The sequence below is a fragment of the Physcomitrium patens genome, chromosome 2 (genome assembly GCF_059467195.1).
Source record: "Physcomitrium patens ecotype Gransden chromosome 2, ASM5946719v1, whole genome shotgun sequence".
Taxonomy (NCBI): Eukaryota; Viridiplantae; Streptophyta; class Bryopsida; order Funariales; family Funariaceae; genus Physcomitrium; species Physcomitrium patens.
In genome coordinates, this window is record NC_143411.1 from 16,206,603 (window position 1) to 16,278,691 (window position 72,089).

Below are 72,089 nucleotides of genomic sequence, written 5' to 3' on the forward strand. Positions count from 1 at the left end.
TCGTGTTACAACATGACATCCACCCCCTCTGAACTTGTGCATCCTCCGGTGTGCACCAATTTACCCAATTGCTGTTTGATTCAGAATATATCCTCTATGTATTTGTCCAGTTTGTCTTCGTCACCTTCATTAACCAAATCACTTTCATCTTCTTGCTGCGGAATCTCTATACCTTCATTAAGGTCTTCCATATTCATCTCTGCGTGTCTTCGTTTAAATATTTTTACTCGCTTCCCTACAATTGGTATTTTCAATTTTGTACCATCTAACTCCCGTAACGAGTAAGTTGCATTATCATGAACTGTTGTTACCACATATGGTCCAAACCAACGTTTTGAAAATTTTTGCAAAGTACTATGTTGATTATCCAGACTATTGTCATAAACAAGTATCCAGTCACCTTCCTCGATTGCTTTTGGTCTCAATCAATGTTGCTTATCGAGTCGCACCTTGTTTTATAACCTTACTCTTTTTAACCTTCCCAATGCTATCTGGACATCTTCCGTTCTTTGCTCCAATTCTCGAATCCTAATAGCCAGAAGTTCTTCTCTTGTCAATCCATCTTCCCATGGTAGCATACTCCAAGTAAGTACCTTTTCTTCAATCGGCATAATTGGTTTTTGACCTGTCATAAGTTCTATTGGCATATATCCTGTCATCGAGCTATGTGTTGTTCGATCAGCCCATAATGCAAATGACAAAAGCCGTGGCGACTTTTAAACTTTCCCATTACAAGCTTTAACTAATGCTTTCACAATTGGTGGGTGACCACGTTCGCTTTTTGCATTCCCTTCTGGATTATAAGCAATAGTCAGTGATAGTTTAACTCCACATCTTTCAAAGAACTTATGAGCTTCTTGTGCATTTAATTCTCCACGATCTGCAGTGATTTTTCCTACGCATCCGTAACGGCAAATGACATCTTCAAGTAAAAACCTACAAATCCCTTCTGTAGATTTTGTCCTCAATGCTCTTCCTTCTACTTCATTTGATAAATCTTCACGAGCTAAAACCAAATATCTCATCTGCCATAACCCAACCGGCATAATAACCAAATCAACAACCCATTTAAAATGAATAGCCAGAGGATATGTAGGATGAAGACCATCTCGGTGTCGGATATTAGAATACGATTGACAGATTTCACATGACTCTACAAATGAGAGCACATCTCGATACATATTTTTCCACCAGTATCGTTCCTTGAGTTTAGCAAAAGTAGCCCAGATTCCTCTATGCCCTGCCCATAAACTATCATGAAACTCCTTTAATAATTTTAGTTTTTCTTCCCTTTTGCCTATCACTCGTTGTGGCATCCCAATTCCTTTCTTCGGTCTCTTCCATAAGAATCCATCTCGAAGTAAAAATCCATATACTTTTTTTCTTATTTGTTTGAATTTTTCTGTAGGCCGATTCCCCTGCTTAGTCAAGGTATTCAAATAATGACCAATATCCAATAATTCTCCTTCATAAGATTCTTCAAGAAATAGCTTGTCTTCTCCGTTGAGATTTGATATTGAATAGAATTTCAATCCGACATCATCAATGTCTTCAACCATTTCGTCCTCCCTCTCGTATCTTGCTCGAGATAGCATGTCTGCTACTAAATTGTCCTTCCCAGTGATATGCTTAAATTCTGGATTTAGTGACTTAATATAAGCAATCCATCTCAACATTGCAATATCTGGCGTTGAACAGTTAATAATCATTCCAAGCAATGGCAAGCAATCTGTTTCAATTACTACTACTGCCCCAATTAAATAGTCCTTTTCAGCTTTCATAGCCGAAATGACTCCCCAAAGTTCTCTTTTGACTTGCGAATATGCACGCCGACGAATACTTAAAACTTTAGCTCCAAATCGAACTGCAAATCTACTCCCATTTGAATCATCTTGACCCACAGCCCATCCAACGACAATTGGACTAGCGTCTACAGTAAGAATCACTGGTCTATTGCACTTATAATCAACCTTCCTCAATATTGGAGGTGACATCAATAATTTCTTCAATCTTTGCATTGCCTGAATATGCCTTTCTTCCCATTCAAATCGATAACCCTTGCGTAACAGTTGTCACGGACATACATATAATTACCTATATGAATAGATAAAAGTATGTAAAAGTAGGTTAATTGTGTAATATATTCTAGAGAAGCTTCTTAGAAGCTTCATAGACGTTGCTTTGACTTTATAGGAGTCTATAGTTGACTTTTAGGTTAGAAACTTGGTCAACAAGTTAGCCATGTGCCACGCATGTTGGAAGCTTAAAGAACAAGCTAACTACGTGGTCCATCCATAGAAAACTTGCCTTGCAAGCAAAGGCATGTGGCCTAGAAAGTCAACATATATTGGAGGTCTTATAGAACATCGCCACGTGGCTTCTAGTTAGATAGTATATATAGAGGCAAGAGTGAAGCCCTCTTCACTCTTGTCAACTCCTTTCTTGCTTCTAGTCTAGTTTCAAGGGTCTCTAGTTTTCTTGTATTTTGGCAATAGCCATTCCAGTTTCTTTCTTAATATACATATTTCTATTTTGTCCTATTTCTTTTTGAGAAAAGTCTCACTTACTCTTTAGCTTTCATCGAGTTCTTGTCCTTGACAGATTGACAAGAGTACACTTACAATATCAGAGCTTTGTCTTTTCTTGATTAAGAGTGGATTACCCTTTTTTCTTGATAAGACATAAGCGCATTAGAAGTTGCGGATTACCCTCTTTAAAACTGATATTGTTCTTAGTATTTTCTTTGTTATCAATTCCTCTCTTCTATTTGTTTTGAGCGTTGTTAGACATCTTCTCTTTTCTAAGTGCTACTATGGCAGAGCTTGTTGAAATGAAGAGTGCAATGGCACAGATGCAAGAACAATTGAGGGAGTTAATGCTTGCGATGCATCAACTCAATTTACCACCACAAGGAGCAACAAGAATGGTAGGAAGTGAAGATATAGAGATGATTGGGGCTGCTTCAACATCTGCACCAAACCATGTCCCTTCTCCCAGAATGGAACACCCTTCGAGTGTTAGAGAACCGAGAGTTGCCTTGCCCGAGAAGTTTGATGGTACCAGATCCAAGTTTCGAGGATTCATCAATCAGGTCCAACTAGTGATTGAACTTCAACCCCAGAGCTATCCAACTCCAGGGTCACAAGTAAGATTCATTGGTACACTTCTTTCAGGTTCAGCATTGTCATGGTTTTCATCTTTTCTTGAACGACGAGATCCAATATTGGATAATCTGGAGGCTTTTTTGGCGGAGTTTCGATCCATGTTTGGAGAACATGATGCAATTCGTGTTGCAACCAACAAGATCCGTATTTTGCGACAAGGCAATCGATCAGTAACATTATATGCTTCGCAATTTCGATAACTTGCAACTGATATCAAGTGGAATGATGCCGCACTTGTGAGTCAATTTCTCTACGGATTACAATATGAGGTAAAGAAATTGATGCTTAATTTACCTGATCCTCAAACATTGAGTCAAGCAATTGACTTTGCTGTGAAGTGCGACAATCGACTTTTTGAATTTCGATCCGAGAGTCGCACAAGTGGGCCTCAACGTTACTACAATTCAATGGCAACACCGACGTCTCCTCAACACATACCTTCGGAAGTAGAGGATATGCAAATTGATGCGGTACGTTTCAAACCTCTTACTGAGCAAGAAAAGTCTCGTCGTCGACAAGAAGGATTGTGCTTATATTGTGGAGAACCTAAGCACACTGCTCAACATTGTCCAAAGAAGCGACGTAACTACAAAATGAGGAGTACGGCTGTCAAAGAAGACAATATGTCAGAAAACGAGTACGTCCAGCTACAATAGGGACCGTGCGGCTGGAATCTTGTACAACTTCTAATAAAGGTCCTATCCTCTCCTCAAAACCATCTCCTTGTTTTATAATAGATGTACGTTTAGGACCTAATAATTACAAAGCCTCTGCCTTGGTAGATTCAGGAGCCTCATCTTGTTTTTTAGATGAAGAATTTGCTAGATGTCATAGAATATCATTAATACAAAAAACTAAACCTGTACACGTAGAAGTCATAGATGGTCGTCCGTTGTCTTCTGGAGATGTAACTCACGAAACACTTCCTGTAGATGTAGTAATAAATGGTCATAGTAGTTGCGTAATTTTTAATATAATTAGATCTCCCTCTAATCCAGTAATTTTAGGCTTATCATAGTTAGAAAAGTATAATCCTCGAATAGATTGGATTTTTCATAAACTTGATTTTCCTCAGAGCATTAGTAACAGTTCTATTAACCAAGTAATAAACCATGAGTCTAGTATAGTAAAACTCGCACCTATAGGTGCAAAAGCATTTATACACGCAGCAAAAGAAGGATCAACTTTTGCTATTTATGTTGCACCTATTTCTGAAAGCGTAACGACTTCAAGTGGCATTCCAAGTCAATATCAGGATTATCAAGACGTTTTTGAGAAAAAGAATGCAGATATTCTTCCTAAGCATCGCCCATACGATTGTTCAATCGATCTCAAGGAAGGAACTCAGCCACCATTTGGACTAATTTACAGTTTATCGCAAGATGAGTTGGCTGAACTCAAGACATATATTGACGAGAATTTAGCGAAGAATTTCATACGCCATTCAAAATCTCCAGAAGGAGCTCTAATTTTATTCGTAAAGAAAAAAGATGGATCTTTACGAATGTGTGTTGACTATCGAGGACTCAACAAGATCACAATCAAGAACAGGTATCCATTACCTTTGATATCAGGACTCCTTGACCAGTTAAATCAAGCTAAGATCTATACAAAAATAGATCTAAGAGGAGCATATAATCTAGTACGGATCAAAGAAGGAGATGAATGGAAGACTGCGTTTCGAACCAGGTACGGGCATTTTGAATATAATGTCATGCCTTTTGGACTCACGAATGCACCAGCTGCTTTTCAACATCTCATGAATGATGTATTTCATGAATTCTTAGATAATTTTGTCGTCTGCTACCTAGACGATATCCTGATTTATTCTAAGAATGTTGAAGAACATGAAATACATGTTTGTCAAGTATTACAAAAACTCAGAGATGCAGGATTGTACGCCAAGATGGAAAAGTGTGTATTTCACACTACTCAAGTTGACTTTTTAGGATACATCATTTCAAATGATGGTCTTATGATGGATTCTAAGAAAGTCCAAACAATCATGGATTGGAAGATTCCAAAGACTGTGAGAGATGTCCAATGTTTCTTGGGATTTGCCAATTACTATCGGATCTTCATCAAAGACTTCTCACGAGTTACAGCTCTACTTACACGCTTGACTAGTAAAGATAAATTCCAATGGAGTCAAGAAGCGGAAGCAGCATTTGAAGCCTTGAAGACATCGTTTGTCTCTGCACCAGTCTTATATCGTGTTGACTTTTCCAAGGCATTTTTTATGGAAACAGACGCATCGGATTTTGCCTTGGGTGCAGTTTTATCACAAATGGGAACAGATGACAAACTTCATCCGATAGCTTTTCATTCAAGAAAATTCTCAGCAGCCGAGATCAATTATGAGATCCACGATAAAGAACTTCTTGCAATCGTGGATTCCTTTCAAGAATGGCGTCATTATCTAGAAGGTGCTTCTAGTCCAGTCACTGTGTATACAGATCACAAGAACCTCGAGTATTTCATGTCAACACGCGTGTTGAATCGTCGTCAAGCTCGTTGGAGTATGTCTTTGTCAAGATTCGACTTCATTATCACTTATCGGCCAGGAAAACAACAAGGTTTGTCCGATGCCCTGTCTAGACGTTCTTATTTTGCATCAAAAGAAGGAGATGCATCTTTTGAGCAACAAAGAACGGTCCTCTTGAAACCGGAGCAATTTCATCTCCGAGCACTGAAATCAACATTGACTGTTGATTCAACTTTTCTCAAGCAAATCCAGTCCAGTATGTCCTCAGACCTTCTTGTTCATGATATCGAGAATAATTCTTCCAAGTCTCATGATTCTTCTAAGTTCGAGTTCAAGAATAATCTATTATATTTTGAAGGACGCCTATATGTTCCAGAAGGAAAAGCACGTTTGCGTGTTCTTCAAGCACGTCATGACTTTCCAGCAGCAGGGCACTTTGGATATAATAAGACTTTGGAACTCATATCAAGAGATTTTTGGTGGCCACAAATGTGGAAGTCAGTCAAAGACTTTGTACAATCATGTGATATTTGTTCAAGATCAAAAATTCCTCGACATCGACCTTACGGACTTCTTCAGCCATTACCTATACCAGAACAACCATGGTCTTCTGTTTCTATGGATTTCATCACAGATCTTCCAAACTCAAGATCTTATGATTCTATATTTGTGATAGTAGATCGTTTCACCAAGATGGCACATTTTATGCCATGTACAAAATCTATCACAGGTGAAGAAACAGATAAGCTTTTCATTGATAATATCTATCGCTATCATGGATTACCTAAAGATATCATATCGGATAGGGGAACTCAATTTGTGTCGAGATTCTGGAGGACTCTTTTCAAGATTTTAAAAGTGGACATAAAGCTATCTTCAGCTTTCCATCCTCAAACTGATGGACAAACAGAGCGCGTAAACCAAGTCTTGGAACAGTATTTAAGGTGTACCATCAACTACCAACAAGATGATTGGACAAACCTTCTGCCATTGGTAGAGTTTGCTTATAATAATACGGTACATTCCTCCACGCAACAAACACCTTTCTTTGCCAATTATGGCTATCATCCACGACTTGATACTTTTGATTTTTCAAAAGTTGATAATCCTGCAGCAGAAGATATGGCAAATCGGTTGTCAGAGTTACATGCAATAATGAAGGCGCAGTTGAAGAAAGCTCAAGAACGACAAAAGATAAATGCAGATGTATATCGTAAAGAGCAACCACAACTCAACGTGGGTGATAAGGTATGGCTACTTCGTCGCAATATCAAGACCACTCGACCTTGTGACAAATTGGACTATCGTAGGCTTGGCCCCTTTTCTGTTTCTGAACAGATCAACCCAGTTGCATATCGGTTACATCTACCGGAGTCAATGAAGATCCATCCTGTATTCCACGTGTCTCTTCTTGAACCATATAAGATAGTGGATATACAAGGAAGAAGACAAATGCCACCGCCTCCTATAGAAGTAGATAATAATGAAGAATTTGAGGTGGAAGAGATATTAGACTCAAGGCGGCGCCGAAATAAGCTGGAATATCTTGTTCATTGGTGCGGATATGATATTAGTGAGCGCACATGGGAGCCATCCAAGAATCTAGCAAATGCATCAGCTAAAGTCAAAGTTTTTCATCAACGACATCCATCAAAACCAAGATGAAAACCTCTCTTATAAAAGAGACAAGATTGAGGCAAGATAACATTCAATTTCCTATCCTTGTTTGTAACTTCTTTGCATTTTGTGACGCTAATTAGATGGAGAGCCAACAACCAGCGGATTCAACTCAAGAACCTTCGTTTGCTGACTTATCGGATGAGACATTGCGATTGTCACAACCTTCAAGACGACGCAACCGAAATGAAGACCCTCAAGAACGACATGTTCTTCCTCGAATAGATGGTGAGATACAACGCGTTTGGTATCACGACCTTGGAAGAGATTCTCGATGTTTGGTGATATTATTGGAGATAGGAACGACTCCTGATGGTCTTTCAAATGTATTATTTGAAGGAAGTTATGAAGGCCTCAACAGTGATCAAATAATAGGGTGGTCTTCTCGCCCTGGAATGGGACACTATCGATGGCTAAGAGGATCCATCAACTATCTTCGAAGAGAACAAAGATCAAAGTATGTAGCAAATACAATTCACCGCATATTAGATTTTCTCAATATATAATCACCGCTCCTCATGGAACTCGTCCCTAGAAGGGGGGATAATGTCACGGACATACATATAATTACCTATATGAATAGATAAAAGTATGTAAAAGTAGGTTAATTGTGTAATATCTTCTAGAGAAGCTTCTTAGAAGCTTCATAGATGCTGCTTTGACTTTATAGGAGTCTATAGTTGACTTTTAGGTTAGAAACTTGGTCAACAAGTTAGCCATGTGCCACGCATGTTGGAAGCTTAAAGAACAAGCTAACTACGTGGTCCATCCATAGAAAACTTGCCTTGCAAGCAAAGGCATGTGGCCTAGAAAGTCAACATATATTGGAGGTCTTATAGAACATCGCCACGTGGCTTCTAGTTAGATAGTATATATAGAGGCAAGAGTGAAGCCCTCTTCACTCTTGTCAACTCCTTTCTTGCTTCTAGTCTAGTTTCAAGGGTCTCTAGTTTTCTTGTATTTTGGCAATAGCCATTCCAGTTTCTTTCTTAATATACATATTTCTATTTTGTCCTATTTCTTTTTGAGAAAAGTCTCACTTACTCTTTAGCTTTCATCGAGTTCTTCTCCTTGACAACAGTTCATATAATGGATCTACTATGTGAGCAAAATGAGGGATCCAGATTCGATAAAATACACATGCACCCAAAAACCTGCGAACCTCTGTTAAAGAATCACAATCCTCTTTCATCCTTCCAATTGCATCAACTTTAGTCGGATCTGGTTTTCTTCCGTAAGATCCACATAAATGTCCAACAATTACAACCTCTCGTATTCCAAATACGGACTTCATACCCGATAATGTAAGATGAACTTCTCCAAGCCGAGTTAAAATCTTTTCACAATCTTTTATATGATCAACAACATATCTGCGACACCCCCTCGTATCTAAAGTTTCATCCTTGTCTCCTTCTCTGCACCCTTTTATAGGAACATCATCCAGAAAAGACATAGTCTTTTCCGGAATAAAATCTCTCAATACCTTATTCATCCCATTCATCATATGCGCAACTGAGTTGGTCGCGCCTTGAGGAAGAGTGCACATTCTAACCAATCCAAGCGGTGTCCTCATCGTTGTCATATCTCTACTTCCTTCGGTAAGTTGAAATTGATCATAACCTGAATACAAATCATCCATTGAATAGATCGCCCTTCCAGCAAACGCCTCAGCAAATTCATCCACAATAGGTCCAATTCCTGCATTCTTGACAGTTACAGCATTCACCGGCTGCATATCTTGAATAAACCGTAGTGACCCATTCTTCTTAGGTACTGTAAACCATCGACCAGAATACGGCGCAAATGAAGGTTCCTATATTTTCATCTTTATCTTTTCTTTCAATAGTTCCACCAATTTAGGTAAATGTGCCCTCGGTACTGAAATCGGTCTTAGATTCTAAGGTACATGCGGTACAGTGAAGATAACCATAGGTGTTATGATATTTGGATCCACACACCCAATTTCATAAGATTCGAAGGCAAACGATCTACCTTGTTTAGCCAACATCTTTTTGAAGCAAGTAATTTCCTCTGGCAATAAAGAACCATCAGAACCAATCTTCAATTTTTCAAAAGTCTCTTCAGTAAATTGATGTCCAATACTCATTGGATCTCTTAAACTTGCTTCTTTTGATGCTTCTCCCATTTGTTCTTTAGAATCCTCTGGTAATGGTCCGGCAACAGGCTTTACCTTCTTATCTGCCGTTTTATATCTCGTCTCTACTATGACTTCTGGTGCTTGAAAAGATTCAAGCATGGTATAAACCTCTCTCGAATGAATCTCAACAATCTTATCATTATCCCCTAACCCAATAGATGTAATCAATTCCAATGAATCTTCCAGTCCATTTTCTTCATAAACACCCAAAATCCTCTCATCATCTTGCAATGCACCTATCTTGCGTAATTGTCCTTCAATATTATATAATCTTTTTCTTTCTTTTCTTTTAAAATCATCAACTTTCTTATACATAATATTTCCATTCTCCAATATACCAATAAAACTCGCATCAAAGGCACCTTCATCTCGCGAGAGTACCTCCTCTTTTGTACCTCCATAATCTCGCTTTACAGTGGTACCTCCTTAAAATCCTTAAATCCTTCAACAATCTTTGGCAATGGTTTCTCCCTCAACCTATCTCGATTCCGTTCATGGTTAGGAGGTACTGTTAGAAATTGTACAGCTTTCCTCCCATCTTCGCTCCGTACCCTTGCATAAGTAGAACCATCGTCAAGTACTTTTGTTTCCATCCGTGTTGCCGTGATATAAGGTTGTCCTAAAATCAACGGATAAGACGTTGTATCTTGAACGAAGAAATGTTGCTCCGTCACAACATCCCCAATCCGAATTTTGACATCTGGACAAGCTCCATATAATTCGCCTCGTGTGTTATTAGCTGCTCGTATTGCCCATCCATGTTCTATATCAATTGGCCATTTTTGCTTCTTATAAAGATCTTTAGACATGAGATTTATTTCAAAACCATGGTCGACCAAAGCAACTATTGGTTCATCTATATCTCCTACCTTCACCAATACCTCAGTAGTTGTCCTTGCCCAATGCTTTCGAGTATAATGGCTCAAAGTTTCCATTTCCTTGTCACTAGAATCTTCGAAACGTACTCGCTGATTATACCCATTCTTTTCATTTGTTGGTTGCTTGTAACCAATATCAACCTCTTTTTCATCTCTACATATTCTTGCATCAATAGCATGACTCATTCCAGTTTTGCCCATTAATTGCCTCTTTCGCTTAATGCTGTCAATGATAACATCATGAAACTCCTTCTTTGCAATTCCCAAGACTTCTTTCAATGTGAATTCCACCTTAGCATTTAATATACGTTCTTCCAACACCCCTTTCAAATTTGTTGCTGCTTCAATGTCAGAAAGTAGCTTATAGGCAATTGATTTGCCCTTATCTTTTGTCTCCGTTGTTTTTTCTCCCAATGATGATGAGGTATCCTTTACAGGCAATTCTTGTGAAGCTGCCTCCCGAGCCTTGTGTCCTCGAGTTTGCCTCTTAAAAGAATTTCCTTCTCTAGTATCATCAAAATTTCCTCGTCTCTTTTCTTCCATCAAAGCTTCATGTTGGTTCTTAGCAATATATGCATGAACTGAAAGAGACTCAACAGGATCCTCCCAACCTGTTCTACCTCGTATTGTAGCTATAGTTCTCAATAACGCTTCTCGAGGTAATTTTCCTTCTTGCATTGTAGAAACGGCAGAAGCCCAAAACTCACTAATTTCCGTACTTCCACCAATTTCATCATCTACTCTAGCACCATAACTTGCACTTTCTCGTGCTACTGTTTCATGCTCCTTTAAGTAATCTTGAACCAATGCTCTCATTCCTCCCTTGCCAAAATTGGTTTGAAGAAGATCCTCTCTATTTTTCAATGCTATCTTCCCATCTTTCCAGCAAATAATTCCCTGCCGTATCATATTATTAAATTCATTGCAATCTTTTCTAGTGTGTGAAGCATCATCACACCAAATGCATCTTTGTACATATCCTTGTTTTGAAACATTCTTCGAATTATTTATAGAAATATTCTCTTGAATTCTTGCCAATTTGATTTGAAGATCTCGCATTCCTCGTATAATTTCTTCCATACTCATATCTGCTTTCTTTGACAAGGATGTCGAAGGTTGAACTGTAGGCATTGTTGGTGGTGTTGTACGTATTGGAGCTTTGGGTGCTTGTATTGTTTTCAGAATATTGCTCCCATCCTTCCTCCTTTCTTTTTTTGTAAGCAACCCCACCGCATCTTCAATGTTCTTCCACTTCGTTGTCAATCCTTCATCTTCTTCTTTGTCTTCAAGAAGAGGTTCTAATTTCTCTTGCAATTCTCCATCAGCAGCTTGAAGAAATAGATCAACTTTGTTCAGCTCCAATGTCAATTTTTCTACCTTCGATAATTGAGAGTACTGCCTCTCAAATTCTCTTAGTAGCTCTGTTGCTTGCAAATTCTTATTGGGCTGTTCAATCCATCCCAGAAACAGCTTCTTAGTAACGCGATCAACAACTTCCAAGAAATATTCGTCTTTCAATGCATGTAAAAAATCCTCCCATGAATTCCCATAACGATCCGTAATCGATGTAATGTGGTCTCTTATCTCCGGTATCGTGGCAAGTCCAAATAGTGCAACCATTTTCTTCTCAGAAACCCGATTTAATTCCATTTCACGAATATAACATCTTAAATACCTTGAAATATTCCTTCCATCAAATTGATCAATTTTATTGACCACTACTTGCAATGCTTTGGTTGCCAAAGCTTCCTTTCGATCATTGCTTTGTTGTTGCTGCATTGACAATGAGAAGGCTTGAAACAAACTAGCAATAGACGGATCCATGTGCATACCTTGTCCTTTAGAAGACTCCCCACCAGAAACTCCCCACCAGAAACTCCTCCCAAAAATCCTTCAAAATTTTTATTTTCGTTTTCCATAAAAAGAAAGATAAAATCAACCGAAACCCAATACCTTCCACCTCAAGCTTTCACGTCAGGTTCACCACTTTTTGTCGTATTACGTGCTTTCCTGCTTGAGAACGCGCCGGGCGTCTGGCTGTAGAAGGTAGTATGGAGATTCGTTGATAGTCAAGCAGTCTATCAGTTTTGACTATTGGAATATAAACGACTGCAACAATGTACCGTAAATCTATATGGATGCTCTTCGACTGCTTGTCGAAGTCCTTTTTGTCCCAGCCGATAGGTCTCTAGACGTTACAGAGAACCCCGAACAACCCAAACTGTTAATCTTCAATACCGCTTTGTACTACGATCTTGTATCCACTGACTGTCTTGTTAGATTAACCCAATAAATTTCATTCACTATGCATACTCAATCCTATAGACGCCTTTTTAATCCTTCAATCACAGACGTAACTCGATTTCACAAAACAATCAAGAGTATTCAAATCCACTTCATTAAAAATTTCGATTCACCATTACAATATTGACTTCAACAGCGATTGCCTCAGCCTTCCCAAAACTCTACGAAGAAGAAAAATCCAAATTCTCTGTCTTTCCTTCCCCGACCCGAAGCATGAAGCTCCTCTCTCTAATCCCTCCTTTCAAAACTATCCAATGAAAACCGAACTAGTAACCTTGCAAAAGCTTGAAAACTAGCTTCCCCTGATTCCCAGAGAAAAAAGAAAAAAAATCCCCCTCTTCAAAACTATATCCCCCCTAACCTTATCCTCTGAATTTCTTCAATCTTCCATCTTAGATCCGGAATTGGCTCCCACCGTCAAGCTTGGATCCAAAATTGGCTCTCGCCGTCAGAGCTTTCTCCTCCGTTTTTACCTTTAAGAAATCTATTTACCGAAAACAACGTTCCCTGAAACGGCACAGAGAATAGGACAGCCTGAAACAGAATCGAACCCCGTAATCGGGACCACATTGAGTCGCCCGACCAATTCAAGTCTCATATTAGATAAGAGTCCAGTAGTAACCTGGATGTTCCCGTAATTGGGTCAAATTTGTCCTTGCGTCGGATTGGCTAAGACCCGTAGTAAGACCTGGATTTCCCGTAATTAGACTGCATTGGATTGATCGGCCAATTCAGGTCTCATATTGGATAAGAGGACCCGGATTGGATTCTCAAAATTGGATCCAATTGGCTCTTCGAACCCGTCGTGTGAATTGGTCCTTCTCTTCCTGCTGACTCCCGTTATTGGAATCGAATGGAGCATTTTAGTATGCCCCGATTGACTGTAACGGAGTGACTGAACCTGACCACTCAGTATTTGCACTGGAGTTGGTCGATGCTCCTAATATTCGAGGTAACTGAATATTAATAAAATTCCCCTTTCTTTTTATTTTCACTGTATACTCATGTTACAACACGACACCGTATATATAGATTACAAGAATTTGGAGTACTTCATGTTAGCTCAGATTCTGAATCGTTGTTAAGCTCGATGGAATAAGTTGCTATCCAAGTTTGACTTTGTTATTACTTATCGACCTGGGAAGCAACAAGGACTATCCGATGCATTATCAAGGAGATCGTATCTAGCACCAAAGGCTAGAAAAGCAGCGTTTGATTAACAGTGTACAATATTGTTGAAGTCGAAAAAATTTGGGCTTTGCTCTTCTATAGTACCAATTGATGCTGACTTCTTCAAACATGTATGTACTGCGATTATTGGAGATTCTATAGCCCTCGATATCATACAATGTATCAATAATGACAAGTTTAAGGTGGAAGGAGATCTTTTATACTTTGAGGAGCAATTGTATATTCCAAAGGGACCAACACTACTTCGAGTTCTTCCATCTCGACATGACTTTCCAGTTGCGGGACATTTTGGATTCAATAAGACCTTGGAACTTATTTCCCAAGATTTTTGGTGGCCCCAAATGTGGAAGGATGTGAAGGATTTTGTCCTCTCTTGTGACATTTGTTCAAGATCTAAGAACCCTAGGCATTATCCTTATGGTCTTTTTCAGCCCTTATCTATTCCACGTCGGCCATGGTCTTTAGTTTCCATGGACTTTGTTACGGACCTACTGGCATCGAATTCATTTGACAACATCTTTGTTGTAATAGTTCGACTTACAAAGATGGTACACTTTGTCCCTTGCAAGAAAACATCATCAAGCAAAGACACAATAAGGCTCTTCCTTGATAGTGTGTATCAATATCATGGTTTACCAGATGATATTATGTTGGATTGAAAAACCCAATTTGTATCAAAGTTTTGGAGATCTCTCTTTGAGATATTAAAGGTGGATATCAAGCTTTCTTTGGCTTTCCATCCTCAAAGTGACGGCCAAACGGAATGGGTGAATCAAACTTTGGAGTAGTATTTATGATGCAGTATTCACTATCAGTAAGATGATTAGACTAAATATCTATTATTAGCTGAGTTTGCCTATAACAACATCCTTCATGCATCGACTCAATAAACACCATTCTTTTCCAACTATGGATATCATCCGAAGCTTGATTTGTTGAATTCGTCAACCAATAATAATCCGGTAGCTGAAGGATTTGTAAAACAACTATTGGAGCTTCAAACTACGTTGAAGCTTCAATTACAAACTTCCCAAGAAGCTTTCTAGGCATCTATAGACAAATTTTAGAATCAGGCATCTACTTTCAAAATTAGAGATAAAGTATGGCAACTTTGACGGAATATCAAAACTAAGGAACCATGTGATAAGTTGAACTACCAAAGATTGGAACTATTTGTCATCCAGAAGCAAATCAATTCAATGGCATACGATGTGGGATTATCGACTGCTATGAAGGTACATGTAGTCTTTGATGTTTCTTTGTTGGAATCTTATCGAGAGTCATCTTTTCTTGGAAGAGTGCAATGTCTACCACCTAGGATTGAAATTGAGAACCACGAGGAGTACGAGGTGAAAAAGGTACTAGATTCGTAGTATAAGTGGGAGAAATTGGAATACCTATTGCATTGGAGCGGCTATGATATCAATGAACATACATTGGAAGCAGCGGAAAATCTTATCAATGCGTTGCAAAAGATACAGGAGTTTCATTGACGCTATCCTCAGAAACTTAAGCCCTTTTGATGAAAGATTTTTTAGTGAAGTCCCTTCTTCTTGAAGCTTCTTAATCCTAGGCCTTACAAAGAAGGGAGAAAAGTAACCTCTATAAGACATAATTAGAGACTATAAATTTATAACTTGAGTCCATTCTTCCATGTTTAATGCTTGTTTTTTTGGTCTGATATGGATAGGCAAGAAATAGATACCATACCAGTCATGTCCTCTCAATCGAGTATTTCACGAAGACAATCTGGAGATGAAGAACGGCCTATACTATGAAGATGATGGAGGATACCTAGTAATAGGTCATTAGTGATTGTGTTTGAGGTAGAACCTACTTATGGTGATCTTGCTGAAGGAGTGTTTGCTGGGCATTTTCACAATAAAAATATGAAAATTCATGCTTGGTCAGAAATCGAAGGTGTAGGATACTATCATTGGTTACAAGGACTAATAAATTACTTACCACATGAACAACAATTGGAGTATATTGTAGACACTATGTGATAAATTTTCAACTTCTTATATTGGTATTGACTTGTAATAGGAGTACTTCTCGAAGACCTCGAAGCTAAAGGGAGGAGTGATGTCAAGGATATACACTAGGAAGTTATAGAAGATTCTAGAAGGTTCTAGAGAAGCTTTGTAGTTTGTAGAAGGTACTTGAGAAGTTTTTAAGCTCGTGGAAGCTGCTTGAGAAGCTTCTTAACTTGTAGAAGTTGCTTGAGAAGCTTCGTAGTTTGTGGAAGCTACTTGAAAAGCTTCCTAGCTTTTAGTATATATAAGAGCCGAGACTGAGGGGATCCTTAGTCTCCACAATACACCTCTTGGAGCTCTAGCTCACCTCTCAAGTATTGTTCTTGTACTCATCTGATTAATCTAGTTCTTGTCGATTCTTCTTGAGCTTCTTGTTTAGTTTTCCAATCAATATTCAAAATTCGTGACATTAACTATATGGTGCATACATAGATAATTTGTCTTGTAAGTTATGACATGTGGCTAGCAAAGTCAACACGTTTTGGAGGACCTATAGGACATCACCATGTATCTCCTAGTTAAGAGTATATATAGAGACTATAGTGAAGCCTTCTTCAATCTTGTCAATGCCTTTCTAGTCTTTAGTCTTATTTCAAGACTTTCTAATTTTTTTTTTTTTTTGGCAATAACTATTTTAGTTTAATATTATATCACCTTTTGAGTGACTTTCTAGTTCTCTTCTATGACATAAGAGTGTATTGAAGACTTTCTTTCTTAAAAATTCATGTCCTTGATAGTTTGACAAGAATTCTAACATATTATTTTTGTCTTGATTTAAAAATAAGTAGATTATTTCACTTTTATTGTTGTGTTTTGAAGGTTGTAGACTATTGACGTTTAAACAAAAAATTCATATTTTGTAATATTGATCTTTTCCTTAAAGAAAGTAGATTATTTCTCTTGTGGAGATTTTTAATAGAGGTTGCGGATTATCTTCCTCTAATTAAACTTTTTGGATTTTTTTGAGTTGTCTATAGAAGGAAAGATTATGGATGCTACTCTTAGTAGAAGTTAGAATAGATTTGTAACTATTGTAGATCTTTACGAGCTTGTCAACACTTTTAGGAGAAAAATTTCATAGATCACCAATATCAACTATGGAAGCACTACTTCTATATTCATGGAAGAAGTCCAAAGTCAACATTAAAAAGTGCAATTGAGAAAAACAAGTTGATCAGCCTCACAACTAAATTCAGGGGTATTGCTGCTTCAAGCTCAAGAGAGGCAAGAATTAATATGCCTGAGAAGTTTGATGGAACAAGATCAAAATTTTGAAGGTTTCAACAACAAATTAAGCTCTACTTAAAATTACAGCCTTTCCAATATGCAGATGGATTTACTCAAGTCGGCTTCACAATTGCACTTCTATTTGAAAGTGCTCTTTTTTAATTTGTACCTTTGATGAAAAATGATTTTTGACTTCTTTATGATTTAAATTCATTCTTAAAAGAATTTACAGTCATATTTGGAGAAAGTGATTGAGAACGAGTAATAGAAACTAAATTCTTATCTTTATGATGAGGATCATGATCAGCCACTACATATGCTACTGAATTCCAAAACCTTGCTTGTAATGTGGAATAAAATAACAAAGTACTTATTAATCAATTTTGATATGAGTTGAAGGATAGCATCAAAAATTTATTATTAACAATGCCAAAAGTAAAATCTTTGAAAGAATTTATTGCTCAAGTTATTACATATGACAATCAATTATTTAAAAGATGTGAAGAATAAAGTCTTGGCTAAAGAGGAACAAGACAAGTAATGGTGGCAGCTCCAAAGTTTTTTGAAACATATTCATCAAGGATAAAACCAATGCAAATTGATATAATATGTTTTAAACTTCTTATGAAGCAAGAAAAGACTCAATGTTGCCAAGCAGGTTTGTATTTTTATTGTGAAAAAGCTAAGCACACTACTCAATATTGTCCAAAGAAGCAATGTAATTACAAAATGAAGAGTACAATTACCAAAGAAGAAAATGTGTCAAAAAACTAGTTTTTCTAGCTATAATAGAGACTGTGTAGTTGGAATCATGTACAACACCTAATAAAGGTCCTACTCTTTTTTCAGATCCATGACCTTGTTTTACAATAGATGTGTATTTAAGACCTAAAAATCAAAAAGTCTTTGCCTTATTAGATTCAAGAGCCTCAGCATATTTTTTAGAGAAAGATTTTGTCAAAAATTAAAAAATATTTTTAGTCAAGAAACCTAAATCTGTACACGTAGAAGTCATTCATTATCTACTAAAAATATTATCCATAAGACTGATCATTTAGATATAATAATTAAAGATCATAAAAATGTCGTAGTATTTAATGTAATAAGATCTTCCTTCAATTTGATTATTTTAGGATTATCAAGGCTAAAAAAATATAACCCTCAAATAGATTAGATTCTTCAAAACTTTAATTTTTTTGACAATATAATCTAAGATTGTGTTAGTGAACTAGAAGTACACAAGTTTAATAGATCCAAACCTTTATTGGTAGGTATGAGAGCTTTCATGCATGCTACAAAAGAAGGATCATCTTTTACTATATATGCTACGCCCATTTCTAGTAGTAGAAAAATATCAAGTGGTATTCTTAGCCAATATCAAGAATTTCAAGATATTTTTGAAAAGAAGAATTTCAAGACTTCTTGACCAACTCAATGAAGCAAAGATCTATATCAAAATAGATCTATGAGGAACTTACAATTTAATTCGTATCAAAGAAGGAGATAAATAGAAGACTACTTTTTGAACTAAGATTAGACATTTTGAATATAATGTTATGTCTTTTGGACTCACAAATGTACGAGCCACTTTTCAACATCTTATAAATGATATTTTTCATGAATTCTTGGATGATTTTGTTGTTTACTATTTAGACTACATTTTAATCTACTTTAAGAATAAAGAAGAATATGAACTTTATGTTTGTCATGTGTTACAAAAACTAAAAGATATAGGATTATATGCAAAGATGAAAAAATTTGTATTCTACACTACTCAAGTTGACATTTTGGAATACATAATTTCCAATAAAGGCTTGATAATTGATCTTAAGAAGGTCCAAACTATCATAGATTAGATGATTGTAAGAATAATAAGAGATGTGCAATGCTTTTTGGCCTTTGCCAATTATTACCAAATCTTTATCAAGAACTATTTTCAAGTTGCAACTCTACTTATACATTTGACTTGTAAACACAAACTTGAGTGGAATAAATAAGCCAAAGCATCGTTTGTTGCTTTCAAGAAGGAATTTACTTGTACACCAATTTTGTATCGCATTGACTTTTTTAAGGCATTCTTTATAAAAACAGATGCATAAGACTTTGCCTTGAGAGCAGTATTATCATAAATAAAAACATATGACAAACTCCATCTAGTATCTCTTCATTCCAAGAAATTTTCAGCAGCTGAGATTAACTATGAGATCCACAATAAAGAACTTTTTGCAATTGTAGATTCATTTTAAGAATGATGTCATTATTTAGAAGGCACTTTAAGTCTAGTCACAATATATACAAATCACAAGAATCTTAAGTATTTCATGTTGGCATGTATTTTGAATCATCATCAAGCTCGTTGGAGTATGTCATTATCAAGATTTGATTTTAAGATCACATATTGACTTGAAAAATAACAAGGCTTATCAAATGTTCTTTTTAGATGCTCTTATCTTATATCAAAAGAAAGAGATGTATCTTTTGATTAATAAAAAATAATCCTCTTAAAGCCAAAGTATTTTCAACTTCAAGCAATGAAATCAACATTGACCATTGATTCGATCTTTGTCAAAAAAATTCAATCAAGTATGTCCTTTGATCCTCTTATTTATTATATCAAGAACCTTTTTTCTAAATCTCATGATGTTTCAAAGTTTGAGTTCATGAAAAATCTTCTCTATTTTGAAAGATGCCTATATGTTCCAAAAAGAGAAGGATGTTTACGTGTTCTTGAAGCACATCATTACTTTCTAATAGCAATACATTTTAGATATAACAAGACTTTAGAGCTTATATCTAGAGATTTTTGGTGGCTGCAAATGTGGAAGGCAGTAAATGACTTTGTTTAGTCATGTGATGTTTGTTCAAGATCAAAAACTCCTCATCATCAATCCTAAGGACTTCTTCAATCATTGCCTATATCCAAACAACCATGGTTTTCTATTTCTATGGATTTTATTATAGATCTTTCAAGTTCAAATTCATATGATTCTATATGTATAATTATAGATCACTTTACTAAAGTAGTACATTTTATATTATGTATAAAATCTATTTACGTGAAGAAATAGCTAAGCTTTTCATTGACAATATCTATCACTATCATGGATTGCCAAAGAATATTATATCAGATAGAAGAATTCAATTTGTATTAAGATTTTGGAAAATCCTATTTAAGATTCTAAAGGTAGATATAAAGCTTTCTTTGGATTTTTATCCTTAAATTGATTGGCAAACAGAACGGGTGAATCAAGTTTTGGAGCAATATTTGAGGTATACCATCAACTATCATTAAGATGATTGGACAACTTTTTTGCCATTGGCAGAGTTTATATACAATAATTTGGTACATTCTTCTATTCAATAAACACCTTTTTTTGCCAATTATGGTTATCATCCATGACTAGATACTTTTGACTTTTTAAAAGTTGATAATCCAATGGCAAAAGATTTAGCAAATTGTTTGTCAGAGCTATATGCAACAATGAAGATCCAATTAAAAGAAGCTCAAGAACGACAAAAGATCAATACAGATGCCTATTGCAAGGAGTAACCACAATTCAATGTAGGTGATAAGATATGGTTATTTTGTCACAATATCAAGACTATTTGTCTTTTTGATAAGTTAGACTATCATAAGGTGAGATCTTTTCCTATTTATAAACAAATCAATCATATTGCTTATCGATTATATCTATCAGAGTCTATGAAGATCCACCATAAGTTTTATGTTGTTGTAGTGTGTGGTTTTCTATCTAGGAATACATTGGATACTTAGTTGTAGAGAGTTTAGTTTTAGCTTATTGGCCAAGCTTCAATAAGTTATTTAACCTTTAAAGTAAAGACAAATAAATACTACAATATCAAAAAGATATCATACTAGTAAAATCTTTTATATTTAAGAAGGTTTATACATAAGGCTTTCTAAAATATCTAGAAATTTCCTAATATTCTTGGTTATATCAAATCATAAGTAATCATTTGCTAATAAGTTAGATTTTTAATAATTCTAAAGAAAATCCATAATCTCCTCTCAAAAATTCACCTTTATGTCAAAATTTAATCATAATTCTATATATCTATCTTCAACATATATATAAAGTCTTGACTTCCAAAAAAAATCTCTTTACTTTGTAAAAAATGCTCAAATTATAATATAATCCCTTCAAAATATATTTTTTCTGCAAAGGGTTTTTTCTTCTTGAACTTTAGAAATTCATATCCGTTAATCCAAACATTCAATTTTTTCAAATTTACAAATATAATAAGGTTAATTCTTAAGCTTTATCTCAAAAAATTCAATAGTGAATTTGCTACCAATCGTTTGGCATCTTAAAACTCCTAGCAGGTGCTCTAATATCCTAATTCACAAGTACTCGAGTACTATTTTCTTCATATCTCACAAACCCAAAATTCAAATGCCACCAAAATTATGTATAAAGTTTAATAATATAAAAATACATATTTTTAGAAATTTTTAGACAAAATCTTATCAAATTGCATAAGATATAATTCAAAACACAACTACTAGTAATTTGGGTCACTTACTACTCCTTAGGTTCCAAGTGCTGACTTCAACGTCCAATATCTCCTTCATTTCATCTTAGAAATCATTAAGCAGTATGTATAAAGTTTAGCCAAAAAAGTGTTCTCTTTAACCCTAATTGCTGAACATCAATTTTTTTTTGTATGCTTGCGTTATATCCAAAAGAGTGACACTAGATATAAAACCAACACCTTGACTTTGATTGCCTATATCTCTTTCATAAAAACTCCAAATGATTCAAAATTTGTACTAAAACCATAGTCAAAAACCTAAACTTATTGATTCTAGCCTTGAATGTTCAAATCCTTCTAAAAGACTAATTCTAATCGCTAATATGGCCTCCAATAGCCTCCTTAAAGTCCATTGGTCATGATTTTTGACCAATAGGAATAGAGATTTATATCATCCATTTCCATTCATCTATATAGATGCCCTAACTTTTCTTTTTTGCTATGAAGACCCTTCTCTAATCTTTTTTATTATAAGATTTACATAATATATGTCCTAAACACCAATTAAAAGAACCAAAATAAGACTTTAAGGGTCACCAATATTTAACAAAGGTGACTTTAAATATTTAAAAGTTACTACTAATAAGATCAATTTCAAAAGTCACTATCAAAAGAAAATAAAGTTATATAAATTCTAATAGTAATCTTTTTAAACATTCTCCTTTTAAAGTAGTAATTTAACCACACTCTACAACCAACTAAAATCCAATAACATGGCTCTTATTATGTTGCTAAGTAAATTGTACATTAAATATATAAAGATATTATTTTGATATGGTAGCTTAACCACAACATAACAATGTATCCTTTCTTGAGCCATATAAGACAGTGAATATCTTAGAAAGAAGACAAATGCCATCTCCTACTATAAAAGTGGATAATAATCAAGAGTTTGAGGTGGAAGAAGTCTTAGATTTAAGGCAACACCAAAGTAGGTTGGAATATCTTCTTCATTTGTGTAGATATGATATAAGTGAATGCACATGGGAGTCAGCAAAAAATCTTGTAAATACAATAAAGAAGGTCGAGGCCTTTCATCGACAACATCTATCAAAACCAAGATGAAGAATTGCAAAGATCTATGAAAGATGATGACCGCTTTTTATGGAACTCGTTTCTAAAAGGAGAGGTTATGTCATGGACATATACATTTACTCCAATAGTTACTTATATGATTAGGTAGAAATAGATAAATATAGATTAATTTTATAAAGCCTTCTAAAGAAGCTTCTTAGAAGCTTTATAGATACAATTTTGATTTTAGATATTTTTGTAGGATAGAAACTTTGTCAACAAATTTACCACATTTTGGTAGCTTGTGGAACAAGTTAATTTTGTGTAGTATGTTATGGAATAAAATAACTATATGGCACATATATAGATAACTTTTCTTATAAGTTAAGACATGTAGCTAGCAAAGTCAATATGTTTTGGAGGTCCTATAGGACATCGCCATATTATTCCTAGTTAAGAGTATATATGGAAGCAAGAGTGAAGCCTTCTTTACTCTTGTCAATGTTTTTCTAGTCCCTAGTCTTATTTCAAGACTTTTTAGTCTTTTTATTTTTGGCAATAGTTATTTTAGTTAAATATTATATCACCTTTTGAGTGACTTTTATAGTTCTTCTCAGTGACACAAGAGTGTATTGTGGACTTTCTTTCTTCAAGATTCATGTCCTTGATAAATATATCTAAAGAATAAGCATTTATATATCTTACTATCAAACTTTTTTTTTGCTATCTTTTGGAACATGAATATATGAGAATATCAAAGACATAAATCTTGAAGAAAGGAAATCCTCAACACACTCTTGTATCACTGAAGAGAACTAGAAAGTCACTCAAAGTTGATATAATATTGAGCTAGAATGGCTATTGTCAAAAACAAGAGGACTAGAAAGTCTTGAAACAAGATTAAGGACTAGAAAGGCATTGAAATAGCTACCACATAGAATTAACTTATTCTACAAGCTATCAACACGTGATTAGCTTCTTGGCCAAGTTTCTAACCTACAAACACATCTAAAATCAAAATTACATCTATGAAGCTTCTAGGAAGCTTTTTTAGAAGACTCTATGAAATTAATCTATATTTACCTACTACTACCTAATCATATAAGTAACTATTGGCATAAATGTACATGTCCATGATAGAGAAATATCTAAAATAATTTATATAGAAAATATTCAAAAATTTACTTGAATAAAGTTCATTTAGAATTCTTTAAAGTTTATAGTAGTTAAGCTTATATTCACAAGATAATTTGCTATAAAAATTGCTTTAGTATATAAGAATATTAGAAAGTTGCATTTACTTGTAAAAACTTCTAAAAATTTATATGAGTTTTAAAATCATTTGATTTTTTTATTTTTTATTTTATTTTATTTTTTTTTATGTACTATTTTGAAGCATAGAAGATACTAATGTAAGTTCTCTTTTTATACCATTTAATTGACAATATAACTTGAATTCTTTTAAAAAATATTTTCCACTTTAATTTATTGTGATAATATTGATGTTGTTTCATATCTCTAATTTTGTATATTCTTTTAAAGTCCTTCAATGCAATAAGAATTTTTTATTTGTATTTCAAAGAATAGGTGAAAATAAGAATGTATTTTGATCTAATTAGTGATAGTTGTTGTATGGAGCCCATTGAATCAAGATGAATATGTTGAGTTAATTTTATAGCTTTAGTGTCTAATTTTTGAAAAAACAATTCATAGTATTGACAACTTACTAAGCAATTATTATATATTCTTTTTTAAAATATAATCTTTGGAAATTTAATTATTAGTTTTTCTTTTGAAAGATTGTTTAGATCTAAGTAATTTAAATATCTGTTATGCCATAATATTGATAAGTTTTTATATTTTATTATATATTCTTCAAATAAATCACCAAAATAATCCAATCTACTCTTATAATCTCTTTACTTAGATAAAAATTTACTATTATGAATATATTGATTGATATTTTTTATTTATATTTTGAATTTGGATAAAAATAAATCACCAATATATTCTTTTTATTTTTAAAAAAATTATAGCTTAATTCAAGTTTTAATTCTTAAATTTAAAGTAGAATTTTATTAAGATAAATATAAAATTTGAGATTTTTTAAAAAGCATTGTATACTTATAAGAGAAGGTAAGAGCTTTTAATTTATAAATATTTTAATTAGTTAAAATCAAGAATTATTCTTAATTTGACGCCATATTTATACAAAAAAAAGGTTCAAAAGCTCTAAGAGAAAAATATGAGGTAGAATGTATTTTATTTTTTCACATGGAGTGAATAGTATTGTTTCTAAAAAAATTACATAAGGACTATCTTTAAAGAAAACTAAAATAATTAAGAAGTTTTATAAAATAATAATTTTGTCCATTTTATGGCCTCTTCTTACTTTATACTAAATCTACTAGCTAAAGCTTTCAAAAGAAGGCTTTCTTTTACTAATCAAGAGAATTTAATAAGACTTTTGAACTATGGCTTTTCAAAGTGGTCTTTTAGGTATAAAGTGATATTAAGAAATTAAAAATAAAATAAATAAAAAATAAAAGAAAGTATAATATATTTTTTGTAATCCAAGTGAGATACTTTAAGACATTTTAAATCAAGATTTTGCAATATATATATATATATTTTTTAAAACTTTTTTCAACTTCCAATAGTATAGTGGTCAATTTTTATTTCTAATTAGTATAAAAAGAATATTATTATGTAATAAAAATTTCTAATTTATAATACTTATTAATTAAATAATTATTTAAAAATATAAAATTATAATTTTTATAATAATAATTCTAAGTAAAATTTAGTAGATATTTATTAAAGTAATAAAAAAATAAAAAATAAAATATTAAGTGATGCAATTCTTTAAAAATAATTAATTTTATAATATAAAAATAAATTTAATTTAGAATAGATGATAATAATAACATAATATAATATATACATAACAAATAGTTGTAATCCAAGGAAAATTAATTATGGCTTCAAAGTTTGAAAAGCAAAAATATTGTTACCTTTAACAATAAATTTATAGGAAACTTTTACCTCAAAAAGAATATAACTAACACATCAAAATTTTGCTACATATAAGCTTTGTAATTATGATTTAACCAATTGAAGATACAAGAATAAATTTTATTCTATAAATAAAATTACTCTCAAAGTATAAGTAAATCTTAAAAAATAAATATAACAATAATTATTAATAACAAAAAATAAATGTGAAATATCATTGAACTAATAAGATGCTTTATAATAAAATACCTAATATTACAAATGCAAGAAAGTGTTTTAAATTTTAGATTTTTATTAATCATAATATTTATTTTTACTATATTAATAAAAAAATTATATGAAACACATGAATGAGAAATCAAATTTATAATAATTATAAGAATTCTATCCTCTTAATGTTTTTTTAATAAATCTTTTAATAAAATTATTCTTATGTTATTATAAATAAAATGCATTAAATTAATACATCTATAATAGTTACTACCAAAGTAATGCACCTTCTATACAACCAAATAGAGATTAGTATATTATTCAATTTTTAATTTTTTTTAGATAATGGACATCATTTCTATGAACTGATTAGCGAATTGAACCATAACTTTGTAATATTGCAAGATAATCTATAGATTAATACTAAATTCTAAGAGAAATAATGGTTCTGAAGACTGTAAAGATATCAAAGTGATGTGTTTTGAAAGAAATGTTTTTGTGCTGATATCTTTTCCATTTAGATTTGAAATTTCAGAAGTATTTTAAAATACACAACTAAAAAAAACTATCAAACTACTTATCTTTATGTGCTAAAAAAAAAACAAAAAGGTAATTCAAAATCGACATATTAATTTGCAATCCCCTCATATTACTAAATGTTCAAATTTAATTGCAAACGTAAATTATTTATGTAATTAAATCAGAAAAAAATTAATTCTACATTTAATTCAAATATGTATTACAATAAATTCTAATTTTAAACTTAATACATATTGTGAAAAACTTCTACAAATAGTTTGGTGGTACCAAATTTGGCATAATTAAAGATTAAAGCAATATATTTGATAAATAATTTGAGATACAAAATTTTCTTGAGAAGGCCAATCTTAGAAATTTTATGCATTTTCTATGGTTCTAATAGTTTTGATAAGGGTATTTGTTTGTTTGTTTGGCTTTTTTAAAAACTTATTAGATATTTAGCCTTGCATTATTTGTTTTTTTAACTCTAATAAGTTATGTAGTAGTAATCATTTTGATTGAATAAAAAAATGCATTTAGATTGGTTATTTTTACAAAATCAAAAAAATTATAGTTAAAATAAAAATTAACGTGATAATAATTTTATATTTAAAAAGAGATTTGATGATACAAATCATTGAAAGTACTAAGCCAAAATGATGGTTATTTTTATTTTTATTATACAAATATGTTCTTGATTAATTCACTTCTATAAGAAATAGTCACATTAAATTTTTATTACAAAATTGAAGAATTTAAAAGATCAGCATCATCTCTGCAGTATATGTTGTTTGTTGAATAATTTCTCCTTCTATTTGAGTAATGCTTGTGGTATAATACTAACCCCCAAGTAATATACGATACTGCACACATCCTTAGACCTCATCTCCTGAAAATTTGAACAAACTATTTATAAAGGTCAATGGAAGATAAAATCTAAACATTTTTGATGTTAAATACTGGTTTGCAGTAGTGAGGATAATAAAAGAAACACCAGAGATGCCACTGGATTAGTTCTTCCAACGATAAAGTGTGTTTGCAGGTTGCAACTCACAATGCGAGGCTTTTTGCTCGTTAATGGTGCAGGAGGAGGAGGATGCTTGCTCTCCACCGTCTTGCTTTGATGCTCCGGGGGCTTGGCTCCCTGCCGTGAACTTGGTCTCTAAGTCAGCTACCAGCTTTCTCTTGCTTCAAGGCAATATACCACATTCATGCTCACGTCACTTCCTGCAGCATCGCTTCCTCTACGTCTACCAACCTGCTTCTTCCTCTTTGCACGAGTTTGATTCCATGGTTGTTTGTTCACCGAGATTCAAGCATATCCTGCCGCTGTCTTTGTGGTTCATGCGCAAGTGGGATATTACCCTCCCCCATTTGCCCCATGTCTCTTCTTCGTCGTTGCACCAGGTCGAAATCTCCCGGAGCACTCTGAGCCGTTTTTGTTGCTGGCTTATATAGGCAGCAATGACCGCAACTGTCCACGGGGAGAATTCCTGGTGAAGCAAGCATCATGACCTCGCATGCTGGTTGCTACAGCCATCTCTGGCCGGTGACTTCAGATATCGAAACTACTGCTGTATCGCAGATACTAGACAGGATGCATAACCCCAGCTTCGCTCGTGAGTTTCGTCGTTTATTTGGATCTCTTGAGATTGAGATCGTGGGTTGAATATTCTTCTCAGCTCTTCCGGGTTGTCTCCCAGCAAGCGGAAACTGGGTTTAATAGTATATAGTTTCTAATCGCTTGAAATATGGGAAATACTGTTCACATGCATCAGCTGGAGTCAGTTTCTGACGTTGTCAACGCCATTCCGAGAAAGACACTATTGTGTTATAATCCAGGTACCAAAACTAGGGACTTTACCTTGAAGGCACAACTTTGGAGGCAGGAAAGAAGCAGTCAGGCAGGAATCCTGCTTTGAAATATTGAATTCAGCCCATCAACGAGGAAACACAAGGCCGTTTTGCCTCAGTGCAGGCCCAGTCTAAATTGTTCGAACATCAAATCTAGACGTGCGTCAACATTCACATTAAATGGCTGAAATTGTCAGCACCTCAGATTGAGTGATCTGCGTTATAGCATATGACGCTAGACATTTTGCTGGATTTTGTGCCATTACTCACGATATACTCGTGTGGTTGAAGTGTTCTTGAGCTGATGCCGAAGAGGGTTGAAGATGAAAAGAAGAACAAGCTCCTCCTCCACAACTTCCTGGTCTGTGTTGGACAGAATTGAACAATTATTGGTGCGATTGAGCCTGAAAACTCGTAGTTATCAGGATAGTTTCATCGTCGGACAGGAAGTGTGTTGCTAGTTGGTAGCTAGATTTCGCAATGCCCAAGTCCAGAATCTGATAAGCGTTTACTAAGCGAGGGTGCTCGCATCAGAATTCAGTTGAGCAAGTTGAACGACCAGCGCGGAAGTATGCAAGCGCAAGTCTAATGCTGTTACAGAAGTTAACCATTCCTCGATGACGTTCTCTTCACAACCGTTGTTGATCGGAAGCCTAAAGCTGCGTGCGGATGGAGGCTGGGTGTCTTCTTCGTTGCAGCTAGATGGCGGCGGGAAATCATCTAAATCACGTTGCCCGCCACATTTCTGTAGACTTCATTTCATTTCAAAACGGCTAGTATCCGTCGTTTACTTCACAGCGACACTAATAGTTTGGAGCGCAGCTTCAATTCGTGCACAGACGTCAGTTGAACAAGGTCAGATTTAATTTGGATGTCCTCGTTTAAGTTTTCGATGCTTGTGTTTGTCCAGTGCATCTTTGTGTTGCCGTTCAAGGTCGTTGGGTCGTGCTGCCTCTACATGGTAAGCGTGAAGATGATATTCGCCGAATTTAACATCGGTTGGATCAAGTGTGTTTAATTCAGCGGTCTCAAGCTATTGGTCACTACCATTCTCATCATCATTCGGGGTTTGATTAACATATGGAGCAGGGTTATCTCTGAAGAGTTTAGCAAAATCCTGGAACGTTAAATTTAGTAACTGGGAGTTGAATCCGGATCCATGCGTCGGCCTCTGGTCAGGCGTCACTTGCGATGCAGCAACGAACAGCAGAATATTGTCTTTGTAAGGTTTTATGTCCTGTCATCCTTTCCAACGTTTTTGGCATCAAGAGAACAGTGACGATATCGTAGCTAACCCCGTTGCATCAAGAGAATCCAAATATGCCTGCCTCAAAGCACTTTAGATCCGCTGGGGATCATCAAAACTATAATGCACTGCAAAAGAATCTCTCTCTCTCTCTCTCTCTCTCTCTCCATCTCGCTCTCTTATCGAAGCAAAATTTACTCGCCTGTGGTTGCAGAAACTTGACAGCAGAGGGCTTAACAGGACCCATATCTCCAGCGATCGGCGAACTTCTATATCTGGATTCGTTAATCCTCGAGGACAACGTGATTCGAGATCCTCTACCTTTGGAAATTGGTAAACTAGTTCATTTGAAGGTCTTGAACCTAAACAAAAACAATCTCACCTCGCCCCCACCAGACGCGATACTAAAATGCAACCTGACGCACCTGTAAGTGACCTGATTCTTGACTTTTATAAACAAACTATGGTCTCCTTGGATTATTAGCCAGCCTTCAGATTCCCCACAAAAATACTCGACCCTCTTGAGAGTATCATTCATTTTCACACGCAGTATTTCTACACTGCAATTTTGTTACATTACCTCTTTATTGCATATGGCATGGTCTTGAACGAGTGTATCCACTAATTTTCTTACGCAGACTGATGGCAAAGAACAAGATAAGGGGGCAACTCCCAACGTGGATTGGCCAGATTGTGACCCTCAAAATTCTGTAAGTCTTGTATTTCATCCCAGAGCTTGGTTGTCAAACAACAGCTGATTGTTTACTGAACCTTGTAAAATTTGTCCCGTAAAGGGAAAGCTTCGGGTGGAGCAATCTTCAGTCCATTTAGTCCATCTAAGCTTTTCTGGATCTTTACTTCAGGGACTTCAACACGAACGAGATGTGGGGTGGCCTACCCCGAGAGTATGGAAATCTGCGGAACCTGGAAGAAATGTACGTGCACTGCTTCAACTCTGCTTCAATGCTTGTGAAAGCCACTGCATCTAAACGCTTTCTGTTCATAGGAGCTATAGTGGACCAGTACTGCAAGATTAGTAGGGAACAGTAGCAGAAATATGCCAATTTTTCTCAAGGATGAAGTAGTTTGATAGGCTTACGCAGAAGACTGGTGGGACTGCAGCATCCCACCGTTCGAATTTTTAAATTCTGATTCAGAAGAGGATTGTTTGTGTTCAGCATCATCTAATTCTCGTTTTCAATATGTTGCAATCGAGATCTCTAAACTTTCAAATGTTGCGTTCAGCATCATCGAATGCTCGACTAGAAGCCTAGAGATCGACAGGTTCAGTCATATGCGCTAGTCTTCTTAATGTCCTACATGTGCCATAGATGTTCAAGGATTTCAGTGACGCTATAATCATGCTTCAATTCTACTCCTTAGTTATAAAAATTTCTGCTTGAAGTTGGTAGGAGCGGTATGTTGATCCCAATCTAGTGGTATGACGGATTGTAAACAGCTGTTCTGCTGTGCAGGCAACTGTGGGAGAATGATCTCACTGGCTTTGTGCCCATAGAATGGAGAGGGTTGATGAAGATCACTTTTTTGTAAGCTTTGAACTCCTGCTACCCTCCCAGTTCCCGACCGTATGAATTGATTATAGTTCTGGCAAGGATTAAGAGACCATCTAAATCTTTGACCCTACCGTGAACTGTTTTCCATATGTTGGCGTAATTTTTTTGTTCGGAGCACCTGCGCTTGTTTTGTATAACGTGCGATGCCATGGCTTCACCGTGCATTTTTGTTGGCAGTGGAATGGGCCATCTATACATCACTGGAAATGTTCCGGAATGGCTTTTCGAGCTCCCGGAACTAAGAACTGCGTGAGTACCTCTTCATTGTCCCCTTCTCATTCAGAGAACTAATTTTTTTTCGAGGTTTAGCTTGGGCATTTGCTCGCCATGTCTCCATCGCAAGTTTCGACGAAAAACACTTCTGAAGTATGTTTAGGATTAAGACCGTCAAGCAAATAGATAATCTCCCCCCCCCCCCCCCCCCCTTCGCCCCTCCCCAAAATATTGTGCTTTAGCGTTGGGATAACTCCCGTTTCTAGCTTGTATTTCTTGGTTTCAACAGGCATTTCATGCGAAGTCAATTTATTGGGCCAATTCCGAACCTCACGAAGCAATTGCACAATGGAATCGCTAATGTCACGGACTGGTAAGCACCTCGTGTGTCGTGCAAGTGTTTCTAGATGTATAAGCCTGCTTGTTTCCTTCGTTCTCAGTCTGTTGACTAAGAACCTTTCAAATTCAACAGAAACTTATTTTCAAACATCACCACGGATTGCTGTGCATGATTTCACTGCAGTCTGGGTGTGAGATATTCTTTTCTGTGAAGGACTTTGCTATTTTCTTGAATGTTCAGGGATTTTAGTTGCAACTTCCTCACTGGAGATTATCCGACTCTGTTTGACAAGTCTCTACCGATGCCTAATGCAACAATGTAAGTGAAGATTTCAAATTTCAATAGTCTATCTAAAACTGATACGACAAATACCTGCATAGGATGTACGAGTCCAGAGTTCTGCAGTTGCGCCTAAACGAGGTTACGGTATCTTTCTCAAAAGGACTTCCTCCAGAGTTTGCCTGGTGGTAAACTCCGAGCCCTCAAAAGCTCCATCCACTTGAACAATTTGGTGCTTCTTCTGTTGCAGAAACTACTACAGCAATTGCTTCAACAATGAGACAGACGGGAGTGCAACCATTAATTCTAATGTGAATGCTACTGAGAATACTCCGAAGAACTGTAGCAGGACGTATAACTGCCCAGGATTTTTCGAGGCAAAGTCATCAAACTTTGGTAAGTCTACTAAATCCATTTTAGCGAATGATCATACTCTGCCCTGTGCTAGAGATTAAGGTTGGGATGAAAGTAACACTTCTGCGCTATTTCGAGGGACCATTCTCCAGCTCCTCATTGGACTACCATTTTTGCTGTAGATTTCGATTCCGCTTGGTTATCTTGAATCTATAAGAATATTCTGACGTATGCTCGACTATCTGCAGGCAACTGTGCACCTTGTCCGCCTTCTCAGTTCGTCATAGACACAACTAATTGCATATGCGGGAGAGGTACACTCTGACACACGGCGTTAGCCCAGTTAATCGCTTGCAGAAGGTTTTAATTTTTATTCATGTCAGAGAGATCCAGTGGTACACAGTAACGCTAACTTCTTGGAAGCGACTGCACTGATATTACTGTCCATCCAGTGCCTTCAGCCTGTTTTCAGAGCCCTAGAGGTAGAAGTTCCATTTTTCATCAGAGTGGGTCGTGTTACAATGCAGAGATGCCATCAGGAGTAGGAGCATCGACTTTCCCTGCTGGAATAGTAGTCGGTGGAGCAATTGGAGGGCTAGCAGTGGCAGTCTTTGTTGTATTCTTAATATTGATGTACAGATGGAAATACGAAGTTAAGTACCCTCAATTTGGAAGAAAGTATGAAGGTAAATTGATTTTTACGTGATCGAGGACTATTTTTTATGGGAAATAACCTTGAGAGGCCAAGATAGACTTAGAATAAAGGTTTTAGCATCTGGCTCTGATTTGACTGCAGAACTGGGTTAAAAAGTTTGTTGCCCACCTGACATCAAACTCTTGGGAAACTGTTCAATCAGGTATCGATGATCCTTGGAATGTTCCGCAAGAGTTGCATAGGTTCACACTAAATGAACTGGAGAAAGCAACTGATAATTTTAGTAACAAGTGTTGCATTGGAGAGGGTGGATTTGGCACAGTCTATCGCGGCATTTTGGTTAGTGGAAAGGTAATTGCCGTCAAATGTGCCTCCAATGCAAGTGCACAAGGCCAAACAGAGTTCCGCAATGAACTCATTCTGCTCAGCCGCCTTCATCATCGTCATCTCTGCCCCCTTGAAGGATTCTGCGACGAGGACGGATTGCAGATTCTGGTGTATGAGTTCATGGAGAATGGCGACCTCCATGACAACCTGTTCGGTACCCTTCAAAATCTTCAACTTGTGACCTAGTAATTTAATTTGCAGTTCTTAACATTTTGCAAAGCTGGGCTGCTTCTGGAATGAACACAATGCCGTGTGATTTGAATCAAAAGCATAGAAAACATAGTCCATATTTGATTCACTGCTTTTCCTCTACGCACACACAATCGCGTTGGTCTGATGAAGTTTGTGGCGTAATTTCAGGGAGGAAGAGCACATCAACACTAAGTGCAGCACAACGACGCGAAATTATAATTGGTATAGCACGAGGCCTGGATCATCTTCATTCTTTTGCGGTAAGAACTTCGGTGAACAGTTACTTATTTCCATAATCATGAGAATTTCCGTGGATTGTCAGTGTCATTCAAATTTTAAAGATTTGCGTGTTACATAATTTATTGACGTAAACGCATATCATGGTCTCGCAGAATCCTCCAGTTATTCACAGAGATATCAAACTATCGAACGTACTGCTCGATCATTACAACGTGGCGAAGCTCGCAGACTTCGGCATTTCCAAAGTGTCGCCAGATCTTCACACTCACGTGTCGACTAGACCTCTGGGAACCATGGGGTTGAAACCACTGCCCCTTCTCAATCAGTATCAGCTTTCACAAAACTAGATTCAAATGGACAAGGCTTGCATCACACTAACTAATCATGCACCCACCTCATCGTCTAAACGACACAACATGTTTGAATTCATACACCACCATAAGCTGAAGGTATCTGTGCTCTCATGTCGCACAGGTACCTGGATCCCGACTACTTTCGAACCAACCAACTCACCATAGCAAGCGACGTCTACGCTTTCGGAGTCGTGACCCTGGAGCTAGTCACAGGACAACGCGTATTCGACATGAATCGACTGGAAGCTGTCAATCTGAACGACTGGGTGAAACTAAGGTTCCAGGAAGAAGGCGTTAGAGCAATCCTGGACAAGAAACTGGGGGACGATTACGATGAGAAGATGTTCACCGCATTGACAGAAGTCGGGCTCTCGTGTTCCATAACCGACAGGCCGGATCGACCCACCATGAAGGTATCATGCCCATGAATCTCTTCAAAGCGCAGTTCCCCCTCTTTCAATGCACATCCGTTTCAATGGATGTCGGCAGAACTCATCCTTGACGTGGAGTTGCCGTTCCTTGAGGTGCCGCAGGAGGTTCTGAGTATTTTGGAGCCGTTAGCAGCGACTTACAAGCCGCCGAAGAAAGAGGAACACAGATGGTCGACAGAATACTTCAAGCACAAGTCTCTCTTCAAGGACAATGACACCGTTGCACGAGGGAATGTGGAAGCCGGCGATTCTGGAAGCTGTTCGTTAGAAAATGGCCGCGGCGGCAGCACCGTGCCCTTCGACAGCTTCACCACCTTGCATCCTCGATGATGATGAGGTGGCATCCATGGCTGCAAATCCTGCAGGATTAGGGTATTTTTTGCTGCAGCTGCAGCAATTTTTGGGTTCCATTTCATGAGCACCTTTTTGTTCTCGCAGGATGGGGTGGGTGAATCCGCTCTTCCCGTAATAAAATAATAGTGTTTTTTTCTTTAAGGTGCTATGAAATCGAATAGTGACATCGTATTTAGAAGTGTGCTTTGGAAGCCTCTTTTTTTCGGCGTTGAGCTTGTCAGTGCTAAAGACTTTTTACTTTAAACGTCTTTTCATCTTCTCATTTGGAGTGGCTGCTTTGCATTTTGTTTTTAACTGTCTTGTGTGGGGAATATTGTGTAATCAAAACAGTTTCATGCTCATAATAATGATGTTTTGTATATGTGTTTGAATTGTAATATTCTTGCCATGGTTTAAATAGCAAAGATGAAGAATATTCAAGTGCGAATGTAAAGATAAATGAGAGTGTTGGTAGGAGCAATACAACCCTATAGGGCCATGTCTATATTGAATACATTTCTTTTTGAAGATAGAAATACAGCAAGAAATGCCTCAATTCATGTGCCAAATCATGGTTTGTTTCTAGCAACATTCTTATCCAAAATAAATAAATAAATATATGCCTTTGGAGGATAGTAAGTTGATCTTCCAAAAACATTTTGATGCATATAAACAAAAAGAGTCATAGTTTATGTCATAAAACAGTTGGAAAAATCCCTGATTGTCAAACAAAAACTTGAACCAATTTGAAACCAACATATTTACATTATACATTTTGATTTTCTGGTAAAATTTAAACAACCACAACTTTATATTTTAAATTGAAAATTGTGTTTAGCTTTTAACAGCAATTTTTTTAATCCGAGGAATAGAAATTTGTATTTCATATTTTTATTCTATTTTTAAAATGTCATTATAATACATTAATCAAATATGTATTGATGTTAGATTATTAGATTAATTTTAATGATTAAATTGTAGAATTTATTGCGTTAAAATAATTATTATAATATTTCTATAACATTTGATAAGATCTATTCTATATTAAACGTTTTTAGTGTATGCTAAAACATATAACTTTCTATTAAATAAATATACATTATACTACTACAATTTAATTTTTTTATCAATTTAATTTTTATATTATTTTTTTGGAGCTAAGAAAGACTTGTATTAGAAAAAAAAATTATGAAAAAGAATAAAATTCTTGCTCTAAAAAATATTTATATAACTAAAGAAGAAAATTATTTATATTATTAGCTTATTAAAAATTGCCATGTTGTAATATAAGTATTTAGTAAAAAGATTGATAAAGATCCAAGATGTGTTGTGAAAACTTAGATATAACTTATATAAATATCTCCTACACCTTAATAGCTAATAAATCAAGCTTGGCTATAAAGTTTATATTATAAATTATCTTTTGTAATAAATAATATTTTTTTTAATAGTTTTATAAATAAATTAAGACAAGATATAATAGGTTGAAGAATAATATAATTACTTCTAAAATAAATAAAAGCTTAAGTTTATACAAGATTTATAATAAAAATTGTAAAATTGATAATTAATAGATAACCATATATAAAAGAAGGTCAAGATAAATCTTAAGACACAAAAAGAAGAATTATAGGAATTTTTTATATTTTTTTCATTATAAAAATTAACATTTGTAATTGATAACCTAGCATCCAAAAAATTCTAGTAATATACACTGCCACAATATATGTTATCAAGTTTGGAAAGGCACCGAGCATGTAATTATAGGAGGTAAAGTTATATTTTATAACTAATTAATAATTGTAGTAGATTTTGTTTATAATAAAATAATATAATCCAATTCTAATTTCAAAATGTTTAATGCTAATATAAAGTGCTAAAAAATACTTAATAACTTCAAACATATAAAAAAATAAATTTTCTTATTACTTCATTTTTTTGTAATTTTAATTTTTTTAAATAATTCTAATTATAATTTTCAAGCTTCAATAAGTTCGAATTTCTAATTTTTTCATCCAATTGGTATAATATTATTTAAAATAAAGTCACTATAACTTCTTTTTATGTTTAAAAAAACTCAATCCAATCTTAGTGTCACGGATATATTCATGTAAGCCAGTTATTACACATATAAATAGGTAGAAGTAAGTAAAAGTAGATAAAAGTAAGTTAATTCTATAGTATTTGATATGGAAGCTTTCTAGAAGCTTCATAGATGCTGCTTTGACTTTATAGGTGTCTTTAATTGACTTTTTGGATTAGAAACATGGTCAACAAGTTGGCCATGTGCCACACATGTTGTTAGCTTGAAGACCAATGTAACTATGTGGCCCACACATAGAAAAACTTGCCTTGTAAGTCAAGGCATGTGTCCTACAAAGTCAACACATATTAGAGGTCTTATAAATCATCGCCACGTAGCCCCTAGTTAGATAGTATATATAGAGACAAGAGTAAAGCCTTCTTCACTCTTATCAACTCCTTTCTTGTTTCCAGTCTAGTTTCAAGGGTCTCTAGTTTTCTTATCTTTTGGCAATAGCCATTCCAATTTCTTTTTTAATATACATATCAAGTTATTTCTATTTTGTCATCTTTCTTTAAGAGAAGTCTCACTTATTTATTTGTCTTTATCATGTTCTTGTCATTGATAGATTGACAAGAGTGCACTTACAATATCAGAGCTTTGTCTAATCTTGATTAAGAGTGAATTACTCCTTTTTCTTGATAGGACATAAGTATATTAAAAGTTACGGATTACCCTCTTTTAAACTGATATTGTCCTTAGTATTTTCTTTGTTTTCAAGTCCTCTCTTCTATTTGTCTTTAGTGATATTAGACATCTTCTCTTTTCTAAGTGTTATCATGGCAGATCTTATTGAAATGAAGAGTGCAATGGCACAAATGCAAGAGCAATTGAAAGAGTTAATGCTTGCGATGCATCAACTTAATTTACCACTATAAGGAGCAATAAGATTGGTAAGAAGTGAAGATATAGAAATGATTGGAGCTGCTTCAACATCTGCACCAAATCATGTCCCTTTTCCTATGGTGGAACACCCTTCCAGTGTTAGAGAACTAAGAATTGTCCTACCCAAGAAGTTTGATGGCACCAGATCAAAGTTTAGAGGATTTATCAATCAAGTACAACTTGTGATTGAACTTCAACCCCAAAGCTATTCAACTCCAGGATCGTAAGTTAGATTCATTAGTACACTTCTTTCAAATTCAGCATTATCATGGTTTTCATCTTTTCTTGAACGATGAGATCCAATATTGGATAATCTAGAGGCTTTTTTGGTAGAGTTTTGATCCATGTATGGAGAACATGATGCAATTCGTGTTGCAACTAATAAGATCTGTATTTTACGATAAGGCAATCGATCAATAAGGTTGTATGCTTCTTAATTTTGACAACTTGCAAGTGATATTAAGTGGGATGATGTTACACTCATTAGCCAATTTTTCTACGGATTACAATATGAGGTAAAAAAATTGATGCTCAACTTACCTGATCCTCAAACATTGAGTCAAGCAATTGACTTTGCTGTGAAGTGCAACAATCGCCTTTTTGGATTCCGATCTGAGAACCGTATAAGTGGACCTCAACATAACTAGAATTCAATAGCAACACTAATATCTCTTCAATACATACATTCGGAAGTAGAGGATATGCAAATTGATGCAGTATGTTTCAAACCTCTTATTAAGCAAGAAAATACTCGTCATGGGCAAGAAAGTTTGTACTTATATTGTGGAGAACCTAAGTACACTATTCAACATTATCCAAAGAAACGATGCAACCATAAAATAAGGAGTATGGCAATAAAAAGAGATAGTATGTCAAAAAATGAATTTGTCCAGCTATAATAGGGACCGTGCGGCTGGAACCTTGCATAATGCCTAGTGAAGGTCCTATCCTCTCCTCAAAACCCTTTCTATATTTTACGATAAATATTATTCTAGGACCTAAATATCTCAAAGCATTTGCCTTGCTAGATTCAGGAGCCTCAGCAAGTTTCTTAGATGAAAAATTTGATAAAGATATAATATATTCTTAGTAAAGAAAACTAAACCTCTTCATGTAGAAGTCATAGATGGTCGTCCGTTGTCTTCCAAAGATGTTACTCATGAAACCTTTCCTACAGAAATAGCAACTAATGGTCATAATATTTAATATCATTAGATCTCCTTCTAATCCAATTATTTTAGGTTTATCATGACTAGAAAAATATAATCCTAAAATAGATTGAACTTCTCGTAGTCTTGACTTTTCTGAAAGTATAACTAAGAGTATAATTAATCAAGTAGAAAGTCATAAGTCTAGTATAATTAAACCTATATTTGTAAGTACAAGTGCTTTCTTGTATGCTGTAAAAGAAGGATCACCTTGTGTCATTTATGCCACACCTATTTCTAGTGGTGGAAAGACTTCAAGTGGCATTCCAAGCCAATATCAAGATTTTTAAGATGTATTTGAGAAAAATAATGTTGATATTCTTTGAAAACATCGTTCTTACGACTGTTCAATTGACCTTCAAGAAGGAGCACAACCGCCATTTGGACCAATCTACAATTTATCTCAAAAAGAATTGATTGAACTCATGGAGTATATTGAAGAGAATTTCGCTAAGAACTTCATACGCCATTCCAAATCTCGAGTAGGAGCTCTAATTTTATTTGTGAAGAAAAAAGATGGATTATTGTGGATATATGTTGATTATCGAGGACTCAACAAAATCACTATCAAAAACAAGTATCCACTACTTTTGATATCTACACTTCTTGATCAGTTGAATTAAGCTAAGATTTATACAAAAATAGATCTATGGAGAGCATACAATTTGGTACGCATCAAAGAAGGAGATGAATAGAAGATTGCATTTCGAATAAGGTATGGATATTTTGAATACAACATCATGACTTTTGGACTTACAAATGCACCAAAAATATTCCAACATCTAATGAATGATGTTTTTCAGAAGTTTTTAGATGATTTTATTGTTTATTATCTAGACGATATCTTAATCTATTTTAAGAACTCAAAAGAATATGAACTTCATGTTTGCCAAGTATTACAAAAACTAAGAGATGCAAGACTCTATGCCAAGATAGAAAAGTATGTATTTCATACTACTCAAGTCAACTTTTTAGGATACATCATTTTAAATGATGGACTTATGATGGATCCTAAGAAAGTTCAAACTATTATAGATTAGAAGATCTAAAATACGGTAAGAGATATCCAATGCTTTTTGAAATTTGTCAAATACTATCGGATCTTCATCAAAGACTTCTCTCAAGTTGCAACTCCACTTACATGTTTGACTTGGAAAGATAAACTTCAATGGAATCAAGAAACAGAAGTAACATTTGAAGCTTTGAAGACAATCTTTGTTTCTGCACCAATCTTGTATCGCATCAATTTTTCTAAGCCATTTTTTATGGAAACAGATGCATCAGACTTTGCTTTGGGTGTTGTATTGTCACAAATGGGAACATATGATAAAATTCACCCAATAGCTTTTCATTCCAAAAAATTTTCAACAGTTGAGATCAACTACGAGATCTACAACAAAGAACTTCTTGCAATCGTGGATTCGTTTCAAGAATGGTGCCATTATCTAGAAGGTGCTTTTAGCCCTGTCATAGTGTATACGGATCATAAGAACCTTGAATATTTTATGTCAATATGTATTTTGAATCGTCGCCAAGCCCATTGGAGTATGTCTTTATTAAGATTCGAATTCAAAATCACTTATCAACTAAAAAAACAATAAAATTTGTCAGATGTATACTCTAGACGATCTTATCTTACACCAAAGGAAAGAGATGCTGCTTTTGATCAACAACGAATAATTCTCTTGAAGCCAGAGCATCTTCATCTTCGAGCAATGAAATCAACACTAATTGTTGATTCAACTTTCATTAAGCAAGTTCAATCAAGTATGTCTTCTGATCCTCTTATTCGTGATATTAAGAAAAATCCTTCAAAGTCTCATGATACTTCTAAGTTTGAAGTCAAGAACAATCTACTATATTTTGAGGGACGCCTATATATTCTAGAAGGTGAAGCTCGATTATGTGTTCTTCAAGCTCGTCATGACTTTCCAACAGAAGCACATTTTGGGTACAATAAAACTTTAGAATTAATATCCAGGGACTTTTGGTGGCCACAAATATAGAAAGTAGTCAAAGAGTTTGTACAATCTTGTGATATTTGCTCGAAATCAAAAACTCCTCGTCATCAACCTTACAGACTTCTTCAGCCATTATCCATTCCAGAACAACCATGGTCTTCTATTTCTATAGATTTCATCATGGATCTTGTAATCTCAGGTTCTTATGACTCTATATTCGTGATAGTGGATCGTTTTACCAAGATGGCACATTTTGTACCATATATAAAATCTATCACAGGTGAAGAAGCAGCTAAGTTCTTTCTTGACAATATCTATCGCTATCATGGATTACCCAAGGATATTATATCAGATAGGGAAACTCAATTTGTATCAAGATTTTGGCAGACTCTTTTTAAGATTCTAAAAGCGGATATAAAACTATCTTTGGCATATTCTATCCTCAAACTGATGGATAAATGGAGCATGTTAATCAAGTTTTGGAGCAGTATTTAAGATGTATCATTAACTACCAACAAGATGATTGGACAATTCTTTTGCCATTGGTAGAGTTTGCTTATAATAACATGGTACATTCTTCTATAAAATAAACACTTTTTTTTGTTAATTATGGTTATCATCCACGACTTGATACTTTTGACTTTTGAAAAGTTGATAATCCTGCTGCAAAAGACTTAGCAATTCATTTATCGGAGCTACATGCAACGATGAAGGCATAATTAAAAGAAGCTCAAGAACAATAAAAGATTAATGTGGATGTCTATCGAAAGGAACAACCACCATTCTACATGGGTGAGAAGGTATGGTTACTTCATCGCAATATCAAGACCACTCGTCCTTGTGACAAGTTGAACTATCGAAGGCTTGGACCATTTTCTATTTCTATATAAATCAATCTAATTGCATATCGTTTATATCTACTAGAGTCAATAAAAATCCATCTAATATTTTACGTATCTCTTCTTGAACCATACAAGAAAGTGGACATAAAAAGAAGAAGACAAGTTCCACCTCCTCCTATAGAAGTGAACAATAATAAAGAGTTTGAAAAGGAAGAAGTCTTAGATTCAAGGCGGCACCAAAATAAATTGGAATATCTTGTCCATTGGCGCTGATATGATATTAATGAATGCACATGGGAGCCAATAAAAAATCTTGCAAATGTAGCAAAGGTGGTGGAGGCTTTTCATCGACGACATCCATCAAAATCAAGATAAAAATCTTCTTTATAAAAGAAACTAGATCTAGGCAAGATAACATTCTACTTTCAATCCTTGTTTGTAGCTTCTTTGTAGCTATGATGCTCAAGAGATGGAGAACCAACAACCAACAAATTCGACTCAAGAGCCTTCGTTTTCTGACCTGCCTAACAAGACATTACAATTGTCACAACCTTCAAGACGATGTAATTGAGATGAAGATCTTCAAGAATGACATGTTCTTCCTCTAATAGATGGCAAAATACAACGCGTTTGATATTATGATCTTGGAAGGGACTCTCGATGTTTGGTAATTTTAGTAGAGATAGGAACAACTCCTTATGGTGTTCCAAATATTTTATTTGAAGGAAGTTATGAAGGCCTCAACAATGATCAAATAACCAGGTGATCTTTCCACCCTAGTATGGGACACTATCGATGGTTGAAAGGCCCTGTCAATCATCTTCGAAGAGAACAAAGATTAGAGTATGTGGCGAATACAATTCGTCGCATCATAGATTTCTTCAACATATAATGACCGCTCGTCATGGAACTCGTTCCTAGAAGATGAGGTAATGTCATGGACATACTCATGTAAGCCAGTTATTACACATATAAATAGGTAGAAATAAGTAAAAATAGATAAAAGTAAATTAATTCTATAGTATTTGATATGAAAGCTTCCTAGAAGCTTTATAGATGCTGCTTTGATTTAATAGGTGTCTTTAATTGACTTTTTGGATTAGAAACGTGGTCAACAAGTTGGCCATGTACCACACATGTTATTAGCTTGAAGACTAAGGTAACTATGTGGCCCACATATAGAAAAAATTGCCTTATAAGTCAAGGCATGTGTCCTACAAAGTCAAGACATATTGGAGGTCCTATAGAATGTCGCCACGTAGTCCCTAGTTAGATAGTATATATAGAGACAAGAGTGAAGCCTTCTTCAGTCTTGTCAATTTTTTTCTTGCTTCCAGTCTTGTTTCAAGGGTCTCTAGTTTTCTTGTCTTTTGGCAATAGCCATTCCAGTTTCTTTCTTAATATATATATCAAGTTATTTCTATTTTGTCATCTTTCTTCAAAAGAAGTCTCACTTATTTATTTGTCTTTATCATGTTCTTGTCCTTGATACTTAGATACAAATTATGAAAAAATATAAATATAATTCATTAATTTCTCTTAGCTATCAACTTAAAAGTTGATAGAGGATTCCAAGCATCAACTTTTCTATCTTCTATTATATGATTTTGCTCAAAATTGATTTACAACTTGATCTTCAAGTCTTCAAATTGCATACCAAATTTCATCTATTTCTGACTTATAGATCTCTAAATATTACACAAATCCTAATCAATCCTAATTTGCCAACTTCCAATACCTTCTTCCATATATAATTAAAGATTTCACATTTTTACTCTTAAAATCATATGAATTTTCTTGCACATTTACTACAAAGAATTTTTTACATATTTATAAATCTTTAATTATAGATGTTGTACAAATTACACAAATCAACTAATAATGGTAGTCTTAAGTTTATTGTAAGTATTTTAGATTACTAATAAAAATCCTTATTTTGAATAGGCTTTTCAAAACCATTTCAAAAATCAATCAAAACCAATCAAAATCAACCTTTTATTTTTAAAATTAGCTTGAATTTTTTTTCTCTAATCCTACACATAAAGCTTCAAATTTCCATTTATCTTACCCTAGGCAATTCTTTTAGTGGCTAAGAATCTGATTTTGACCTTGATTCATTAATAATTGTCTCTCTTATATTAATCCAATATATTCTAAGAATTTTTTTTAGTATGGTATCATAGACATACATATTTATTTAGATGAGAAGTACTAGATAGAAGATAACTAAAGATAAATTTGATATTTCTTTATGATGCAGCTTCTTAGAAGCTTCATAGATACATATTTAATTTTATACATGTTTATGGTTGATTGGTAAGTTAGAAACTTGGCGAACAAGTTAATCATATGTTACATGTATGAATAATTTGTAGTAAAAGTTAATGATGTTATATTACAAATTACCTATTTTAAACTAATATTTAGTTTTTTAATACTAATTATTTTTCTTAAAAAGAGAAGATTACTCTTTTTGTGGATTTTTTCATTTGGTATTAGATTTTGTAGATTATCCTCTTTTAATTTAATTTTTGGATTTATTTGAGTTGTCTATAGAAGAAAAAATTATGGATAATATTCTTGCTAGAAGTGATAATAGATTTGCAACTATTGCAGATCTTCACAAGCTTTTCAATACTTTTAGAGTAGAAATCTCATATATTTTCAATGTGAATTATGGAAGTATTAATTCTATTTCCATGGAAGAAATCAATAATAAAATTAAAAAACAATGCTAAAAAATTGTGAAATTGAAAGAAGCAATTAGACCAAGTTCACAATCAAATCCAAGAAATCTTACTACTATAAGTATAAGAAAGCTAAAGATAAATATGTTAAAGATGTTTGATAGAAGAAGATTAAAGTTTTGAAGATTTTTACAACAATTGAAGCTCTATTTGAGGTTGCATCCTTCCTAATATATTGATCAATTTACTTCACTTGGATTTATAAATACGATTCTATTTGAGAGTGTTCTTTCTTGGTTTACACCTTAATGGAAAAGGATTCATAACTACTCTATGATTTGAATTCATTCCTAGAAGTATTTATAACTACAATTAGTTAAAGTGATTGAAAAAAGATAAAAAAAAAAAAATTATATTTTTACAACAAAAATCACATTTAGCTACAATATATGCCATTGAATTCCAAAACCTTGCCTATAGCATGGATTGGAATGACAAAGCTCTTATCAATCAATTTCAATATGGATTGAAAGATAATATTAAGGATTTATTGTTAAGAATACTAAGAGCAAATTCATTGGAATAATTTATTACTCAAGCCATTACATGTAATACTTGATTCTTTCAAAGTCACCTAAAATAAAAAAAAATTTAGAGAGGTATAAGTCAAATCATGGCGACACCTTCTAAATTTTTGGAAGCTTATCCATCTAAGTTAGAGCCTTTGTAAATTAACATGGTATGTTTTAAATTTCTAACTAAGAGAAAAAAAAAATACAATGTTATCAAGAAGGTTTGTGCTTATATTATAGAAAACCTAAGCATATTATTCAAAATTATCCAAAGAAGTAACAAAACTACAAAATGAGGAGCATGATTGCCCAAAAAGACAATGTATCAAAAATAAATTTCTTTAGCTATAATAGGTACCATGCGACTAAAATCTTGTGCAATATCTAATAAAAGTCTTATTCTTTCTTGAAATCTTTCACTTGGTTTTACAATAGAAGTTTATTTAAAAGTAAAAAATAACAAAATCTTTGCCTTATTAGATTTAAGAGCTTCAATCTATTTTATAAATGAAGATTTTGTCAAAAAATAAGAAATATCTTTAATCAAGAAAATCAAATCTATGCTTGTAGAAGTCATAGATGGTTGTTTATTGTACTGTAGAGATGTTGTCATGAAGTAATAAAACTAATAAATAAAAGAAAAAAAAATTATATTATAAAAAATCTTATTTTAAAATATTATAGAAAATTATCTTAAAAATATACATAGTAGTCAAAAGGATAATAAAACTAAAAATTATTAATGCTATATTTTTCTAAAATAGCATCTATTTACTTTGTAGGGCCATAAATAAGGCAAAAAAAAGGTAGATTGGAAAATTAAATGTTATAAGCATGTATAGAAGGAAACTAAGAGAAGATTGTAGCATAATTTACCTCAAGAAGCTAAGAATTGATACTCAAAGAGGACCAATAGTCAACTAAGGTCAAAATCAGATCCCAAGGCATAAAACTATGCATCCATGGTGATTCCAAGGTTCTTAGGTAGATCAAAGAGTGGAATTTGGGAGCAAACTTAAGTAGAGATTTTTAGACATTAGTTTCATGTCAATTGAGTTAATATTGAGCTTTTGAAGGATTTTCAAAATTAGTGATATTATTGATTGGTTTAGATTATAAAAAATAAATATATATTTATAAATTTAAAGATTTTTTGAATATAGTGGTATTTTTATAAATAAAATTTGACAAATGTATTGGTATGCTATAAATATATGCTAGTTGTAAATATATATGAAAATTTTGATATCAATCAAATAATTAGATCAAAGTGTGTAAAGGTTTTTGTGGATTGATATCTTAGAAATTGGAATTTGAGAGTCAGAGAGTGTTTCTAAGATCTTTAGCAATCTATCAATTGAATTGAAGTGAAATTTTTTTGTCTGGATATTTGAATCAATTTTTAACATTTAAGTAAAATTTAAGAATAATTCAATGGTTATAAAAGGAGGTATTTGTGTTGGAAGTTTAATATTTAGGTTTAATTAGGAGGTCACTCAATATGCGATTGAATTATCTTGTATTTCTTTTAAATTATAGGAATGATTGATTTCATCTTTCTTGTGCTTCTTCTAACTAAGAATTTAAGAAATATAAAATTTTTGAGTTGATATCAACAATTTGATCATTAGTTGTTGAGGTTCTAATTTTCTATAGGATTTGATTTAGAATTTATCTATAATTTGATTAGGACTTAGAATTTGATTTAAGGTTTGATTACGATTAGGATTTGCTTAAGATTTGATTTAGAACTTAACTAGAAATTATTTAGGATTTTCTTGAGGTTTAATTTAGAACTTAATTAGGAATTATTTAGGATTTATTTAGGATTTGATATAAGATTTAATTCAGATTCAATTAGAATTTCAATTTAGATTTGACATAGGATTTGTTTAACTTTTAATTAGGATTTTGATTAGGATTTGATCTAGGATTTGGTTAAGATTCAATTAGGATTTTAATTTAGATTATATTAGAATTTCTATTTTTATTATTTATTTAGAATTTTTATTTTTTAAATATTTTTATTTTTAATATTTATTTATGATTATTATTATTTCTTTAAAGATTTATTTTTAACTTTCTTTAAGATTTCTTCTAATTTTCTTTGAAATTAATTTAGAACTTCTTTGTGCTTTATTTATAACTTCTTTTAAATTTATTTTAAATTGATCAAAGTTTGCTTAGGATTATTAAGGTTTACTTAAGGTTATTTAAGATTCTATTAAATTTGATAGGATTTTTTTTATATTTCTACTTATCTTCCATAATTAAGAATTTGGTGCATTTTCAAGCAAGAACACACATAATATGACAATATTATCTATGAAATAAATTCTTTGGATGTAACAATTAAAGTTAAAAATAGCTTGATAATATTTAATGACATTAAATCTCTCTTTAATCCAATTATTTTAATATTTTTATGGTTAAAAAAGTATAATCTTCAAATAGATTAGATTTTTTGTAACCTTGATTTTTCTTAAAGTTTAATCCAAAATTTTGCTAATCAAATGGAATTCCATAAGTCCAATATAATCAAACCCATATTAGTTTACGTAAGAACTTTTATAGTTGTTGCAAAAGAATGGCTAGCTTTTGTTATATATGCCACATCTATTTTTAATAAAAAAAAAAATCTTCAAGTGACATTTGAAGCCAATATCAAGATTATCAAGAAAATTTTGAAAAAGAAAATGCTAATATTCTTTTAAAGTATTGTTTCTATAATAGTTCCATTGATCTTTAAGAAAGAATTCAATTACTATTTGGATGATTCTACAACTTATTGCAAAACAAGTTAGCTACATTCAAATAATATATTAAGAAAAACTTGGCTAAAAACTTCATATGCCATTTTAAATCTTTAATAGGAGTTCATATTTTATTTGTAAAAAAATAAAGATAGATCTTTGTAAATGTGAGTGAACTATTAAGGATTCAACAAGATCACCATAAAAAATAAGTATTCTTTACTTTTGATTTTAAGACTTTTTGATCAATTCAATTAAGTAAGTTATATATGAAAATAGATATACAAAGAATATACAACTTAATACATATAAAAAAAAGAGATGAATGAAAAATTGTGTTTTGAACTAGGTATGGTTATTTCAAATATAATATCCTACCTTTTGAATTCACAAATGCACTAATTTCTTTTCAACATCTAATGAATGATATCTTTTGTAAGTTTATTAATAATTTTATCATTTTTTATCTATAAAATATTTTAATCTATCCATATAATATAATAGAATATAAACTTTATATTTGTCATGTATTATAAAAATTAAAAGATGTAGGATTATATGCAAAGATGAAAAAAGATATATTTTTCACTACTCAAGTTTATTTCTTAAGGTACATCATTCAAACAATGGCCTTATGATAGATCCTAAGAAGGATTAAACTATTATAGATTGGATAATCTCAAAAATAATCAAAGATGTGTAATATTTTTTGAGATTTGCCAATTGTTATTACATCTTCATCAAAAAAAAATTTCAAGTTATGGCTCTTCTTCGACTTTTGATATGTAAAGATAAACTTAAATGGACTAAAGAATTTGAATCATCTTTTGAAGTCTTGAAGACAATATTTATTTTTGTACCAATCTTATATTGCATTAATTTTTTTAAGACATTTTTTATAAAAATAGATACATCAAATTTTATTATTGATGCAATATTATCACAAATAGAAGAAAAATATAAGCTCTATTCAATAGCTTTTTATTCTAAGAAATTTTTAACAACCAAGATCAACTACAAGATCTACAATAAAAAGCTTCTTGTAATTATGGATTTATTTTAAAAATGCTGTCATTATCTAGATGACATCCAATTCAATTATTATATATACAAATCATAAGAATCTCAAGTATTTTATGGCAACATGTATTTTGAATTATCACCAAGCCCATTGAAGCATGTCTTTATTAAGATATGATTTTAAGATCAATAATCAATCCAAAAAATAATAAGTTTTATCAAATACTTTTTTTAAATATTCTTATCTTGTATCCAAAGAAAAAAAATGTAACTTTTGATGAATAAAGAATGATTTTCTTGAAGTTAGAGCATTTTCATTTTAGAGCAATGAAATAAACATTATTTATTGATTCAATCTTTGTCAAAAAAATTTAGTCAAGTATGTGATTTGATTCTATTATTTAGGATATTAAAAATAATTCTTCTAAGTTTTATGATATTTCTAAGTCTAAATTTAAGAATAATCTATTTTATTTTAAAATATAATTATATATTTTAAAAAAATATAATTATATATTCATTAAGCTCATTATGACTTTTCAATTACCAGATATTTTAGATATAAGATTTTAGAGCTAATATCAAAATATTTTTGGTGGCCTCAAATATAGAAAGAAATCAAAGACTTTGTACAATTATGTGATATTTATTTAAGATGAAAAAAAACTTGACATCATGAACTTTATAAACTTCTTTAGTCATTATGTATTCCAAAACAACTGTAAACTTTTATTTTTATAGATTTTATTACAAATCTTCTAATCTTGAATTTTTATGATTTTAAATTTGTGATAGTAGATTATTTTAGACTTCATCACGGACCTTCCGTCATCGAACTCATTCGACAACATCTTTGTCGTGATAGATCGGCTTACAAAGATGGCAAACTTTGTTCCTTGCAAGAAGAAATCGTCCAGTGAAGTCACAACAAGGCTCTTTCTCGATAATGTGTATCGATATCAAAGACTATCAGATGATATTGTATCAAATCAAGGAATCCAATTCGTATCAAAGTTTTGGAGATCTCTCTTTGAGATACTGAAGGTGGATATCAAGCTTTCTTCAGCTTTTCATCCTCAAACTGACGGCCAAACGGAACGGGTGAACCAAATCTTGGAACAATACTTACGATGCAGCATCAACTATCACCAAGATGATTGGACCGCATATCTGTCGCTAGTCGAGTTTGCATATAACAACATCCTCCATGCGTCGACTCAATACACTCCATTCTTTGCTAACTATGGGTATCATCCGAAGCTTGATTTATTGAGTCCATCAACAAATAACAATCTAGCAGTTGAAGGATTTACGAAGCAACTATTAGAGCTTCAAACTACGTTGAAGCTTCAATTACAATCTGCTCAAGAATCCTCCAAGGCGTCTGCAGATAGATTTCGAAATCAAGCATCTACTTTCAAAATTAGAGATAAAGCATGGCTTCTTCGACGGAATATCAAAACCAAGTGACTATGTGATAAGTTGGACTATCGAAGATTGGGACCATTTATCATCCAGAAGCAAATCAATCGAGTGGTGTACCGTCTTGAATTACCGGCTTCTATAAAGGTATATCCAGTCTTTCATGTTTCTCTGTTGGAGCCTTATCGAGAGTCATCCTTTTCTGGAAGAATGCAATGTCTGCCACCTAGTATTGAGATCGAGAACCACGAGGAATACGAGGTCAAAAAGATATTGGATTCACAGCAAAGATGGTGCAAGTTGGAGTATCTTGTTCATTGGTACGACTACAATATTAATGAGCGAACATGGGAACCAGCTGAACATCTTGCCAATGTGCCACAAAAGGTACAAAAGTCTCATCAATAACATCCTCATAAACCTAAGCTAGTTTGACAATAGCTTCTTTCTGAAGCTTGCTCATCCAAGAATATAAGAAAGGGAGAGAGCACCACTAAAACTCGTAGTTGATAAAGTAGAATTTTTTCAATAGCCTTCTGATATGGATAGCCAAGAGATAGATACTATGTCAATCAGATTATCTCAATCAACTAGCTCACGAAGGCGATCCTAAGATGAAAAACTGCCTATATCATGATGACAACGGAGGATACCAAGTAACCGATCACTAGTGATTGTATTTGAATTCGAGCCTACTTACGATGGTCAGCTAGAAGGCGTGTTTGTAGGATAATTTTACAATAAAGATACGGAAATTTATGCTTGGTCAAAAGTCGAAGGCGTGGGCCTCTATCATTGGCTTCAAGGACTGATGAACCACTTGCCTCGTGAACAACAATTGGAGTTCATAGCAGATGTTATGCGGTAGATCTTCATTTTCTTGCATTGGTACTGATTAACAATAATATTGCTTCTCAGAGACCTCGAAGCTAAAGGAGGGGGTGATATTAGGGACATAGTTCTTAGAACCTTCTAGAGACAAGTTTCTAGAACCTTCTAGAAGTAAGTCTCTGGAACCTTGAGAAGCTTCTTAGTTGGTGGAAGTTGCTTGAGAAGCTTCTTAATTGGTAGAAGTTGCTTAAGAAGCTTCTTAGTTGGTGGAAGTTATTTGAAAAGCTTCCTAGTTGGTAGAAGTTGCTTGAGAAGCTTCCTAGTTGGTGGAAGTTGCTTGAGAAGCTTCCTAGTTGGTAGAAGTTGCTTAAGAAGCTTCTTAGTTGGTGGAAGTTGCTTGAGAAGCTTTTTAATTGGTAGAAGTTGCTTGAGAAGCTTTTTAGTTGGTGGAAGTTACTTGAGAAGCTTCCTAGTTGGTGAAAGTCGCTTGAGAAGCTTCCTAGTTGGTAGAAGTTGCTTAAGAAGCTTCTTAGTTGGTGGAAGTTACTTGAAAAGCTTCCTAGTTGGTGGAAGTCGCTTGAGAAGCTTCCTAAATAGGAGTATATATTAGAATCGAGGCTGAAGAGTTCTTCAATCTCGACAACACATCTCTTGGAGCTCTAGCTCACCTCTCTGGTATTGTTCTTGTATTCATCTGATTAATCTAGTTCTTACCAATTCTTCTTGAACTTCTTGTTAGATCTCGAGCCTGTATTTCTGTATCCGTGATAGCTATAAAAGAAATAAGAACTTGAAAAAATTGCATTCTATTTTCTATTCTTATTTGTAATTTTTATATATTTATGGTACTGAAGAGAAGAATAATTAACAACCAATATATTTAATTCAAGAAATATTGTTTGTTGACTTATTAGATAAGACATTACAATTTTCACAATCTTAAAGATAACATAATAGAGATAAAAAAACAACATATTCTTCTTTAAATAAATGGCAAGATACAATATATTTGATATGATAATCTTAAGAGAGAATTTCAATATTTGGTGATTTTATTTGAGGTAAGAAAGACTCTTAATAGTATTTTAAATGTTTTATTTGAAGGGAGTTACAAAGGCTTTAATAATAATCAAATAACATGATGATCTTCTTGTTTTGGTATGCAATATTATCAATGGCTGAAAAGACCTATTAACTACCTTTGAAAGAAATAAAGATTATAGTATGTAAAAAATATATATCTTGTCTTGAAAGTGAAGATACATGTCTTGCAAATTAGACATGTGTTGGAGGTTCTATTGAACATTGTTATATAGTTCATATGTAGGTAGTATATATAGAATTAAGAATAAAGTATTTTTTATTCTTATTGATGTTTTTTTTTTTTTTTTTTTTGTTTTTAGTCTTGTTTCAAGACTTTATAATCTTCTTGTCTTTAACAATAGCAATTAAAGTTTAATATTATACCATCTTTGGATGATTCTTCAATCTTTTTAAGTGACACATGAAAGTATTGTTTTTTAGTTTTTTGAAATTTATATCCTTGATACATGGTTCTAACCTCAATTTTATTTTAGAATCAATCATATCAATAATTTATCTAATTTATCTAAATTTATATCAATATATAATTTTTTTAAGATAATAGAACTATTTTTACAATATAGAAGAAAAAATTATTAACTAATAATATTCTATTAGTTGTTAGAACAAAAAAATATAAATTAAGAAACTATCATAAAAATCTTTTTTAAATATCTTATTATACCAATATGATAGAATATTAATTAAAAAATAATTATCATCTATTTTTTTTTACTATAGTCATATTATATTACAACAAGTATTTAGAAGATTATAACTTAAAAAAAACTTTTAACAAAAAAATAAATAATGATTTTGTTAAAACAATGATTTGAAAGTAATAAAAATATAATGTAAGGTTTTGATTTATTTTTGATACTTTGTACTTGATTTGAATATGAATTTATATAATTATAGGAATATACAAATAAGACACATAAAGGTAGTTGTTACAATGAGATGTAATTTGAGCAAGTTGGATTTAATCAAGAAAAGAATATTTTTAATGCATTTTGGCATGTATAATATATGTATTACTTTATATCAATAGTATAAATTTTAGCTTTAATATGATTTTTGTATGATTGTTAAGAAGATAAAATTAGAATTTAAAATATTTATAAAATTAGAAAATAACATCACGTTATTATTTATGGATTTGGCATCTAAATATTAATATATATATATATATATATATATATATATATATATATCTATATATATATATATCTATATATATTTTATTATTATATAAAATGGAAAAAATTCAAAGCATAGCTTCTTAAGTTTGCATTCACAATTTTGCCTCTTGCTTTGTATTATTATTCTAACTAGCAAAAATAAGGCTCATGTGCTATTTATTTTTTTATGGTGTATATCAAATATATCAAATAATATCACAACATACATTCACAATATCTATAATTTTTTATTTTTATAATAATCTTGAATTCTATCTTAAGCATTTCTTTACAAATATAAAAAAAAACTTAAATAATTTTTTAATCTTCAAATATTTTCTTCATAGATTGAATAATAGATATTTGGTTCTTTAAATGGATAAAAATAAATACAAACTATTATAAATAATATGTATATATATATATAGAAATTTTAAATAGATCCATTTTTTAACTAAATTAATCCATCCTATCTTAATCATCAACAAAAAATTGATGGTTTTCAATTCTTACTGTTTGAGTTTTTAACATTCATCTTGATTATTTTGAAGAAATTAAAAGCCATTAAAGTAATTTATAGAAGAATCAAAAGCTAATTTGTAAAGAAAACAATGCCTTTATGATATATTAAGTATGAATTGAAGGATGGTAGTAAATAAACTCAAATGACCAATTGAGTTGTGATTGTATTATTGTTGTTAGTTTTGTCATGTAATTATGAATACTAGGGGTACTATGATATATTATCAAAGTCTAAGACATGGAGATACATTGCACTTGAGAGAAGCAACAAGACTCTTATAAATTCTTTTTGGTATTTAAGGCAATATTTTTTAAATACAAGAACTTGATAAATGTAAATAAATAAGTAATGTTTTTTATAAAGAAAGATGATAAAATAAAATAAAGAAGTATGTATATATTAAAAAGAAACTAGAATGGCTATTGCCAAAAGACAAGAAAATTAGAGAGCCTTGAACTAGACTAGAAACAAGAAAAAAATTGATAAGAGTGAATAATGTTTCTTTCTTGTCTGTATAAATACTATCTAACTAAAAGCTACATGGAGACATTCTATAAGACCTCCAACACATGTCTTAACTTGCAAGATAAGTTTCCTATTTGTGCATCATATAATTAGCTTATATGGCAAGCTATCAATACATATGACATGTGGTTAATTTTTTGGCCAAGAATTCAACCTACTAATTACCTCTAAATACATATAAAAGTGAAACTACATCTAGGAAGCTTTTAGGAAATTTTTCTATAAGATATTTAATGATATCTTTTAGAAACAAGTTTCTATCACAGATATACTATCGTGAACATACATACTTATTCTAGTAATTATTTATATGATTAAATAGAAGTAAATAAAAGAAAATAAAAGCAGATTAATTTTATAATATCTTTTAGAAAAGCTTTTTAGAAGCTTCATAGATAAGACTTTGACTTTATACATATTTATAGTTGAATTTTAGATTAAAAAAATTATCAATAATTTAGCCACATATTGCATGTTATCGTATTATGTCTTGTCTTGCTTAAGAATGCACCGGGCACTTAGTTGTAGAAGATGAGGTTGTGTTTCAAAAACATCCAAAAAATCCTAATATGTTTCATTTATATGAAAAGAATATAATATAAATTCTAATTAAAAAGTGCTAAAAAACATTCTTTTTAGTAGTCTCAATCACACATAAATCTTAAGTAGTTTATTACTTTCATATTAAAGCAATTTAGATTTTCCTTGTAAGTCCCAATCCTAATCAATTAGCTTTGACAAGCTGTAACTTCTAACTTGACCATCTACTTGATGTGAAATTTTGCATGGAATTGTCAATGTAAGTCTTCTATATGCTCAAGAATTTTCAGTCCAATTCAACTTACAAATTATAAGAAAACCTCTAAAAACTACACTAATATCACTTGGCCATCTACTTGAAAGGTGAAGCAAATGTTCTAGTAGTGATTTTTTCTTCTCCAACTCTTAACTTCAAGTTAAAATTGGTGTACAACTTGATCTTCAAGTCCTTCAATACCATGCCATATTTCACCTTGATTCAATTAATAAATCTCCAGATATCATAGAAATACTATCCAACTCCAAACTTCCAACTTCTGATATGTTCTTGTATCAAAAGCCAAATATCTTTCGATTGCATTGTTGTATTTCTACAAAATTTTATATACACTTAGAACACCTAATTAACTAAGAATTGTAAAAATTTGAACTATAGATGTGATACCAATTTTACAAACTAGCTGAGACTGCTAGCCCTAATTCCATTGCATAAATCCCAAGTTACCAATACAAACCTTGACTTCCAATAATAATTGCTAAGTCTCTCTAAATCCTACCAAAACCAACCTTATGTCTTTGAAATAAGTTCTAACCTAGTTCTCAAATTCTAATCTCCAAACTTCAAATGAATTCCTATTTTGTCCTAGGTAGTCATTTTAGTGGCCAGAGATTTGATTTTGACCTTGTTTCACAAACGATCAACCTCCAAGTATCAATCTTATATATCTTAAGGATTTTTTAGCCCAATTCTACTCTCAACTTAATCCTAGTATCAACTATACTAATTATTTATCTCTTTTAATTTGATTTTATCAATTTATGATCTTCTTAAGGTAGTATAAGAGTCTCTACAGTTAGAAGATAAAATTACTAACTAATCTTCAACCTACTAACTATTAAGATAAGAAAATAATCTAAGAGGCATTTATAAAAGCCATGTTTAGATACCTTGAATTATTATTAAACCAAGATAATTAAATATTAATTAGAAATTTAATTTTGATTATAGTTTCACTATATAGTCATATTACATCACGACAATGTGTAGATAGCTTGTAGAAGAAGCCAATTATGTAGCATACATGTAAAAAACTTGCTTTACAAATTAAAACATGTAGCTTACAAAGTCAACACATGTTGGAAGTCTTATAGAAAATTATTGCATAGATCCTAGGTAGATAGTATATATAGAAGCATGATGAAGCCTTTTTTATTCTTGTCAACTCTTTTTTGGCTCCAATCTAGATTTTAAAATTTTTAATTTTCTTATCTTTTGGCAATTGTCATTCCAATTTTTTTTTAATATATATGTTTTATTACTTTTATTTTATCATACTTCTTTGAAAAAAGTCTCATTTGATTATTTGTTTTCATTAGACTCTTGTCCTTGACAAATTGACAAGAGTACTTTTATAATATTAGAGCTTTGTCTTTTTTGATTAAAAATAGATTATTCCTTTCTCTTGATAAGACCTAAGTATATTAAAAGTTGCGGATTATCATCTTCTAAATTGATATTGTCTTAAGTATTTTTTTTATTCTCAAGTTGTCTCTTCTATTTATCTTAAGAAATATTATATATCTTTTCTTTTTTTAAGTATTATCATGGTTGAACTTTTTAAAATAAAAAGTGTAATGGCACAAATATAAGATCAATTAAAAGAGTTAGTCCTTGTAATTCATCAACTCAATTTACTACTATAAAGAGCAACAAGAATGGCAGGGAACAAAGATAAAGAGATGATTAGAGCTACTTCAACATCTGCACTAAATCATGTCTCTTTTCATATAGTGGAACATTCTTAGAATATTAGAGAATTGAGGATTGCTTTGCTTTAGAAGTTTGATGGCTCAAGATCTAAGTTTTGAAGATTTATAAATTAAGTATAACGTATAATTAAAATTCAACCCTAAAGCTATCCAAGTCTAAAACTACAACTTAGATTCATTGATACACTTCTTTTAAGTTCACCATTATTATGGTTTTTATCTTTTTTTGAATGATGAAATCTAATATTGGATAAACTGGAGGCTTTTTTGGCAGAGTTTTGATCCATGTATAGAGAATATGATGTAATTTGTATTACAACCAATAAGATTTATGTTTTATAATAAGACAATCAATCAATAACATTATATGCTTTAAAAATTAATACTACAAGAAATTTATCAAAAAGGATTGTGCTGGTATTGTAAATAACCTAAGAACATTGGTCAATATTATACAAAGAAGTGATGCAACTATAAAATAATGAAAAGCCTCAGCATGTTAGATTCAAGAGCCTCAGCATGTTTCTTAAATAAAGAATTTGCTAAAAGATATAATATATTTTTAATGAAGAAAACTAAACTTATTCACATAGAAATCATAGATGGTCATCTATTATCTTCAAGAGATATTACTCATGAAATATTTCTTATAGAAGTAATAACTAATGGTCATAGTAGCTTTGTAATATTTAATATCATTATATCTCCTTTTAATCTAATTATTTTAGATTTATCATGACTAAAAATATATAATCCTAAAATAGATTAGATTTCTTGTAGTATTAATTTTTTTGAAAGTATAACTAAGAGTATAGTTAATTAAATAAAAAAATCATAATTCTAGTATAATTAAACTTGTATTTGTAGGTGCAAGAGCTTGATGGTATATTGCAAAAGAATGATTACTTTGTATCATTTATGTTGCACCTATTTCTAATGGTAGAAAGACTTCAAGTGACATTCTAAGCAAATATCAAGATTTTTAAGATGTATTTGAAGAAAAGAATGTGAGTATTCTTTCGAAATATTGTCTCTATGAATGCTTAATTTACCTTCAAGAAAGAGTTCAACTTTAGTTTGGACCAATCTATGATTTATCAAAAAATGAATTGACTAAAGTCAAGGAGTATATTGAAGAAAATTTGGCTAAGAACTTCATATACCATTCCAAATTTCTAGAAAGAGCTCTAATTTTATTTGTAAAGAAAAAAATAGATCATTGTAGATGTATGTTGATTATCAAAGATTCAACAAAATCACCAAGAATAGATATCTACTACCTTTGATATTTAGACTTCTTGATTAATTGAATCAAACTCAGATCTATACAAAAATAGATCTATAAAGAGTATACTATCTAATACGCATAAAAAAAAAATGAATGAAAGATTGTATTTTGAACTATATAAAGATAATTTTAAATATAATATCAATCCTTTTAGATTTAAAATTATACTAGAAACTTTTCAATATTTAATGAATAATATCTTTTGAAAGTTTTTAAATGACTTTATTATTTATTATCTAGATAATATCTTAATTTATTCTAAGAATATAAAAAACATGAATTTTATATTTGTTGTGTATTACAAAAACTAAGAGATGCAGGATTCTATGCCAAGATAAAATAAAAAAAATATATTTTAAACTATTCAAGTTGACTTTTTAGAATACATCATTTCAAATAATAGACTTATGATGGATCTTAAAAAAGTTCAAACTATTATAGATTAAAAGATTCTAAAAATGGTAAAAAAATATCTAATATTTTTTAGAATTTGCCAACTACTATTGGATTTTAATCAAGGACTTCTCTCAAGTTGTAGCTCCACTTACACATTTCACTTATAAAGGCAAATTTTAATAGAATCAAGAAATAGAAGCAATATTTGAAACTTTAAAGACAACCTTTATTTTTGCACCAATCTTATATTGCATCAACTTTTTTAAGCCATTTTTTAGGAAAACAAACATATCAAACTTTGCTTTAGGTGCCAAATTATTACAAATAGGAACAAATGATAAACTTCATCCAATAGCTTTTTATTCAAGAAAAATTTCAATAGCTAAGATCAACAATAAGATTTATGACAAAGAACTTTATGTATTTGTGGATTTATTTTAAGAATGGAACTATCATCTAAAAGGTGCTTTTAATCCAAATACTATTTATAAAAATAACAAAAATCTTGAATTTTTTATCTCAGCACATATTTTAAATTGTCATCAAGCCCATTAAAGCATGTCTTTGTTAAGATTTGATTTTAAGAATACTTATCAACTGTCATGAATTTAGAATACTATCTAGAAATCAAAACAAGAAGCTCAAGAAGAATTGGTAAGAACTAGATTAATCACATGAGTACAAGAACAATACTAGAGATGTGAACTAGAGCTCCAAGAGATGTGTTGTCAAGATTGAGGATCCCCTCAGTCTCGGCTCCTATATATACTACAAGCTAAGAAGCTTCTCAAGTAGCTTTCACTAACTAGGAAGCTTCTTAAGTAACTTCTACAAGTTAAGAAGCTTCTCAAGCAGCTTCTATGAGCTTGAAAACTTCTCAAGTAGTTTCTACAAACTACAAAGCTTCTCTAGAACCTTCTAAAATCTTCTACAATTTCTTAGTATATGTCCTTGATATCACCCTCCTCCTCCTTTAGCTTCGAGGTCTCTGAGAAGCACTCCTATTATAAGTCAGTACCAATGTAAGAAGTTGAAAATTTATCTTATAGTGTGTGCAATATATTCCAATTCTTGTTTGTACCGTAAGTAGTTCATTAGTCCTTGTAATCAATGATAGTGTCCTATGCCTTTGATTTCTGATCAGACATGAACTTCTATGTCTTCATTGTCAAAATATCCTACAAACATTCTTTTGGAAAGTTTACCATAGGAAGGTTCTACTTCAAACACAATCACCAGCGACTTGTTATTAGGTATCCTCCGTCATCTTTGTGGTACAAGCAGTTCTTCATCTCGGGGTCATCTTCGTGAGATACTTGGTTGAGAAGACATGATTGATATGGTATCTATCTCTTAGCTATCTATATCAGACCAAAAAAATAAGTACTAAATATGGAAGAATGGGCTCAAGTTACAGATTTATAGTTTCTAACTATATCTTTTAGAAGTTCCTTCTCTCCCTTCTTTGTAAGGCCAAAGATTAAGAAGCTTCAAGGAGAAGTGACTTCACTGAAAAATTTTCATCGAAAGGGCTTAGGTTTCCAACGATAGCGTCGATGAAACTCCTGTACCTTTTACAATGCATTGATAAGATTTTCCGCTGGTTCGTATGTGCGCTCATCGATATCATAGCCACTCCAATGCATTAGATACTTCAATTTCTCCCACTTACGCTGCGAATCTAGTACCTTTTTTACCTCATATTCCTCGTGGTTCTTAATTTCAATACTAGGTGGCGGACATTGCACTCTTTCAAGAAAAGACGATTCTCAATAAGGTTCCAATAAAGAAACATGAAAGATTGGGTATACCTTCATAGCAACCGATAACCCCACATGCTACGCCATTGGATTGATTTGCTTTTGGATGATAAATGGTCTCAATCTCCACTAGTCCAACTTATCACATGATCACTTGGTTTTGATATTCTGTCGAAGTAGCCATACTTTATCTCCAATTTTGAAAGTAGATGCCTGATTCTAAAATTTGTCTATAGACGCCTTGTAAGCTTGTTGGGCAATTTGTAATTGAAGCTTCAATGTAGTTTGAAGCTCCAATAGTTGTTTCACAAATCCTTCAACTACCGGATTATTATTGATTGACGGATTCAACAAATCAAGCTTTGGATGATACCCATAGTTGAAAAAGAATGGCGTTTGTTGAGTCGACGCATGAAGGGTGTTGTTATATGCAAACTTAGCTAACAATAGATATGTAGACTAATCATCTTGCTGATAATCAATACTACATTGTAAATACTACTTCAAACTTTAATTCACCTGTTCCATTTAGCCGTCACTTTGAGGATGGAAAGCCGAAGAAAGCTTGATATCTACCTTTAATATTTCAAAGATAGATCTCCAGAACTTTGATACAAATTGGGTTTCTTGATCCGACATGATATCATCTGATAAACCATGATATAGATATACACTATCAAGGAAGAGCCTTACTGTGTCTTTGCTTGATGATGTTTTCTTGCAAGGGACAAAGTGTACCATCTTTATAAGTCAATCTACTATAACAAAGATGTTGTCAAATGAATTCGATGCCAGTAGGTCCATAATAAAGTCCATGGAAACTAAAGACCATGGCCGACGTGGAATAGACAATGGCTGAAGAAGACCATAAGGATAATGCCTAGGGTTCTTGAATCTTGAATAATTGTCACAAGATAGAACAAAATCCTTCACATCCTTCCACATTTGGGGCCACCAAAAATCTTGGGAAATAAGTTCCAAGGTCTTATTGAATCCAAAATGTCTTGCAACTGGAATGTCGTGTCAAGATCGAAGAACTTAGAGTGGTGTTGGTCCCTTTGGAATATACAACTGCTCTTCAAAGTATAAAAGATCTCCTTCCACCTTGAACTTGTCATTATTAACATATTGCATGATATCGAGGACTATAGAATCTCTGATAGTTGCAATATATACGTAGTTGAGGAAGTCAACATTAATTGGTACTATAATAGAGCAAAGCCTTAATTATTTCGACTTCAAGAATGTTGTACACTGTTAATCAAATGCTACTTTTCCAACCTTTGGCGCTAGATACGATCTCTTAATAATGCATCGGATAGTCCTTGTTGCTTTTCAAGCTGATAAGTAATAACAAAATCAAACCGAGATAGCAACATATTCCATCAAACTTGATGACGATTCAAAATTTGGGCTGACATGAAGTACTCCAAATTCTTATGATCTATGTGTACGGTCATCAGATGCACAGCTCTTTTGAGAAAGTGATGCTATTCTTGGAAAGAATCCACTATCGCAAGAAGTTCTTTATTGTGGATCTCATAGTTGATCTCAACAACAAAAAATATTTGAGAGTAGAATGCAACCGGATGAAGCTTCTCGTCTGTGCCTATTTATGAAAGTACAGCTCCCATAGCAAAATCTGAAGCATCGATCTCCAAATAGAAGATCTTTACAAAGTCTGAATGTACCAAGATTGGAGCCATAATAAATGTCATCTTAAGATCTTGAAATATTTTTTCTGTTAGAGGTCCTCATTCGAGCTTGTCTTTACATGTCAACCGAGTGAGCGGAGTAGCAACTTGAGAATAATTCTTGATGAAGATCCGATAGAAGTTAGCAAATCCAAGAAAGCATTGTACATCTTTAATCGTCTTTAGAACTTCTCATGATATGATTGCTTCTACCTTCTTAGAGTCCATCTTCAAGCCTTTTATAGTTGCAATAAATCCCAAAAATTCCATCTCAGATTGGTTAAACAAGCACTTCTCCAACTTGGCATAAAGTCCTCGCTCGTGGAGTTTTTCAAGGACCAAACAAGCATATTTTTCATGCTCTTCTATATTCTTGGAAAATATCAAAATATCATCTAGATAGATGACAACAAAATCGTGAAGGTGCTTCCAAAAGATGTCATTCATCATGTGTTGAAAGTCCGCCGGAGTATTCGTAAGACAGAAAGGCATGACATTATATTCAAAATGGCCATACCTTATACGAAAAGTTATCTTTTATTCATCTCCTTTCTTGATACACACAAGGTTGTAAGCTCTCCTTAGATCAATCTTTGTAAAGATCCTTGCATGTCCAAATTACTCTAGAAGACCTAATATCAAGGATAATGGATAACGATTTATCTTTGTCGTCTTATTGAGATCTCGATAATCCATGCACATCCGCAATAAGCCATCTTTCTTCTTCACAAATAAGATTGATGCCTTAGTTGGCAACTTCGAATGAAGAATGAAGTTATTGGCTAGATTCTTGTAAAAGTACTTCCGCAACTCTACTAACTCCGTTTGCAAAAAATTGTAGATTAGGCCAAAAAGTGGTTATGCTCCTTCCTGTAAGTTTATGGCACAATCGTATGGTCAATGCTTTGGAAGCATGTCGACATTCTTCTTTTGAAATACGTCTTCAAAATCTTTATATTGCTCTGGTATATTTTCAATCAAAATCTTCTCTCCACTAGTTGGAGTCGCATAAATGACAAACGGTGTACCTTCCTTGGATGATGTTATAAATGCTCTTACTCCAATAAATAAAAGTTTTTTGATTCAAGATCTTCAAACATGCTTACTCTCGAAATGTTCTATGGAAATATCATCCTTTTTAACCTTCAATCTATAGATGGATTATATATTTCTAACTAAGAAAGACCAAGAATAATAGGATTTGATAGGGTTCTAATAATATTGAAAATAATATAACTACTATGGTCTTTAAACATCACTTCTATAGGTTCTGATTCATGGATGATACTACTAGACAATAAAGGTTGTCCATCTATTATATCTATGTGAACGGGCTTAGGTTTTTGTACTAGAAGAATCTCATGATGCTTAGCAAATTCTTTGTCTAAAAAACAAGCAAATGCTCTTGAATCTAATAATGCTAAGGTTTTTAGTTTTTGAGGGCCAAAAGATAGAAGAATGGTAAAGCAATGGGCAGGTTGAGCAGAAAGAGAGGAACTTGATTGTTGTTGTGGTATTAAATTGTTCAACCGCATGGTCCCTATTGTGGTTGAGTATCCTCGTTTTTCTGAACAAATGTACCTCTCGTCTTGACAATACATCAATTTTGCTTCTTGGGGCAGTTTTTAGCTCTGTGGTCTTCTTCACCACAATACAAGTATAGTCTTTCCTCCATACGTCGCTTTTTTTCTTCTAGAATTAAGAATTTGAGACATACCATGTCAATTTGCATATCTTCCACCTCTGAATGTGAATTCATGGTGCTTGATGATATAATTAGAGCATAGTAAGCCATTTGTTGTCTTAAGCGTTGGTCTTGGAGATGTTGGAATAGGCGATTATTACACTTCACAGCTTTGCTAATGGCTTTATTGAGCGTTCATGGATTGAAAAGAGATAATAACAAATCCTTCATGTCGTCCCTCAAGCCCCAATAAAATTGACTTATCAATGCTTCCTCATCCAGTTGATGTCACATGCTAATTATCTGAAATCTAATATGTAGATTGATGCAGAGCGTGCCGCTTATTGTAGCAATCGGATCTTTGTTGTAGTCCATCGTGCCTTGTCATGTTTGCCAAATACTTTGACAAATATATCCAAAAAAGTTTCAAAGTTGTTCAAAATTGACGATCTTTTCTCAAACAAAGGAGCAAACCTTTGATAGAGCTTGTCTCGTGATCAAAGTTTCAACCAATTCAACACATAACTCCTCTGTTGGATAGCGTTTGGATTGTAAAGCTGTTATCAATCTAATTTGATTGACAAAACCTTGAAACTTGGAATGCGTACCATCGAACTTGTGTGGAAGACTAATTCGGGGCTCTTTTCATTATAAGACCAACAGTCCTTGTTGAACTAGAGGCAAAGTTGCTTCTCTTGGTGTTGAAGCTTGAGGCTGGTGAATCCTTGATTGTGCCATCTTGGATGCTCTATCATTATGAAGTCGTACAATGATTCCTTCAATCTCTACAGTTCTCTATGATAACATAGCAAGAGCATTCATAATAACATCCAACTTGAACTCCAAACTTTAAATCATACTAATATCTTGACCTCTAACCATTCTAAGAAAAGGAAAGAAATGACTCTATAAGAAGGTAGTATTGATTTCGAGGAGGGTACTTCGCAACCTCTAAAATGCCTTAAAACCTTCAAAAAGAGGGATAATCCACTCTCTCTAAGAAAGATAAGATTCCAATATTATAATAGAAAAAATATTAGTTTAGAGGAGGGTAATCCAAAACCTCTAAAATGCCAGCACCTTCAAGTAGAGGGATAATCCACACTCTAACAAGAAGGAACTAGCTCATATATGAAAGATGAGTGCACTCTCGACAAACTGTCACGAATTAAGAATACTGACTAAAAATCTAAACAAGAAGCTCAAGAAAAATTGACAAGAACTAGATTAATCTTGTGAGTACAAGAACAACACTAGAGAGGTAAGCTAGAGCTCCAAGAGGTGTGTTTCCAAGACTGAGGAATCCCTCAGTCTCGGCTCCTATATATACTAGAAGTTAGGAAGCTTCTCAAATAGCTTCCACAAACTAAGAAGCTTCTCAAGTAGCTTCTACAAGCTTGAAAACTTTTCAAGTAGCTTCTACAAACTACAAAGCTTCTCTAAAACCTTCTAGAATCTTCTACAATTTTTTAGTGTATGTCCTTGACATCATCTTAAAAAATAATAAGGTTTATTAAATACTTTTTTTAGATAAACTTATCTTATACCAAAAGAAAGAATTGTATCTTTTTATCAACAAAGAATAATTCTCTTAAAGCTAGAGCATTTTCATCCTTGAGCAATAAAATCAACATTGAATATTGATTCAATCTTTATCTAAAAAATTTAATCAAGTATGTCCTCTGATCTTTTTATTCGTTATATCAAGAATCTTTCTTCTAAATCTTATGATGCTTCCAAGTTTAAGTTCAAGAATAATCTACTTTATTTCAAAGGAAGCCTATGTATTCAAAAAAAAAAAAATATATTATGACTTTTTAGTAGTCGAATATTTTAGATACAACAAGACTTTGAAGCTTATATTTAGAGATTATTGGTGGCTACAAATGTGAAAGGCAATGAAAGACTTTGTTTACTTATGTAACATTTATTCAAGGTCAAAAACTCTTATCATTAATCTTATGGACTTCTCCAACCATGGTGTCATAGACATATGCATATAAGCTAGTAATTACTTATATAAATAGGTAGAAGTAAGTAAAAGTAGATAAAAGCAAGTTAATTCTATAATATCTTCTATAAAAGCTTCATAGAAGCTTTATAGACACTACTTTGACTTTATAGGTGTCTTTAATTTATTTTTTGGATTAGAAACGTAGTCAACAAGTTGGCCATGTGCTACACATATTGCTAGCTTGAAGACCGAGCTAACTATGTGGCCCACATGTAGAAAAACTTACCTTATAAGTCAAGGCACATGTCCTACAAAGTCAACACACATTGGAGGTCCTATAGAACATCGCTACGTAGCCCTTAGTTAGATAGTATATATAGAGACAAGAGTGAAGCCTTCTTCACTCTTGTGAACTCTTTTCTTGCTTCTAGTCTAGTTACAAGAGTCTCAAGTTTTCTTGTCTTTTGGCAATAAGCCTTTTCAGTTTCTTTTAATATACATACTTCCTTATTTCTATTTTATCATTCATTCTTTGATACAAATTTCATTGATTTATGCATCATCTTTTAATTCATGTCCTTGACAGATTGATAAGAGTATACTTACAGTATCAGAACTTTGTCTTATCTTGATTAAGAGTGGATTATTCCTTTCTCATAATAAGACATAAACGTATTAGAAGTTACGGATTATCCTCTTCTAAACTGATATTATTCTTAGTATTTTCTTTGTGATGAAGTCTTTTCTTCTACTTATTTTAAATAGTATTAGATATTTTTTTGAGTATTATTATAAGAGAGCTTGTCAAAAAGAAGAGTGCAATGGCACAAATGCAAGAGTACTTGAGAAAATTGATACTTGTAATGTATCAACTTAGTTTACCATGATAAGAAACAACAAGAATGGCAAGAAGTGAGGATATAGAGATGATTAGAGCTGCTTCAACATCTGTACTAAATCATGTCCCTCCACCCATGGTGGAACATCTTTCAAGTTTTAGAAAACTAAGAATTGCTATGCCTGAGAAGTTTCATGGTACAAGATCCAAATTTTGATGATTTATCAATTAAGTACAACTTGTGATTGAACTTTAACTTCAAAGCTATCCAACTCTAAGATCACAAGTTAGATTCATTGGCACACTTCTTTTAGGTTCAACATTATTGTAATTTTTATCTTTTTTTAAACGACGAGATCCAATATTGGATAATCTAGAGGTATTTTTTGTGCAATTCCGGTCTATGTATGGAAAACATGATGCAACTCGTATTGCAACCAATAAGATCCATATTTTATAATAAGGCAATCGATCTGTAATATTATATGCTTCATAATTTTGACAACTTGTAATTGATATCAAGTGGATTGATGCTACTTTTATTAGCCAATTTTTCTATGGATTATAATATAAAGTAAAGAAATTGATGCTCAATTTACTTGATTCTCAAACATTGAGTCAAGCAATTGACTTTGTTGTGAAATGCTACAATCAAATTTTTTAATTTCAATTTGAAAGTCATATAAATGGACCTTGACGTTACTACAATTTGATGGCAATACCAACATTTCCTCAACACATACATTCAAAAGCCGCGGATATGTAAATTGATGTGGTACGTTTTAAACCTCTTACCAAACAAGAAAAGACTTGTTGTCATCAAGAAAGATTGTACTTATATTGTAGAGAACCTAAACACACTGCTCAACATTGTTCAAAGAAGCAACAAAATCACAAAATGAAGAGCACTTCTGTCAAAGAAGACAATGTGAAGGAAAACAAATTTATCTTGCTGTAATAGGGATTGGTGTCGTGATGTAACATGATTAATAGGTGAAAGAGTGTAGAAATTATTATAATGTAAGAGATCTTAGTTCAAAGTATTAGAACAAATTATCTTAGAAATATAGTTAATAGTCAAAAGAGTAATAAAACTAAAAGGTACCAATGCTATCTTTTGAAAAGGTGACTTCTACTTACTTTGTAGGACCATAAATAAGGCAAAAAAAAATATATTAGAAAAATAAATGATATAGGCATATTTAAAAGGAAGTTAAGACTAAATTCTAGAAAAATTTATTTAGAAAAACTAGATATTGATATCCGAAGAGGGCTAATAATGAACTAGGATTGAAATCAGACCCTGAGGCAAAAAACTGAGTTTCGACGATGATTCTAGGATTCTTTTGGAAATCATAGAGTGGAATTTGATAGAAGATTAGATAAAGTTTCTATAAGTGTTGGTTTTAGTCGATTTGGAGTTTTTATGACTTTGTAAGAGCATTACAAAATCAAGATTATTTTTGGATGACTTGGAGTTTGTGAAATAAAATAGGATTGATGTTTCTAGTGATTTTAAGAGTTTTGTAATAGATCTATAAGTAAAATTTTGTAGATTAATGTTCATAGTTGTGCTTAATATGTATTATAAATCTTAGCTTGATCTAATAGTTGAATTTAGGATTAATGAGGTTTAAATGAGTCAAGGTCTCAAAAAGTAGAATTTTAGATCTAGTGAGGGTTTTTAAGATTTCTTGCAATCTACTTGTTGGATTGGAGTGAAATTTATGTGAGAGGATATTAGACTTGTTTTTCTATGTGTATAAGAATTTTGAGATCAATCGAATGGTGGAAAAGAGAGATATTGGCTCTAGGAGATTGGCATCAAGGTTGGAGAAGGAGGCTGGCTAATACCCAAGCACGTTTTTGAGGTTATTGTCTATTTAGTAATCTCGATCCTTTTCAAAAAATTTGTGTTTGTTTTTAACTTTATTTTTAAGAAGTTTGAAAATTTTGAATTAAGATCAACAGTTCATTCATTAGTTATTGAGGTTTAATTTTATTGTAGAAATTACTAGGATTTGGTTAGAATTTGGTTTAGGGATTAGGGTTAGATTTTGGTTAGGATTTGATTTAGGATTTAAGATTAGAATTAGGATTTGATTAAGATTTGATTTAGAGTTAGGATTTAGGATTTGGTTAGGGTTTGATTTAGGATTAGGATTTGGTTTAGGATTTAGGATTTGGTTAGGGTTTGATTCAGGATTAAAGTTTGATTAGGATTTGATTTAGGATTAGAATTTGGTTAGGATTTAATTTAGAGTTTAGGATTAGAGTTAAAGTTTAGTTAAGATTTGATTTAGGATTAGGATTTAGAGTTTGGTTAGAATTTGATTTAAGATTTAGGATTTGCTTTAGGGTTTAGGATTTGGTTTAGGATTTAAGGTTTGGTTAGGATTTGATCAATATTTGATTTAGGATTCAAAGTTTTATTTGAGTTTCTTTAGGATTTAAGATTTAGTTAGTTTTTGGCCTAATATTTGAATGAAATAAGATTTCAACTAAGATTAAATTAAGATTGAATTGAGATGTATTTGAGATATGTTTGTGATCATTATAATATTTCTTTAAGATTTCTTATTATTTCTTTGGAATTTCTTTGAGGTTTCTCTAAATTTGATTAAAGCTTATTTAGTATTGTTAGTGTTCTATTAGAATTAGGATTTTGTTGTTGCAATTTCCATTCTACCTTCCACAACCAAGTACCTAGAGCATTTTCAAGCAAGACTTCACATATTACGATATCAAATGGTTGAAATCTTATACAATTTCTAATAAAGATCCTATCCTCCCCTCAGAACCCTCTCTTTATTTTATGATAGATGTGCATTTAGGACCTAATAATTATAAAGCTCTGCCTTGATAGATTCAAGAGCCTCAGCTTGATTCTTAGATGTAAAATTTGTTAAAAGTCATAAAATACCGTTAATACAAAAAATCAAACTTGTTCATGTAAAAGTCATAGATAGTCGTCCATTGTCTCCTTGAGTTGTTACTCATAAAACACTTCCTATAGATGTAGTAATAAATGGTCATAGTAGTTGCGTAATCTTTAATATAATTAGATCTCCCTCTAATACAGTCATTTTAGGTTTATCATGGTGAAAAAAATATAATCCTTGCATAGATTGGATTTCTCGTACTCTTGACTTTTCTAAAAGCATAATTAAGAGTAAAATTAATCTAATAGAAAGTCATAAGTCTACTGCAATTAAACCTATATTTATAGATGGAAGAGCTTTCTTGCATGCTGTAAAAGAAGGATCACCTTGTGTTATTTACGCCATACTTATTTCTAATGATACAAAGACTTCAAGTGACAATTCCAGTCAATATCAAGAATTTTAAGATATATTTGAAAAAAAGAATGTAGATGCTCTTTCAGAACATCATCCCTATGATTATTCAATTGATCTACAAGAAGGAGCACAACTACCATTTGGACCAATCTATAGTTTATTACAAAATGAATTGGCTAAATTCAAGGAATATATTGAAGAAAATATGGCCAAGAATTTCATATGCTATTTCAAATCACAAGCAGGAGGTCCAATCTTATTTGTGAAGAAGAAAGATGGGTCATTGCGGATGTGTGTTGATTATCGAGGACTCAACAAGATCACCATTAAGAATAAGTACCCTCTATTTTTGATATCTAGACTTCTTGATCAACTAAATCAAGCTAAGATCTATACAAAAAAAGATCTACGGAGAGCATACAATCTAAAACATATTAAAGAAGGAGATGAATGGAACACTACATTTCGAACTAGGTATGGATATTTTGAATACAACATCATGCCTTTTGCACTTACAAATGCACTGATAGCTTTTCAATATCTAATGAATGATATTTTTTGAGAGTTTTTAGATGATTTTGTTGTCTATTATCTAGATGACATCTTGATCTATTCTAAGAATACAAATGAATATGAACTTCATGTTTATCATATATTACAAAAATTAAGAGATACGGGACTCTATATCAAGATAGAAAAATGTGTATTCCACACTACTCATATTGACTTCTTAGGATACATCATTTCAAATGATGGACTTATGATAGATCCTAAGAAAGTTCAAATAATTATGGATTAGAAGATTCTAAAAATAATAAGAGATGTCCAATGCTTTTTGGACTTTGTCAACTATTATCGAATCTTTATCAAAGACTTCTCTCGAGTTGCAGCTCTACTTATATGTTTGACTTGCAAAGACAAACTTAAGTAGAATAAAGAAGCTAAAGCATCTTTTGAAACTTTAAAGTCAACTTTTATTTCTACACCATTCTTGTATCACACCAACTTTTCTAAGGCATTTTTTATGAAAACAAATGCATCAAATTTTACTTAAAGGTGTTGTATTATCACAAATGGGAACAGATGAAAAACTTCACCTAGTAGCTTTTCATTCCTGAAAATTTTCAACAGTTGAGATTAACTACAAAATCCACAACAAAGAACTTGTTGCAATCATAGATTCATTTCAAGAATGGCATCATCATCTAAAAGGTGCTTTTAATTCAGTCACTGTATATATGGATCATAAGAATTTAGATTATTTTATGTCAACACATGTTTTAAATTGCCACCAAGCCCATTAGAGCATATCCTTATCAAGTTTTGATTTCAAGATCACATATCGATCCAAAAAACAACAAGGTTTGTCAGATGCCCTTTTTAGACATTCTTATCTTGTATCAAAAGAAAGAGATGTATCTTTTGATTAGCAAAGAATAACTCTCTTGAAACCAGAGCATTTTCATCTTCAAATAATAAAATCAATGTTGATTGTTGATTCGACCCTTACGAAACAAATCTAATCAAGTATGTCTTTTGATCCTCTTATTCATAATATTAAGAATCCTTCTTTTAAATCCCAAGATACTTCTAAGTTTGAGTTCAAAAACAACCTACTCTATTTCAAAGGTTGATTATATATTCCAAAAAGAAAAACATAATTACATGTTCTTTAAGCACGTCACAACTTTCCAATAGTAAGACATTTTAGATACAACAAGACTTTGGAGCTTATATCCAGAGATTTTTGGTGGCTACAAATGTAGAAAGGTGAGAATGACTTTATTCAGTCATCCGACATTTTTTCAAGATCAAAAATTCCTTGTCATCAATCTTATAAACTTCTTCAACCATTATCTATTCCAAAACAACTATGGTCTTTTGTTTCTATGGATTTTATCACGGATCTTTGAATCTCAGGTTTTTATGACTCTATATTTGTGATAGTAGATCGTTTTATCAAGATGGCACATTTTATACCATGTATAAAATCTACTATAGGTGAAGAAAGAGCTAAGCTCTTTTTTGACAATATCTATTGCTATCATTGATTATCCAAAGATATTATATTGGATAGAAAAACTCAGTTTGTATCAAGATTTTGGCAAACTCTTTTCAAGATTCGAAAAGTAGATATAAAACTATCTTCGACATTTCATCCTAAAACTAATGGACAAATGATGCATGT

The 72,089-nt window shown here is 32.5% G+C and overlaps 1 protein-coding gene across 3 annotated transcripts; it reads left to right on the forward strand.

Annotated features, from left to right (window-relative positions):
• Positions 1-28,432: 28,432 nt before the first annotated feature.
• On the forward strand, positions 28,433-35,168 carry LOC112296161 (proline-rich receptor-like protein kinase PERK3). 3 transcript variants are annotated; one of them, XM_024548451.3, is made up of 18 exons: positions 28,433-29,141; positions 29,376-29,508; positions 29,747-29,959; positions 30,171-30,242; positions 30,396-30,467; positions 30,778-30,816; positions 31,008-31,079; positions 31,284-31,355; positions 31,609-31,692; positions 31,900-31,977; positions 32,189-32,334; positions 32,541-32,606; positions 32,820-32,978; positions 33,150-33,488; positions 33,695-33,786; positions 33,919-34,064; positions 34,241-34,532; positions 34,653-35,168. In XM_024548451.3, exons 1-18 carry the CDS (start codon positions 28,904-28,906, stop codon positions 34,878-34,880), a joined length of 2,541 nt encoding a protein of 846 aa, XP_024404219.1. In that variant the 5' UTR covers positions 28,433-28,903; the 3' UTR covers positions 34,881-35,168. The 3 variants fall into 3 exon arrangements, with proteins under 3 accessions (XP_024404219.1, XP_024404228.1, XP_090104076.1); XM_024548460.3 differs by lacking the exon at positions 30,778-30,816 and having other exon boundaries at positions 28,434-29,141; XM_090247950.1 differs by lacking the exon at positions 29,376-29,508 and having other exon boundaries at positions 29,005-29,141.
• The last annotated feature ends 36,921 nt before the right edge of the window (positions 35,169-72,089 follow it).

Coding starts and splice junctions, on each gene's coding strand:
- LOC112296161 (XM_024548451.3), top strand. CDS start 28,904: ATGACGTTCTCTTCACAACCGTTGTTGATCGGAAGCCTAAAGCTGCGT. Junction 31,080..31,283: donor TTGATGAAGATCACTTTTTT/GTAAGCTTTGAA, acceptor TTTTGTTGGCAG/TGGAATGGGCCATCTATACA. Junction 33,489..33,694: donor CCTCCATGACAACCTGTTCG/GTACCCTTCAAA, acceptor GCGTAATTTCAG/GGAGGAAGAGCACATCAACA.